Genomic DNA, 72089 nt, shown 5'->3' on the forward strand with positions numbered 1-72089 from the left:
AAACAGACTCTTAATTACAGAGAACAAACTGATGGTTACCAGAGAGGAGGTAGGTGGGGGTAATGGATGAAACAGGTGAAAAAGATTAAGAGTACATTTATCACGATGAACACTGAGTAATGTATACAACTGTTGAGTCAGTATATTGTACAACTGAAACTAATATAACACTGTATGTTAGCTATACGTAATTAAAATTTAAAAAGGAGGCTAGTATCAGCCAAAAGTACCTTAGTTTGAAAATCTTTTGTCATATTTTTATGAGTATCGTGAAGGCACTTAAATTAATTCAGTGCATTTTGTAAGTACTTTACATTTTCCAGAGTAGGAAACTGAGCCTTCAAATGATAAGTGACTTGCCCAAAACATTGGAAGGAGGTCTGCTCACCACTAAAGTTGATTCTATATTACAGCTTGCTGCCCCTCAGCAAGACATGTTGGAAATAAGACAATGGGACTTATTTGAATCACAGGGTCCTGTCAGAGGGATTAGGCTCCTCAAGAGCATTGTTCATCTGGGAGGCCTAGTTCCTGGCAGAACTGGAACTACAGAATAGTGACAACAAGGAGAAGAGGATAGACATTCACAGAAAAAACACCATTTGAATTTCACAGATCACTAAGTCTCTCTTATTTTCAGCTTCTCTTTTACTTTCATCTTCTTCTTTTTTTTAATGCTTATTTATTTATTCTTGAAAGTGAGAGAGAACAAACAGGGATGGGGCAGACTGAAAGAGGTAAACAGAATCTGAAGCAGGCTCCAAACTCTGGGCTGTCAATATAGAGCCGGACACAGGTCTCCAACCCATGAACTATGAGATCATGACCTGAGCTGAAGTCAGACATTTAGCCAACTGAGCCACCCAGGCACCCCATCTTTTACCTTCTTTAAACTATATTGAAATTATTCTAAATAGGGAATTAGGCTACATGGGATTTATGATGAATAATACTTACACTAAGGAAAACCATACTTGATTTGGTACAAAACTAAATATTTGGAAATGGAGAATATGCCAAAGGTAGGACAACTTATAATAGCTACAATAAATATTTAGGAGGAGTTTAAAGGAGGATGGCAGGGAAGATTGGGCTTGGGTAAGAGTGCAAGGTTTACTGGTAGTTAGAAGCCTGGTAGTAGGCTTCATTAATCTATTCATTCATTTCAAAAATATTGAATTACCACATATTATGTGCCAGGACTTGTACTAGCTGCAGAAATTTTAAAATTGAGTAGGTCACCATTCCTGGCAAATTCAGATGTACCCAAAAAAGAAAAAACAAAGGCACAAAGAATTATTTACACTACCTTCAAAGAACATCAAATAACTCTGAAATAGTTGCAAGATTTCTCCAAAAAAAAATCTATAAATCACTATCGAAAAATATTAAGGGGCGCCTGCATGGCACAGTTGGTTAAGCGTCCTACTTCAGCTCAGGTCCGTGAGCTCAAGCCCTGTGTTGGGCTCTGTGCTGACAGCTCAGAGCCTAGAGCTTGTTTAGGATTCTCCTTCTCTCTCTGCCCCTCCCCCACTCACACTCTCTCTCCCTCTCTCTCTCTCAAAAATAAATAAACATTTAAAAAAAATTTAAAAATTATTGAAAAATATTAAGGTCTAAACAAATGAAAAGATATACATTGCAAAGACTCTGAAATGGAAGACTCAAAAATATAAGGACATTTTTTTACAAAGTAATCTATATATTGCAATTCGAATCAAACTTGTAGCCATTTTTTTTTTTTTGTTTTTAGTTTTTATTTAAATTCCAGTTAGTTAACATACAGTGTAATATCAATTTTGGGTGTACAATATAGTGATTCAACACTTACCATAAAATACCCAGTGTTCATCACAAGTGCACTCCTTAATCCACATCACCTATTTAACAAAATTGACAAGCTGACCCAAAATACTCATATGGAGGTGTAAAGGACAAAGAAGTCTATGCAATCTTAAGAAGGAAAAAAGTGAAAGATTTGTGCTATGAGAGACTTATTGCCCTATAGTAATTAAGACACTGTGGACTTGGTGCAAGCAGAGTCAGATACACAAATAGAACAGAATACAGAATCCAGACTCATACATATACAATGACCTGATGCATGATAACAAACAAACAAACACCTTTATTTAGTGAGGGAAATGGCCTTTTCAATAAATAGTACCCTGTCAATTCGGTATCCACAAGAAAAAAATGAATACTGAATTTACGTTTTATATTACTACCTAATTCTATTCTAGATGAGTGGTAAATATAAAAATAAAAGGTAGGGGCGCCTGGGTGGCTCAGTCGGTTAAGCGGCCGACTTCGGCTCAGGTCATGATCTCGCGGTCCGTGAGTTCAAGCCCCGCGTCGGGCTCTGTGCTGACAGCTCAGAGCCTGGAGCCTGTCTCAGATTCCGTGTCTCCCTCTCTCTGACCCTCCCCCGTTCATGCTCTCTCTCTCTCTGTGTGTCTCAAAAATAAATAAATGTTAAAAAAAAAATTAAAAAAAAATAAAAGGTAAAATGAAAAAGTAAAAACTTCTAAATGTCCACCAAATGACTGAATGGATAAACAAAAAATATATAATCAAACATTATTCTGTCATAAAAAGTATGATAATGAGGGGCGCCTGGGTGGCTCAGTCGGTTAAGCGTCCGACTTCAGCTCAGGTCACGATCTCGCGGTCCGTGAGTTCGAGCCCCGCGTCAGGCTCTGGGCTGATGGCTCAGAGCCTGGAGCCTGCTTCCGATTCTGTGTCTCCCTCTCTCTCTGCCCCTCCCCCGTTCATGCTCTGTCTCTCTCTGTCTCAAAAATAAATAAACGTTAAAAAAAAAAAAAGTATGATAATGAACCTTAAAGACTTTATGCTAAACAAGCCAATAACAAATTACGTATATTATTTCATTCCATTTTTATTAAATGTCCATAAAGGGCATATCTATAAAGTCAGAAAGTAAATTAGTAGTTACTTAGGGCTTGGGGATATTAGGAGTTAGAAGAGCAATAGCTCAAGTGAAGGGGATTCCTTTTTGAAGTGGTAAAAATGTTCTAAAATGGACCGTGGTGATGGTTGCCTATATCTCTTAATATACTAAAAAACAGTAAATGTAAATGAACCTTTAAATTAAAAAACAAAAAATTAATCATACCATTACACCATTAAATGGGTGGATTGCATGGTATGTGAATTTTATTTGAGTAAAGCTGCTATTAAAAAAGAAAAGTAAAAACTTCTAAAGAGCAGTAAACAAAGAAAAAATTCATGGCCTAGGGCTGTAGCAGATTATTAAACCATACAAAAAACACAGTAGACATAAAGGAAAAAAATTCATAAATTTAACTACTTAAAAATTAAACTTAAAAATTTTTTTTTTAATTTTTTAATTTATTTTTGAGAGAGAGAGAGACAGAGCATGAATGGGGAAGGAGTAGAGAAAGAAGGAGACACAGAATCTGAAGCAGGCTCCAGGCTCTGAGCAAGCTGTCAGCACAGAGCCTGATGCAGGGCTCGAACTCACAAACTGTGAGATCATGACCTGAGACGAAGTCGGACGCTTGACCAACTGAGCCACCCAGGCGCCCCTAAAATTAAACTTTTTTTTAAATTAACATATGCCATTTATAGTGTATAAATTCAATGTGCAAAGTAAGAGAAGGCATTTGGAATGCATATATACATAAAGGAATCATATTCATAATATATAAAGAACTCTCAAAACCAGTAACAGACAACCTATTGGTAAAATGAGCAAAAGTGTTGAATTTTACAAGAGGATATCCAAATAGTAAATAAACCCATGAAAGGACCCTTATCATCCTTACTGATAAAAGAAATTCAAATCAAGGTACACTGCTAATACCACTCAATACTTACCAGAATGGATAAAATTTTAAAAATTAACAAAATGCCAAGTGTTTGGGGGGCCTGGGTGGCTCGGTTCACTAAATGTCTGACGCTCAATTTCAGGTCAGATCATGCATGATCTCATGGTGCCTGAGATCAAGCCCTGCCTCAAGCTCCATGCTGGCAGTGTGGGGCCTGTGTGGGATTTTCTCTCTCCCTCTCTCTCTGCCCCTCCAGTGCACACACGGCGTGCTCTCTCTCTCAAAATAAATAAACATTAAAAAATAGAAAAGAAAATATCAAGTATTTGTAAGTATATGGAACATTCAGAACTCATGTACTGCATCTACCTGTCAATATTTACTGAACTTGTTTAGACTCATAATTCAACAATTCCTCACTCCTGAGTATATACCTAACAAATACATACATATTTATCAAATGACAAATGCAATAATTTTCATAACAGCACCATGTATACTATTTCAATACAGGAAACTACCTAATACCTATTAAGCGTCAGACCTGAGAAATAGTCGTGGTACCCTTACAAAACAGACGGTATGAAGCCATGAGAATGGGTGGTCTACAACTACACCCATTAACATGGATTATCATAAACATAATAAAATATAATACTGAGAGAAAAACCGAAGCACAAAAGCACATGGATTGTATGCTTATATTTATATACATTTCAAAACCAGCTGAAATGAAACAATGACGATGAAAGTCAGGCTAGTGATTATCCTTGGGAGGAGGCAGGGAAAGGGGTTGCTAGCAATTGGAAGAGCAGGAAGGGGGTCAGAATGTGCCATTTTGACAGAAGCCTTATTTTGAGCCAAAGGCAACTGAGAAACAGCAGACACCGGAAGAACGCTCTGCCCTCCTTTATGCTTAAAAACCTTTGTACAGGTTACAGAAATTTGCATTTATAAAGGTATTTCTTCTCCCCTATCAGGGAAAGGAAAACAACTCTTATCTGCATTACCTTAGCAATCAACCCTTATTTACCACACAGTTCCCACCCGCCTTCTCACAAGTAACCACCCCTAGTGGATCGACCCTCTTACTACTGGTTCTGGCCCGATACCTTGAGGGCAAGGAGGGCTTAGAGAGAGGACGAGCCCGCAGACCAGGAGCGGGTGGCGGGTTTCCGGAGCCCGGTACTCACCCAGGAGACTCGCTCCTCCAGGCACCGCAGGACACACACCCCCTCACCGCAGGGTCTCGGCGCTCACACGAGGCAGGACTGGGTAACTGCGCGCATGCGTCCAGAGGATCTGAGCACCACGCGCTCGCTCCCTGCGCGCTGGAAATGGCTCCGCGGCGGGCCGGCGGGCAGAGCGTGCATTCCGACCTCCGGGAGAGGGTGAGGAGGTGAGGAGCCTCTGCTTGCAAGGGTCCAGATCCCGGGTCAGCCAGTCGCGTCCCCTCCGGGACCTCCTCCGGCTCTCCAGCCCCCGTGACCCTCTCGTAGTCCAATCACGCCCTGCTCCTCATGCCCGGGGCTGAGCAAGGTTCCCCCCGGATGGAGGTGGTTCCTTCGGCTGCTACACAGCTGCACCTGAGGCGTCCGCCAGGGCAGCAATCGAGGCTCACGCAGGAGAAAACGGGATCCAGAGAATGATTCCCAAAGTAAGTAACAGTTTTCTTCACCAAGAGCCTCATGATTAAAACCACTGATTCATTAAGCCCCCTGGGCTGGGGTAGGATTACTCAGGATGGTCACCTGAATCCTCATGGGATTTTATGAGGTACGTTAGCCGACTGCTGGAGTGTGAACACAGTTTCCTGCCGCCAGTGGCACAGGTGCCTCCTTGTGAGGCAGTGATAGAGTCCAAGGCCATCCCATTTCGGACGACAGCTTTCTCTGTTAGAGACATCCCAGGATTTGATGAGGACAGGCTTTGTCAGCTGTCATTGAAGGCTTGTGGGGGTTACCTTAGTAAGGGCTTTGAAGTGTACTGTGACAGCCTCCGGGCTGATAGAACAAAGATGGCGGCCAAATGATCACAGTGGAAAACAGAGCTACCGGCTAGCTTTGAGGAGAGGGAGGTTGGCAACTTTCCTTACTGTGGGCCAATTCTCTCCTGTGCCCAGAAAAAATCAGGGTGCAGTGGTCAAGCCACCCAGGTGGAAGCCACAGTCAAAAGTTTGTGACACGCAACCACCTGGTCCTATTTGGGGGCTACCCAGTAAATGCCTAGGTGGTGTGACCAGTCAGTGTCACACCGGTCTGCCCCCCTTAACGTGGACAGAAAGACCGTACAGTTACAGTGATATCCATCCCATATCCCAGGTACAATGGGTTTGTTTAGAGTGGTTTTTGTGTTGCAAACATAGGAGTGCGTGAGTGCTAACCAGGGCTAAGCTGCATGACTGTATTACCTGAAACTGGATTTGCCTCTTGCTGGGTGTGGAGCCAAAAGACATAACCAAGCCAAAAATAGGAAAAGGAAGGGTTTTGTTTGCAACAAGAGAACGCTGTGTGTATTTCCCAAAGCAGTGTCTCCTTGAACAACAAAACGGGAAGTTTTAAGCTAAGGGTGCATACATATTCATGATCATTCAAATGTGTTAAATCCTGAGACGGTACCTTAGTCCACCTGGCCAAAATGGTTTTGCCTGTAGTAATTTAATACACTGCTGTAATATTCCTTCCTTCCCTTCAACCAACCCTGTTGCCTATAGGTTAAAGGGGGGGGGATGGAACCTTCATTCAAGGCTATGTTCTTTTGCCCCGCCTTACACATCATGACCCTTAAAATGTGACCCTGATGACTATTCAACTAAGGTATGTCTACATGGTACTAAGTTTCTCTAATCCTCTAAATGGTGGTGGCCTGGTTTATGTGGCAACAAGGAAAAGCTTGTGTTAAGCCAGATGCAGTGTCCTCACAAACCAAGGCATGTTTAGAACCCTCACGTGGAGGGAGGGGGATATATAATCAATTAGCCAGTTTCTCACCATTTGGAAACTCCAGTGGATGGCCCCAGATTCATTTGGCAATAGCCTTGGGTGTTGTTTAGAACACACAGGAGGGAAAATGGTCAATCTTTCTTTTGTAAATTTAATTTGCAGTCTCCAATAATATAAACTAAGAGGGTAAAGGAAAAGTTCTTTTTGTATTCCATATAAGAACACCAGAGAAGTTTCTAGAGTACTTTAATGATCTACTTTTTTAATCTTGGAAGTGGTTACATAGGTGTGATCCTTTAGTGAAAATTTATGGAGCCGTATACTTACGAAATTATGTGTAGTTTACTTTAATAAAAGCATAGTTGAAACATGAAAGAAAGAAATATCGAGGGCCGTCCAGGTAGGAAATAGCATTAGTAAAGACAAAGAGGCAAAAAAGTACCAGCCTTATTCAGAACCAGTGAGGACAATCTGACTGAAGCCAAATATTTACAACTTCCATTATTACCAGAGATGAAAAAATGAAAAGGACTATTTAACCAAACATTTCATGTACCTGCTAAGAAATTGCCTCCTCTATTGAAGAGGCTCTTAAACTATTTGGGGGTTGTTCTCTGAATACCAGATACAGTATGAAAACAAGGAAGTAGATATATACTTACAATTTGAATTTCTGTATTCTTTATCCATCAGTTTCAAGTACTTTAGCTCTTCCTTTGATACTTGAGATGTAAATACAGGGCAAGATTTCTGTGTTCTCTTAAGAGAAACCTTTGTATAACAAAGGTAAAAATGTCCTATTGAGTTTAAGCTAAAACAATATCTTTCTAATGGTGAAATTTCAGGCTTTCCCAAACCAAAAAGGATAGATATGAAGGACAGGATTGAGGGATTGGGCGAGAATTCTGTAGTAAACAGATGTTCCTAGATTTCAGCAAAAATTCTAATCATAGAATCAAATCAGACCAAGGATGAGAGCAGGTCATCTTTGGGGAAAAGGCACCAGAGGGATGCTGCACTGTGTTTGACTTATAAGGGCCAGGTGGGTGTATGCATTCCAAGGATTCAATAACTATTATTGAATCCCTGATTGTATTTGAATTTGTAAATCTTTCTGGGTGAATGGTATGTATACCTGATAAACAGTATGACCTAGATAGTCTCTCTATTGCCCTCTTCCATATTAGATATGTGAGGCAATTGCTAAGACATCTTCATCATTCCCAAACTTTTTTTCTTTTCCAAAATTATGTAGAGACACTTGAAAAGTAGTTTCAACTTAGAACCAAGAACATTCAGGACACAGAAGTCAATATATTTGAGGATTCTGTTTAGGTATTCTATTGAGACACTATTCAAGGTAAGTGCCTTCCATGAAAACCTGTCTCCCCAAGGGAGCTCCTTTAGAAACACTTGTTCCACCTCTTCAAATCTAAATATTCATCTGCAGTGATTCTTTTTGCACTTAATCTCATTTCTTTCTATGCCCGAGATTTAGGTACATCTTACATGCCCCATAAATGTTTCTGAAAATTGCCTGTGAATTTAGCATCTTTAAACTGGGTTCTTTTTATGTGCACTAGGGAAGTTCACTATTCATAGAAACCCTGAGGTAAACCTTTTTATGGGGCACCTGGGTGGCTCAGTTGGTTGAGCATCCCGACTGCAGCTCAGGTCATGATCTGGCAGTTCGTTGAGTTCCAGCCCCACATCAAGCTCCCTGCTGTAAGCCTGTCAGCACAGAGCCCACTTCAGATCCTCTGTCCCCCTCTCTCTGCCCCTCCCCCACTTGCATTCTCTCAAAAAATAAATATTAAAACTTTTTATGATTTGAATAAACATTTGATAAGGAAATGATCACCTTTTCATTATGCCTGGCTTATGAGTAGTCTGTCCTTAAAATGAGAGTTAAACTGAATTGATGTTTTAACTTATACCTAGTTCTAATTCCTCTCCAGATTTCTCCATACTTCTCTTCAGAAGAATTGTTTGCATGATGTGCACCAAATTCTTATCAGGAATATTAATAGTCTAGTGTGTTCTACTACTATTATGCCTCGATACCCATCCAATCAATGGATTCATGATGATAATGATGGTAGATCTCAGACCTATCCTAGTCAGCATGCTTCTTGGACTCGTTTTCTCCAGCTTCCATTTAATACTGAGCTACCCCAGAAATACAACTGATACCTTCAGTTAGGTTTTCTGAACTTTGCATTTTGTTGTAGTTGATCCCTGTAGTAGAGACTGTCAGTTTTATTTCAGTATCTATCCTCTAATACTTACTCACCATTGGAAACTCCAATTTTTATGTGGGCAATAGCTTCTCAAGAAAAAAAAAATGTGTGTATATATATATGTATGTATATATATATGTATGTGTGTATATATATATATACATGATGCATTTCTCTGCTTTCCATGCACCTAGGCATGTCATGTGACTGAAGTACTGCCAATGGGTTGGAAGCAGAAGTGTTGTGTCCAACTTGTGGAGAGTGTCTTTAAAGCAGGGTGGCATACATTAGTTCCTTCTTTCATCTTTTCTGCTGGTTAGAATACAGACATGATGGATTTGATAAGGGAGCCAAATGCTAAGTATTACAGGGAAATAAATTAGAAGGAAACTCAGTCCCTCTATATTTATTTGAAAGGAAAAGGAAATACATTCTCTTTATTTAACCCAGTAGTATGTTGAGGAATCTGTCACAAGAATCTAATAGTAATTGATGCATTTCTATTCCCCACTTGTTAGGTGTGTGACTTTGGCAAGTTACTTGTACTTTTAAAGACACGTCCCTTATGTGTTGTTGAATGGAAAACATACAGCACTTGTCTTGGCTTGTGTATGAAATGTAGGATTATCTATGCAAAGAGATTACTTTATGTCCTAGCTTATAATAAGTACTCAGTAAATTCTAGTTTTATTATTTCATATTTTCTATAGCTTAACTATACTTGAGCTCAGGATTACTAATTCTGTTGAATAAATATTCAACCCCTGACATCTGTTTATAGCTGTCCACCTTGATAGCCCATAAGTACCTCAGGCCCATCATGTCTGAAAACCAACTAATCATATTGTTTTCAAGTTGGTCTTTTCCTGAATTTTCTTTTTTGATGAATGTCATTACCATCCACATAGTTCTGCAAACAAAAGAATACCACTTATTTTAGGCTATTTATTATGCAAACTATAGTCCCTAGATGATCTAGGTCGTCTTTATAATCTTTTATATCTATTCACACTCCTCTTTCACTTTCCTTGTCTCTAGTTTAAGTATTCATCTGACTTGCATTACTGCAGGGCTCTCATAATTGGTCTTTCTACCTATTTATCCCCATCAAGAAACCTTTCTATAGATGGGTATTTAATCAGGCCATCATCCTACTTAAAAGCATTTCCAAGGCATGCTTTTGGATACAAATAAAATCCAAACTTCATACCACAGTCTGAAAAGTTTATGTTCTATTTCTTCCTAACTTTCAGTTTCATTCCCTGTCTCTTTACCAATCAGACCCTTAATTTCAGCCATAAAAATAGCTAGCATTTATGGAGTCATGCACTTTTCTGAGCACTTGACATGAACTATCTTTTTTAATCTGCTAAACAACCTTATGAGGGAGATATCATTATTATTGCCAGATGTTATTGCCAGATGAGGAAAGTGATACATAGAGATATCAGAGGCTTATTTAAGTTTGCACAGCAAGCAAGTGGTAGACCAGGGATCAGCCTAAATGGAGCTTGAACTCCACCTTGGGGCTTTGCCCCTTGCCATACTAAACCCCATATGCACTGTGCAATTTATTTTTCCATTTCTTTTTCTAGAATGCACCCCGTTTGGGGAACATGTCTCTCAACCTGGGAGATTCCTTAAATTTTTTTTTCAGTGGATCCTCCTAGAAACGAGGACTCTTGCAGGAAGAGTTAGGTACACCTCCTTTATGTTCCCATAACATTGGGCATTGTGCTTCCGTCACCCTTACCCTCTATTGTTACTATTTCTTTGTCTCCGATCAGTGTATAAGTATAGATGAAATTTGTGTTATTCAGTTGAGTGTCCTAAAGTATAAAAGAGTGCATAGGACATATTAGATATTTTATAATCATTTTCTGAGCAAATTACAAGAATAAGTAAATTGGTGAATGAAAGAAACACGCAGATGCAACAAAATAAAACTATATTATGCCATAGGAAAAGCAATTTACTGAGAATATAATTTTTTAAATGTTTATTTAGAAGGGGGGGGCAGAGAGAGAGGAGGACAGAGGATATAAAGTGGTCTTTGTACTGACAGCAGTGAGCCCGATGTAGGGTTCAAACTCACAAACTGTGAGATTATAACCTGAGCCAAAATTGGATGCTCAACTGACTGAGCCTCCCAGGCACCCAGGCAATCTAATTTTTAGATTTAGCTTTGGAGTTAAAGATCTGTATGGATTTTATGAGATGTCTTTTAATGTCCTAATTTGGTTTTTGAAGCAACTTATTATGAAGAAAAGCAGGTCACATGAAGAGGTTAAAAAATCAAATATGAAAAGTTATGTCAAGACAGAAATACACCCTCCAAACCCTCTCAGCTGCGTGGAGCAGATGCTCTTCTTGGTGGAAACAGACACTGAATGATGTTGTATATGAGAAGACTTGGATCCTTTCCTCAAAAATCAGCTTTTAATAAAAAGGACAGTCTCTTTCAGGGCCATTGAGCATAGGTTCACATCTTCACCACAGCAGAGAGGCAGTAGGGATTTATTGATTACACAGCTGTTAAGTTCCACCTACCCAACCCCAGTCCACTCAGTCTCCCCATGCCTGCCTTGTCTACTAGGAAATTACCAGCCAGTTCCCTGCCTGACTTCCTGAACTGTATTCATTCTAGGCTTGGTCTATCACAGTAGCCACACTTCCATGTCTTTTGACTGTCACAGTCCATCTCTGCTTTGAATCACCATGCCTAAATAAAGCTCTTCTCAGGGCTCTCTATCCCCTGGACCACTCAACCATGTACTTTTTAAAACAGAGTATACTCAAGTAGATATTTTTTTTAAGTTTATTTATTTTGAGAGAGAGGGAGGGAGAGAGAGAGAAAGAGAGATTGAGAGTGTGAGCAGGCAAGGGGCAGAGAGAGAGGAGGAGAGACAGAATCCCAAGCAGGCTCCATATGGTCAGCACAGAGCCCAAAGCAGGGCTCAATTTCATGAACTGACCTGAAATCAAGAGTCTGACACTTAACAAACTGTGCCACTCAGGTGCCCCTCAAGGAGATCATTTTTAAAGTGTCTTACATATCTAAGTGATGTGATTTACTTAGCCACCTTAGGATATGATATCTAGGGACACTTTGAATTCCATTAATAGATGACTTCCAGAAAGGATTTATTATCTCTCCCTATAGGTCACATTTTTATATTTTAATAAGAAAAGCAATCTTAGAATTACAGTGAGATCTTGCCCAAAATAATATCTAGAAATGGCAGTTTAAGAAGCTGGGGAAAATATCCTGTGCTTTTGGCCTTAGCTTATTGTAGCACTAATGTGTTTGTGCTACTAACCGAATTACCACTGGCATTTAATCAAAGAAGGAAAAGATCAAATACATACAAATTGAACTAAACAAGTGAAATTATCAGACATGCTTAGAAGGCGGCTGAGAAATGAGAACACAGATAGCAAGCTGTGAGCGGCCACATCAAAACCATAGAAGAATAGGTAGGGAGTGGAAGAAGCATAACTTCATGGATAATAACCAATGGCCTAAATACAATAGTACTTAGCCCTGCATTTCAGAAACTCCTAGTTTGAATTTTCATGGCACACCTGCAGAAGACTTGAAAGGAATTTGGAAGATAAAGGTGCAAATAGAGAAACTCACAGATAATTTACTGGCTCAGGAGTTATTATTTTGGTCAATGCTATGTTTATTTTTATCTTCTTCATGAAAAATGAAATGAAGCATAAAATATGGAAAATGGAATTCTTGGCCTCTTGGTTGAGTTTCAAATGCTCTTCAGGCCATTACTCCCCATCTCCTGATAGGCCTTCATTGCTACTGTGGTGGGTTCAAGGAGGAAGTGCTTCTCCCAGGAGTTACGGTGGAACCTAGAGACTGAAGATACGCAGCATGAATCTGTGACACATGGATTTAGAAGAACAAAACCAAAAATTTCATAAAGAAGATAATTTCTTCCTATGCTAAGTGAGAAAGTGGTCTTCATTGGAGTGAAGGCATAGCGTCTCAATCAAGGGAGAAGTATGACTAGTGCAGGCTCCATAAATGCCATATGCTGATGTATCAATACCCGAGAATAGTCTCTGCTTAGTTCTTAGATAGTAAGAACTCTTTGAGTAGCATTGGTATGTCCCCTTCAGTTGCATTATTGTTTTGGTTTATTTCTATGCAACAAGCCACCTCAAAATTTAGCAGCTTAGAATAACTGTTTATTATCTCTTTGGTTCTGTGGGTTGTCTGAGCTCAGCTGGACAGTTCTTGCTCAGGGCCTTATATGTGGTTGCAGTCACACAATAGCTGGGGCTGGAGTTATTAGAAGGATGGACTGGTCTAGAATATCAAGATCTATCACTTACATGGCTGGACTTGCTGCTGACTTTTAGCTGGGAGCCAGGGATGTCTACAGGAGTCCCTATACATGCACATTGGGCTCCTCAACATGATCACTAGGTTCTCACTGTTACTACCACAATATTCTATTGGACAACGGTCACTGGCCCCACCTCACCCAGATTCAAGGGGATGAAGAAGTAAACTCTGGCTCTTCATGGAGGAGCAACAGTATCATACTGCAGAATAAAGTGAGTAATGGGAGATATTATTGTGGTCATCTTTGGAAAATATAACCATCAGCAATTATTGACATACAATCGTGGGGTTGTTAAGCTTTCAGATAGCATGTACCCAGACTCTTCAGTTCCTCCATATGTTAGAGCCTCTCCATTTGTCTTCGGAGCCCTTTCTGCGTTAAGTGCCCTATTCCATAAATATTCTGGGCTGTCATGTTCTTTTGGACATCAGTCTTTCAGCCTCTTCCCCTGTCAAAGCTCTCCTATCTTGCATTCTATTTCCTCAAGGTAAACATGAGTGATGTGGGACACTTGATTTTCTTCTATATTAGAGCCTCTGTCCAGATATCTACTGAAAAAAAACTATGCTTCCAGAAGATTTAGTACAATGTGACTGTTAAAAGGTAAACTGAGGTACATTAAAGTTTTGGAGCGTTTTTTAAGCAAACATCTATTCCAGTCAGGCAGTGCCAAACCAAATATGATTAGGAGTGCTCCACCTGCAGGAGCTAAAGAAAAGGCTTTTATCGAACAGGTGTAGAAGCCAAACAAAGAAGTTATTTGATTGGCTATAGCTTAAGCTGTTGCTTTATTTGGGAAAGTCTAGTTGTCTGTTTATCATTAATTTAGATTTCTTAACTTTAAGGCATTTATAGGAATTGAGTCTGGCTTCTATTTTGGTTTATTTATGTAAGCTACCAGGGTATTGGAGACACCTCAGTCTAATGGTCTCCTTGTTTAATTACTTTCACAGGGAGCATGTTTTTCATTGCTGGCAAAGATTTAGGCTATAGAGGGCTGCAGAGAGCTCAGATGTATAGTGTAAAAACTTCAAGAAAATACCCTTTGCCGTTTAGTTTTTAAAGTTTGGAACAATGCCATGCATAAGAAGCCAACTTCTTTAATTTCCCATGATGAGACTATAGCCTTGACAGCCTTACAAAGCCCTTCAGAGGCGAAGTTGCCAGGGCATAGCAGCTCCCATCCCGAAAGTGGGAGGAGGTGGAGGTGCCATACATGTGCACAACCAAAACCTTTTACTATAGATGCAAAAAATTCTGTCATCAGACCTACTTGTATTTCCCTCATGTCTCCCTAAAAAGTCCCATTATTAACCATGGAATAGGAAATAACAACCATTATACAAAGCAAGACAGTGTAGTACAATGGTTAAGCATCACCCTTGGAGCTGAAAGGCCTGAGTTCAAATCCCAGCCCTGTGACCTACTCTTTGGAAGTTAAGCATCTCTCTCTCCTCCTTGGTTTCTTCAACTGTAAAGTGAGGGTAATGATAGTAACTGTTTCCAAAAACTAGCTTGAGAATTTCATTTACCTGACATATAGAAAGTACTACAGATATTTGCTATTATGCTTATTTTGATCCTTGCCACTTTTGAAGTATCTCCACGATATTAAAGGAGAATAGTAGATAGTGTGACCAATATGAGATTAGATGATATGCATGCACCCTTTTGGTGTGCTGGCTGGTTAATGCGTTACCCCTCCCAGGGAATATAATGCAGTGGAAGCCATCATTGTATCAATATGTTCCTGCTGGGTCCATGGCTCTTTAAGGAAAAGAGCATATGGTAGAATTTCAGGCACCATAGGAGGTCAATGAGAGGAATATTTCTGTTGAAGGGGAAGAAACTCTTTTAAAGTTGCTGATTTTATCTACTCATCAAATTCTCTGTTCTCTTTAAGTATAAAAATAAAATTATTTGTGTGTTTCTTTCCTTTATTCATTATAAAGTTTTATTCTATGGCTTTTAGTTTCTAAAAACACCACAAAGGCAGTGACAGAGGTACCTCCCAAAATGTGAAGAAGATCTGACTAGAGATAAATGGAAATTCAAAGCCTGTGATCCCATAATCAGGAAGAATATGTTGGCTCCAAAAACTAATAGAACAATGAGAATCGGTAGAAAAAGATATATTGTTTTAAGGAGTATTCTGACTTGGATAATTACTAAGAGCTAAGAAGAAAAGTAATTATGCATCAACATGACTGCTATTTGAAAACAAACAAAAATAAAACCAATACTAAAAACCCAACAGCCAAAAAAAATAAATAAACAAATAAAAGTTGTTTTCAGCCACCTATTCTGTTATAGGAACTATTTAACTTGCATAACAGACTTAGGAGATTTTATTAATTCAGTTTTACTTTGGAGGAAATCAAGACACAGAGAAATCAAGTAACTTGCCCAGGTCCTGCAGGTGGTGGCTTTATATGCCAAAAGTCAGACTCAAATGTTTCTGACTCTATGTTCCATCTCTGAAACCCTATCCCTTGCTCACACATCAGTGCTAACAACACAAGTCCTGGTTTCTCATCTTGGCAGGAATGGTGGTCCATAGTCTATCGTAAAATATTCTTCTGCCTTATCTTTCATTACCTCCCAAGACCAACTCTCTATTCCAGCCAGAACAGTCTTCTTACAGATCTTGTTAATCTGATTTGCCTAGCTCTGTCCTCTGTCCCCTTGTGTTTCCCACCAATGATATTGTCCTCTCCTCCACTCTGCTAATTTAAACCTTGACATTCCTCAGAACATCTTCAACATTATCAGCTCTGTGCACCTTCTGAACTCCCAAATTCAGTCCATTATCCCTCCACTGAACTCAGTGTGTCATTACTGGGGTTCAGCTTGCCCCAGGTCCTAGCATTTTCTGAAGTATAGACCTTGCCTCCATGAATAGGGCAGAGTCTTAGGTTTCCTCTTGGATCTTTATGTAACACATAGTAAGTCCTTAATAAATGCTGAGTAATTGACTATTGGTCAGTTCTTGAGCAGTTCTGTGACAAAAAAAACAAACAAACACAAAAAACAAAAAACCCACCACAACAACAAAACCCAAGGCTTGGGATTAGTCTGTCACTGATAAAGAATTTCATGAGAATTTCATCTTTGGGAACAAAGATGTTTGGAGGAGTTTGTAGGAAAAGGTCCATCTTTAGAGGAGAGCACATTTTCTTACAGAAAATGCCACAGTAGTACCTAGGTGGGAGAAAGCAAAAAAACTTTATAAAAAACTTTATAAGTGCAAAGTGCAACATAAATGGATGTGACCTAGATGTGCTGTTGGTGTTATTTAGTGTTCAGATTAGGCAAAAGTGTTGAATCAGCATTGGAAACCAAGAGGTAAATTGACAGGTCTTTGCCAGATGGCCTTCAAATTTTCTATGACAAGAATAAAAGCTATGGCTAAAGTAACCAATACAGAAAAAAAAAAAAAAAAAAAAAAAAAAAAAAGATAAGGCCCAATGACTTGAAAATCTTCACATGCTTCAGCCACAGATATATGAGTGTTACTGTCTTTTATGCACTGAAACAGGCTTGTACTTAATCTTTCTGCTACTTAATCTTATTATCTAGAAAACAAAGAGCCTCAACTGTACAATTATAAAGTTTGGTTCAGTCATTTTGAATAATCTGTATTTTCCAACAGGCTTAATCTCAGACAAAGATCTGAAGTAGAGAATCTTTGTAACTGAAAACCCCTGCCTACTTTTCTAGAATCTACATCCCCCAACCTACCTCCCATCTTCCCAAGGTAGCAAATGCTGTCATGCTGCCCATGGTGTATTGCTAACAAATCCGTATCTGTATTTTGAAGTTTGCAACAACTTTCTTGGGTATTGTCTTTTGTGGCCTTCACAGATATGTGTGAGACAGAAACAAACCCCATTTCCAGATGTGAAAATTGAGGGCTTTTTAAAAAAATTTTTTTAGATGTTTATTTATGTTTGAGAGAGAGAGGCAGAGCATGAACAGGGGAGAGGCAGAGAGGGAAGGAGAGACAGAATCCGAAGCAGGCTCCAGATCTGCACTGTCAGCATAGAGCCCAATGTGCGTCTCAAACTCCCAAGCCATGTGATCATGACCTGAGCTGAATTCAGGTGCTTAACAGACTGAGCCACCCAGGTGCCCCTGAAAATCGAATTTTAAGGAGGTTAAGAAACTTAGTCATTGGGATTTGAAGTCTTGGAGCAGGTAGTTGAACCCCCAAATCCTTCTTTCTTTCTCGAGACCATGTTCTCTCATAGGATCCAGCACTGTGGGTGATGTTGCAAACTGATCTAATTGTGCAGGTCTATGCCCTCTGTCCCACAGCTGTGCTGTCTTGCTCTTCCTCTCCAGTTCTTCACTCTACTTTCCTAAAATCTCAAGCATAGCACAATAGGGTCTGTGTTCATTCAATAATGAAACAAAATTATCCCAGTAAATATTCAAAAGGGTAATTTCAGAGTCAACATATGAGGCCTAAGAAGTGTAATGGTAAATTTGGAGGCTTTAGGGCCTGATTCAGAAAGGAAGTAAGGCAGGCAGAGGGCTTCTAAGTTTTATTTTGAATCTCCAACATAATTGTTTTGCCTTCAACCAACGTACAGTGGCAAGAGTTGAAGATGGGTAAGAGTGGAGATTCAATGGATGTAAAAGGAAAAGTGCTGTCTTTAGGATTAGATAGGTATAAACATATAAATATGTAGATTTTTTTTAATTGGGCAAGATTGTAAATTCCAAGTACAACATACAGTACAGCAGCATGTGGTGAAGTTCTAAACTCTGAGATGTCCAGCTAAAGTGTTCAGTGAGAAGTTGAGAGAAGGGATCAGGGTGACGATCAGAATGAGTTTCAGGAGGTGGATTTGCACTGAGTTCGAAAAGATATGTACACTCTGGAGGTGGTGGTGATGCTGGCACTGGGACTGACAGAGTGCTGGAAGACGAATTCACAGTTTCTGTTGAAGAAGGTACATATGATCTTCACCTCATCTGCCTCCTCCTACACTAGTATGGAAGAGAGAGTCGAGGTACAGAGAAAGGAAGGGGAAGGTATGCCCCTGACATCTTGACACAGGGATTCTGAAAGCAATATGGAAGAAATCTGAGGAGACAGGGAGGGAGTGCCTGTCACATGTGTTAAACTACAATTTCCCAATAACACTACTTTTCCATTTGTACTTTATCTCCTCCCTTGTGTCCCAGGCCCTGTGCCAGGCCCTGGGATGCTCCAGTCTTGAAACACTTCAGAACAACCCTTTACTGCTCCCCAGGGAGACAGCTGAATTCTCGCACATCTGTGCATTTTATAGAAACTGAAGCATAGGCAAATTGGTTTGTTTTGAGTGGGGAGGGAGATGTAGGAGTGTCCAATCTTCTTTACCTTTACAAGATTCCTTGAATACAGTTCACTTCATAGCCCAAATGGCTGGTTTATATGGGTGGACATAACAATCCAAACACTCTTAGAAATAGGCAGAAGAATAACTAAGGGGACTTGGAGGGGCCCAACCCCCTTACCTTCAACTGCTGACACTTCCATTTTCCACTTCATTTGGGGTAACACCTTCTCTCTCTCTCAATCTCTCTCTCTCTCTCTCTCTCTCTCTCTCTCTCTCTCTCCCACCTCTCCTTTTTAGTTTTAATTAATAGGCTTTATTTTTATAGAAGTTTTAGATATACAGAAAGTTGATCAGAAAGTACAGTTCTGTATGTCCCCCTTATCCCCAGTCTTCCCAATTACTAACATCTTACCTTAGTGTGGTGCATTTGTTATAACTGTTGAACAAAGATTTATATATCAATATCATATATCCAATATTATAGTATGACACAGAATAGTTTCACTGCTTAGAAACAAAGTATTTTTGCTAAAGAACCTCTTCCTGTTATAATTAAAATATAAACTCTGTAGCCAAACAGACATGAGTTCAAATTGGGGCTCCTGGATCTGTGTGCCCTTTCTACACCCAGCTTCTCCTTCAGACACCTGAGGAGTGGAACCATTCTTTTAGTTGGTAATCATGAAGAAAAAAAAGAGATGACATTTGCCAAAATTCTCATTTAGCTACTCACCAGTATGATAATGAGAAACCATAATTGTGAGTGGCTGAATGAGATGTTATAGTAAAAGAAAGAAGAACCTCTGTCAAGAGTTAGGGCATGGCAGAACTGGAGAAAAGGCCAGTGTGTGTGTTTATGTGTGTGTGTGTGTCAAAACAGTATTTGAGCAATTACAGAGAAATAGGAGGACCCTGGGGACTGGTGGTTAATAAGGTAAATGTGATGGGTGAAGTTCTCAGAAATAGAACTAGTACATCAATAGACACAAACATATGCTGTAAGACTAAAAAGATACAAAATCTGAGAGTAGGCAATAGTATAAAAAAATCTCAGTTGTATTTCTTATTCAGTGTTTACCTTTGACATATTTAGATCTTATTAAAGAGAAAATTCTGTTTTATGTTGTAAAGGTATGCTATTTTTTTAAGTTTATTTATTTACTTTTGAGAGAGAGAGAGAAAGAGAGTATGCATGTGGGGGAGAGGCAGAGAAAGAGACAGAGGGAGACAGAGAATCCCAAGCAGGTTCTGCGCTGTCAGCATGGACCCCGATGCAGGGCTCAAACTCATGAACTCTAAGTCCATGACCTGAGATGAAATGAAAAATTGGATGCTTAACCAACTGAGCCACCCAGGTGCCCCTAAAAGTAGGCTATGTTTTATTTATTATTATTACTACTGTTTAATTTTAGGATTCTTATAGTAACATACTTTTTTTTTTTTGGTTTTAGTAATTTACATAGACAAATCATAACAAATACCCCATACCAACCAGTAGTGTGTTGATTAATGTTCTTAAAAGAGAAATCACTTTAATGTTGGTCTATTCTGTTCACCCTACCATCCCCGGACCCTTCTTTGGAGGACATGAATTGATAAGCTACATCAAACCCTATGGCACTATATTCTTAGTGTTGGCCTATCAGACAAATATCTAAATAAAAGGTTAAAACAGAAGAAAATATTAACAGGAAGTTTAAGTGTGTTTGAGGGATTGAAAACTGGCTTCCTGTATTATTGTGTTAAAGTCCCCCTTTCAATAGAGCTAGGCACTTGAGGATCAGGGAATCTGAGGGAGGTCAGCAAAGTTCTTTCACTAGTGTTGAAAATAATGAGCAAGAACATCAGGATTCTACTAGTTCTCAGGAACCATTACTAAGTTCAAAAAAGTAGTTCTTGGTATTTCAGGCTTTGATGACCCTTCTGCTCTCTCCTGAAAGATTTACCATGTGCAGCTCGGTAATCTACTTTATTTGTCTATTATTTTGTACCAAGAAAGAATCTCTAATTTGTGCACACCAGTGGCCATAAATAACTGATAATATCTTCAAGCTTTTAGAATTTTGTTTATTGTGTGACCCATCGGAATATTTTTTTAAAGTAGTAGAGTGAGAGGAAAGGTGTTGGTATTGTAATTGTAGACTTCAGTTGTTGGATCGCAGAGAGGACATTTGAAGAGATAGGTGGAAGAGACAGGAAATGAGAAATGAGGAATATCTGGGGTCCCTGAAATCAGACCACCCATCAGCATGTCCTCCACAGTTCAGAGAAGTGAATCCTACCTAGATTCTACCTATCTACATTACACCTGTTCTCCTTCCAATGATGGTTTACTTTCACAGAACCCCACATTTAAGAAACGGGGTTTAAGGTGTCTGACTTCAACGTTTACAAAAGAATGTTTTGAAGGAATTCTCTTTCCAACATATAAAATGGCAGGCTGCCTTAGAGAGGATTTGGGAAGAAAAAGAAACAATTTTTCTTATTCTGTTAATGCATTGCTAGTGTGCTATTGCTGCCAAGTGTCCCCAGGGGTGTGAGGCTTTCTCTCACTCTCAGGGCCATTTTTTTGATGCTGTTGCACAGAGACTTTCTAGCATAGAAGGCCCTGTCTTATGAATGTGTACCTACCTACCAAGACATTCCCACATACATAAGAAAGGATTATTTAGGACTGGTTCCCATTTTTCCGTTTCAAATCTGGGCTGTGGGGTTTTTTAGTTGCTGTTCTTTGATTTTATGCAAGGACAGCAGCATAAGGGAAGCTGGGAAGCTGCTCCACCAGGCTTCAAGCATATGCCTGAATTTGTTTACCACAAACAAAATCCTCTCAGCTACTTGTTACTGTCACCATGGCAACAAGATTGGGGTTACTTCTATCAACAAAGCACCACATAAGGCAAAGGCGGGCAGTTAATAAAGAAGAGCAATGATAATTATATAGCAGCCAGTTGCCGGCTCAAACACAGAGTCCTTTTTCCAAATTGTAGTTCCATTTTCTATGTAGAAATGGAAATTATAACTTAATATGCTTTGGAAAGCCATTCCTGTATTTGTCTAGGAGATGGAAAAATAAACAGCTGGAAATTCTCCACAGATCTTAACTCAGCTCCACAGCATAACCCTATTAGTAGGTTTATTTGCCTCAGTAGCATAAAACTGCCTCATTAATGAGTAAGAATATAAACCAGGAATAGCTATGGAAAAATTGATTTCTGATTTTAAATACAAAATATTGAAATGAGGACCCAGAGAACAGGAATGTACTTACTGAGGAAAGTGAGATTAAGTAGACAATTTCCTGTCCTTTTCATTGAGATAAGTAAGTTTAGGCAGACTGAATTCATAGCTGATAAATTGTATCTACTATTAATCAACCATCACACACTCTATCCATTTCATAGTTCCATACTTTAATTGCAATTGGGTAGAACTCTACTGGAGAAATATAATGAAGGATACACAGATGTAAATATACAGATTGATTAATTCACTAAACTTTAATTGGCTACTGACAATGTATACAGCAGGCTAGGCATTATATTAGTCCCAGAAGACATTAATATGAATAAAATAGAGGTCCCATTCTCAAAGACCTTGATAATATCACTGGATATGCAAACAGCAATAATTTAGGCAGGATGATATGGGTAAACCAAAGTCCTAGGAGTGATATTGAGAAAATGCAGAAAAGCGAATGCTAAATATTGTTAGGAAATTTTGATGTAATTTTTGATGTATATTCATCTTGGCCTTAAAAGATCAGAATAATACCTACAAGTGGAGAATGTGATCTCAAAGGTAAAATTGACAAAATATACTCATAAGTCTCAGCTCTAACTTTTATATCTTCACTTCCCCCTCACCATAAATATCGTTGTTAACTACCTGACCTTTCCTCTTGGACTGAGACATTTATCCAGGCATAGCAAGATGTATTAGCAATTGTGCAGACTCTACCTTGGTCCATGTATTAGTTTCCCAGGGCTGCTGTAAAAAATTGCCATAAAGTGGGTGGCTTAAAACAACAGAAATTTATTCTCACAGTTCTAGAAGTTAAAATCTAAAATCAAGGTATCCACGAATATATGCTTTCTCTGCAAATTCTGGGGAGAAACCTTTCCCTACCTCTTGTGTCTTCTGGTGGTTATTGCTAGTTCTTGGTATTATACCACTGTAATCTCCATCTCCATCATCATTCAGCCTTCTTCACCTGTCTCTCTTTTTGCCTCTGTATCTCCTTATAAGTACACCAGTCATTGGGTTTGAGACCCATTGTAATCCATCTGGCAAAGACTGTTTCCAAATAAGGTTACATTTATAGGTACTGGGGATTAGGATTTCAGTGTATCTTTTTTGGAAACACAATTCAACCATAGCATCCATGAGAAAGCATAGGGAAATTCTATCTATAACAGCCTTGGCCAGTGAGACCTGAATGCCTTCTGGGGGCAAGATGATGTTTAAACATTTGAAGTTCTCTTTGACCACTCCTAAGGAGCAAATCACCATATTTGGGAAAAGGAGGTGGTCCCACACAAGAAGTAGCATACCAGGAGCACACATGGTGCCTCTAGAAGGAAAGTGTTTTTTTGCAATTGTTGGAGACCCCAAATGAGAACTTATCAGTTGAGGGGGGGAGGTGCAGATTGACAGTGTCTCCAAAGTGGGTTTTCAGACAGCTGGTAGGCTTATGTTATCCCAGTTCAGTTGTAATAATTGAGTCTAATTCTGGTTTCTGGAGGGCTGCCTAAGGACAGTCAGTCCATTCTTTTCTGTTCATCTATGCTGTCAGCTGAGTGGCATTTGTATGCTCCCATGGAATGACTGAGAATGGGGTTAGAGGATATATCCTGAGGTGTTGGTAGGTGATCTACATGGGAGGTTCAGGATCCAGGGCCATCCTCAGCTATTTTTGACAGATGACTGATTAAAGTTAAAGGGAATGACAATCAGATTGCATTCAGAGCTCTACTGAATATATGGGGTATAGTGGACTCAATAGTTGCTTGCAATGGTTTAAGAGAATGGCACTGGGATGTTTTTCCTTGTAAGGAATGCTCTAAGGGCAACACTGAAATACAAAAGATTGTTAATGGCTCTCCTTCACCTCTTTCTCCTGAGATCTAATCTGTTTCATCCCTAGGTTTCTGTGTTGCTGCTTGCCACTGCCACAAACTGTTATATCATGTTCCAGTGGCTATAATTTCATGACACCCCCTCCCCCACCCTGCTCTGAATCATTCTCTTCTCACATCTCGACTTCTCAACAAGAAGGGCCAGGTGCAAGAGGAAGTGGGCATTTTTTATGATTATTACTATACTCATTACTATAGTGGTTCTTATTCATATAATCGAGAGCAATGCTGATCCAAGAAAAGAATCCAGGTGGCTGAATTGAAATTAGTTTTTGATACCTTAGGGCCCCTTTTGACCAGTTTGCTAGTCAGAGGATTAACCAACAGTTCAGCCTAGGGTTGCTGTTAGGGAAAGGAAAGAGGCATCATGACAAGAATGGTATAGATAGAATATCACATTTTCAAAATAAGTCTTTTATTCTTAGATGAAAAGAGAAAATTCCTTTTTTAGGGACAGCCATACTCAGTGACCAGAAAATTTACTAAAGTGTGTAGACCAGGAGAAGCTAAAGGAGGTACAGTCAAAAATATTTTTGTGTCAATATTTTAGAAAGCTGTTCCGATGCTCAATAATACCAAATGCCTCTGGGTGGCAGAGAGTATGGAATTTACATCAAATGCCATGATTATCAGCCCACTGTCAGACTGCAAATGGTTTGGAAAGCTTAAAATGCTAGTTTCAAAAGTCTCAAAGGCGTCAGATGTTTCGGTTACTCAAGCTGAAACAACAAAACAGTAACCAGAAAAAAGTGTCCTCAGAAGTGAGCTATCATTGAAAACCTCAGCAGCAGTCAGAAGTCTGATATAGTTAAGTTGCCAGGAGTAAATGCAGAAGGCTCCCTCTACCACAAGACAACTGTGTCAGATGTTTGCAAGAGTCACAAGACTAGCATACAGTGGACGGTCTCTTCTGGGCTGGTAGAAACATAGGACTTTTACTGTGTTCCAGTTTATGATGGCAGATGTGTTGCCATATGTTGTACCATGATGAATCTAGGCAACAATGATGCCAATCTGGGTGGTAGAGAGTCTCAATCAGCATCTTATTTTTGGCTAGCCTCATCAGAAAACAGGACTTTACTGTAAGTATTTACTTGAGTGACCCAAATAGTTCAGTTGGCAACCACTATTTGTTTTCATATTTTGTGGCCCCAAAGAGAGACATCTTTAATCTGCCAGTCTGTGGTTATCCAAGTGAAAGACCAGACCATGAGGCCATTGGTAGTCACCTAAGAATCAGTAAAACTAAACAAGGTTCACCAAGGAGAGTGTTGCCCAGAGTCATGAGAAATGTCTTGAGTTCTGCCCATTAAGTAGGCCAACCATGTCTGCTTTTGTTTCCACCTACTTGGAGTTGGGCTGAACAGCCACAGAAGCCCAGTGGACACCATTGGATTTCAATAAGCAAAACTATCAGGGAGAGAAGCCCAGGCATTTAGGGAAGTCTCTGTAAATGCAGGGCCTCATAAGCCAGTAAATCTGCCTGAGGTGGCCGAATGGTGATTTAAAGTTTTCTCCTAAGAAATAGCCTCCACTTTTCTACATAAAGCTGAAATGTCACTAAGATCAGGCCATTTGCTTTCTTGAATGTTCCATTTCCTTTTGACAAGCTAGTTTTTTTGGGTCCTTCCCATCCTGTTAGTTGCATTTGAATTGGTCCTCCCCCGATGGAAAGATCTCGCAAGATACTCACAAGCCTCCCATGGGCCAGGCATTTAGTTTTGACAAGAACCTGAGCACAGTAATAGTCACTTTTCAAAAAGGTTGTACCCTAGAGGCCATATTAGGAAGGCTACAAAGCCAAATGCTCAGGGGGTGCCTCTGAGTAGAGATTGCCTCCCTTTGTTGGAGAATCTAGTCAGCAAGATCATCCTTCACAAAGACTTTTGGCTCAAGAGTTCATTAGGCTTGCTGGGTGCCAAAGGTACTAACACTTCTCTTTATACGGTTCTTCCTGGCCATAATCCCCTGTGGCATTTATGGAAGGGGGATTACAAGCATGTAACATGTCAAATGAGCCAACTTTAATGGTGACAGAGAAGCTGCCAGTCCTCATGGCCTGCCCTGCCCTGCATCAACAAAGCTGCAGAGATGGAGTTGCCCAGGCCAGAATGCCAGATTCCCAGTTCTATATACCCAAAGTTCAGCAGTTTTTCAAGTATAAGTGCTTGTCATCTTATTACCTGTTTTTGATCACTTTCTAGAGCACCAGCATAGTCTTTTTGTCCATTTTTACCCTGTTTCATAGTTGCTTTCTAGAGAGATTTGCCAATATACTTACTCAGCCATTACTAGAAGTTAAAACGCTTTAATTTTGTAGTCAAATCATCCTTTCAGCTTAACAGAGTCTTTTGAGGCTAATAAGGTAATTATCTATGTCCCCAAATGTCTAGAAACCAGGGCATCCTCAGAGACTCTCCTGTAAGCTACTATACACTTGTCTGTACTCAAATATCTGAGAAATCTTGGTCAACTTCATTCCCCACCCTGCTGCTCATATTGTACAGAATAAAGATAAACCAAGCCATGGGCCTAATAGAATGAAAGATGTTTTCTAGAGCTGCCTTGGGATACTCTTCCCCTCACTTTTTTCCCCCCGGTTCAGTCTTCTGTGAAGACTTTACCATTAATTAAATCTTGAGTGTAACTCTTAGATATGCAATGGATGTGCTTCCCAGCATCCCAGGGCACTTCTTTAGGTGATGTATAGAATTCATGTTGCAAGGCCAGTAAACATGACAATAATGGAAGAGGCCCAGGGATCAAAAGTAAATCAGGGCCTGAAATAATGAACATGTGGGCAGTTTTTTAACATTCTGATTTGTAATCTTTCATATATATTTTTAATATAATGAAGAGACAAAAACAGCTATCTCAATTATTCCCAGCGGTGCCCTTGGTCTGGAGAACTCATCCCACCCACAAACTCAGTTCTATCACTTTCTCCTGACCCTCTAGCTGGCATGATCACACCATGTCCCCAAAGTGCTGTGCTTACCCCAACTCCTCTAATAACAGGCAGTCAGAATTTTTTTTCTTCTTGTCCACAAATTTCCCAGATCAACCATTAGCCAATTGAAGAAAATTTTCTTCTTTTCTTCCTTCCTCCCTCCTTTCCTTTCCTTTCCTTTCCTTTCCTTTCCTTTCCTTTCCTTTCCTTTCCTTTCCTTTCTTTTCTTCCCCTTTCCTTTCCCTTCCTTCTTTTTTTCTTTCTACACTTCTTCTTTACTTCCTACCTTCCTCCCTTTCTCCTTCGCTTTTCCTTCATTCCTTTCTTTCTCCCTCCCTCTTCCTTTCTTCCTCTTTCTCCTTTTTTTTTTCTTTCTCTGTCTCCCTCCACCCGCCCCCCTTTTTAAAGCAAAAGCATTGAAAACAAAACTTTGCTGAGATGTTATGGGAAAACAAAGAAATAGGCAACAGGAATAACAAAGCCAAATACAATTGTCTGATTCTGTGATGACTGATAACATAAATTATATGGCATTCAGACTCCTAGTTCAATTCTTACTCTGGAAGAGTTAGGTCCTGGTACATTCTATCTAGGGAAAGTCCCATAGAAATACCGTCTACCTAAAGGAATCTTCCTTTCTTTACTCCCTGTCCTGAACAACAGCTAAGGATTGACCACATGTTACTTAAGTTTTGGCTTCCATGGGCATCTGTAGGCTTCTCTAATTTCCAGCCTCTGGTTTGTCGAAAGACTTTGTCCCAAACACCCCATCACTTCCAGCTTCAAGCAAGTGCTTGACATCACCAGGTACTCCTTTCTCTGGAACTCTCTAGTCCTGTGTCCTTAAACTCTAATGTAGCTCTTTGCCCACTTTTTTCTTTTTCATCATCTGCTTTGCCTGAAATTTATTTATCTATTGATCATATACTAAATTTGTTGGTTTCCTAATTCTTTTTTTTCTCTTTAGCAAAATTTTTCTCCTCCTCCTCCTCCTCCTCCTCCTCCTCCTCCTCCTCCTCCTCCTCCTCCTTCTTCTATTAGGCTAGAGTCCTGTTATATGTCATATTTCCACTCACAAGGCTCAGGCTACTAATTTTCTTAAGGCACACTGAAGTTACTTTTTATCTAAGAAACTCTGATGCACTTAAAGAAATATTCTCATAATTGTAAGTTTAAGTATTACTAATATTTTCTCCCATTTTTGTGGCTTTTACATCATTTAATGATCTTTTGATCAATAAGTCAATAAAGTCTATTCTAATAAAGTCAATTTTATCAGTTTCTTCATTCTAATAAAGTCCATTTTATCAGTTTTTCCTTTGTGATTATATTTGTGCCCTGTATAAGAAATGTTTTGCTGTGATAAAAGTAATGACTATATACACACACATATATATTTAATATTATCTTCTAGAAGTTTGTTTTGTCTTTTCCTTTAGACTGAAAATAACCCTAGTTTTGGTGTTTGTTGATACTGTGACATAGAAGTCAGTTTTCATTATTTTTCATATGGATAGCTGATTGTCCAAGCATATTTATTGAAAAGAGAGTCCATTTTGCACTGCTCTGTAGTGTCAAGACTGTCATGTCCAGATACACATTGGTCTGTTTCTAGATACTCTTTCATTGGCCTTCTGTCTATTCTTAGCCTAGTAACACCTTGATCTAATTACTATAGCTTTGTAGTAAATATCAATATATGATATAACATGAACTCACTCAGTTTCTCTTCAAAATTTTTCAACCCTCTAGGTTCTTTGCATTGTTATGTACATTTTAGAATTAGTTCAAGTTACACACACACACACAAACACACATACACACACATACCAAAAGCATGGAGAAACCTTCTAGGATTTATACTGAATCGAGACTGGTTTAGAGACAATTGGCATCTTCCATTTCATGAATATAATGTATCCCCACTTATTAAGGTATTTCTTTTGTATCAATATTATTTTATAGTATTCTGTTTAGATATCTGCATATCTTCTATTAATATTTTTTCTAAGCCATTTGATTTTCTTCCAGTTAGAAATATTTTAAAAATTATATTTTCTTACTATTTGTTGTTTGAATGTAAAAATACAACTGTTTTTTTAGTATGTTGACCTGTAGCTAACAGCTTTGCTCTTCTCCATTCAACAACTTCATGTGTTAATTCTGATAATTTATCTGTAGATCCTTACATGTGATTATATCACCTGCAAATAATGACATTTTTATTTTGTTTTCCCATACTTACAAATTTATTTGTTTTTATATATTTATTCTAGCTAGGATTTCCAGTTCAATATTGAGTACAAGGAAAGTAGTATAATTCTTGTCACTCAGCATTGATCATTACATATGATGGTTGTAGATTTTTTTTGCAGCGGTGTTTCGTCAGATTAATGTAGTTTTCTTCTAAACCTAAGATACTAAGAGTATTTCTTATAACTAATGAATAAAAATTATAAATTTTTTTAATCATTGAGATGATTATATGATTTTTATCAGTTTATATGTTAACATAGGCCACATAAATGATTAACATTTTGAATCAAATGTGTGGACTAACTTTAAATCAGTCATGACAATGTTATCACATACATATATGTATACACACATAAAGATGTAGTTTAGTAACATTTTATTTAGATTGGCTGTAATTTTCCTCTTTGCTAATATGCTTATCAAATTTATATATAAAAATGCTTCATAAAGTGAATTTGAAATGCTTTCCTTGTTTTTAAAATTTTATGGAAGAATTTGGGCAATATTACCATTATTTCTTTCCTAAATGTTTGACAGAACTCACTGGTGGTGAATTTCTAATTTTCCATTCTTTATGCAGGTGTTTTGGAAATAGTATTTTTCTATAAATTTGATCATTTTAAAGTTGATCACCAAACATTTTGAATTATTTTGCATCAAGTTTTTCATAGTATCCTTTTATTGGCTGTTAATTGTACAATTGGTATTACACTCTTTTATTCTTGACGTTGATATTTTGTCATGATTAATCTTGTCTGAGATTATATCTTAAATGTTTCATTTTAAGCTTGTATTTATGAATTTCACTTAAATATTTGCCTTCATATTTGTCATTTTCTTCCTCACATTTTACTAGGATTAATTTTATTTCTAACTTCATTGATTTTCAATTTGTTCCATTTTTAAAAATGTGTTGTTTGATTCTACATGTTTCCCTTTAATTGTGGATTTAGTTGCATTACCATGCTGTGATATTATTCAACTTTTTCTGTTGCCCCAGATTTATTTTTTGATCTGTGGTTTATTATAGAAGTTTACTTGTTAATTTCCAAACATAGTATTATTTTCCAGTTAACTTTTCATTATTGATTTCTAGCTTAATTGCACTGTGGTCAGAGTACACACTTTATATGATTTTAATGCTCTAACATTTGTTGAGACTCATTTATGGCACAATCTAAGGTTCAATTTTTGGAAATGTTTTCATGTATGTTTGATAGTTATGCATTCTGGAGTTGTTAGTTACAATGTCCAATATATGCCAGTTAGGTCACGTTTTCTAATCATTGTGCTCAAATATTCTACATGTTTGCTCTTTATTTTATAAATGTATTGACTGGTATTGCTCAGATCTCATACCATTCATCATGTCTCTTCTTATCTTCTGTGTATTCAATATATTTATTTATTCATGTTCTTCATAATGCTTATTGTATTTTGACCTTTCTTCCAGTTTACTATTAACTCCCTTCAGTTGTGTCATATCTGCAATAAACCCAACCACTGCATTCTAAACTTTTGTTGCTGTATTTTTCAATTTTTGAGTTTTTATTTAATTTTTTGAATTTTCAGTTTTCTGCCAATAATATCCCTTTTGTCTCCTATTTATATGAACACATTAAGCATAGTATTTTAACATTTGAATCTGATAATTCCAATATTTGGAGTCCTTCACTGTCTCTTTCTACTTTCTGTCGCTTCTGCTCTTTTTCCTGCCCACTGCTCCCTCTCATCCCAATACAAAACTCATGTTTCCTGTCATTTAGTGTTCCTGGTTATTTTGGAGTGTGCACTTGATACTCCATTTGCAGATTTGTTTTAAGAAAGAATTTGAGGCCTAGAATGTTGTGTAATTTTTTTTAATGTTTGTTTATTTTTGAGAGGTAGAGAGAGGGCAAGCAGGGGAGGGGCAGAGAGAGAGAGAGAGGGAGACACAGAATCCAAAGTTTCCAGCTGGCAACACAGAACTGTGAGATCATAACCTGAGCCAAAGTTAGACTCTTCTACCCAGGTGCCCCTGTAATTGTGTGTGTGTGTGTGTGTGTGTGTGTGTGTGTGTGTGTGCGCGCCAGATGTGCACTTATGCACTAGGGTGTACTAGAATTCCTGCATTACCCCCATCTAATTTGAACGAATGAGATAATTCAGCATTGAACTGAAATGCCTATGAGGGTCTTTTTAAATTCTAGAGCACCTTTTCTTCTGTGGTGCAATCTGTCACAATCAAACTCACAACCTAGAGGCTTACCACTACTGCCTCCCCTTTGGAGGGGCCTGCACTCTACCACCTGCATTTTTAGTTGATTGGGGCTGCTAAGAGTACATCCTACACTCTTAGTTTCCTGGCTTTTCCATTTTTTGGCTAAAGGAAAAGTGTCCACAAATGTTAGGATTAATTCCCTGTTTATCTTTCTTTCCCCAAATCCTCATGTGATAATCCTTTACTATCATATTAGCTCAATAATGCTCACAAGCATTCTTTTTTAACATTTTGTACAGTTTTTTTTATAGCTGTGCTTTGTGAAACTATTAGTCTTAATTATTTAGTCCAGCATGCATGGAACAGAAGTGGTAAATTTATTTACCTATTTACTTATTATCTATTTCACACATAAAACATCTCAAATTTTCTGTTGCTACAATACTGAAGTCTAACTATCACAGCTCCAATCATATCAAGTAGTGTTCAATAAATATTTTTGAATGAATAAATCATAATCATATAACATTAGTTAAACATTAAACAAGTAAGGTTGGCATCCTTTCAAATTACTATTCTTCATACATTTGCAGTCTTAATAAATATACTAACTTGACTAGCATATGCAAACTTCAGCTTAATATGAAATTAGAAATTCCTGATTATCCACTGTGAATAAGTCACTTAATTTTCCAAGTTTTCAGTTTCTTTATCAGTAATAACACCCATTTCACAGGCTTACTCTGAGTGACAAAAGAGTTTGTGGAAACATCTCACATGATGGCCGGAATTATTAATTAATTTATTTCACGGTTGAGTTAATACACACAAGACTGAAGAAATAGGAGCCAAGTGTTAGGGCTGTGGAGGATTCACTCTTTTATTGAGGTCTGTTACGTGGTTGTGAATTTCATATATGCTAGTCTTCCTGCCAGGTGGGGAATGGGGTGTGAGGCCAACCTGAAAGGGAAACCTAAGACGGTTTTAGTAGTGATGGAATATTCCAGTGAGTTAATTTGAAACCATGTAGGGAATAAATTTAATGGGACATGATGATTGCACAGGTGTAGAGGGTGATGTGGAGAAAAAGAAAAAACAAAACAACTCCCAATTATTTTTCTTGAGATACCTTTTTATAAATACACTTAGGATTTTTGAATCAACTTTGATTTTACTATTGTTTTCTTCTGGTCCTCTATTCATGCTTTCTCAATTTGATTGTTTTACTGCTTATTTTTCACCATCCTCTTTCTGTTTCTTTTGAGTCTTGGTTTTTAAAAATCATTACCCATTTCATTTATTCATGTAATGAAACCCATCCTGCAGCCCAGACGCCATTCCAAAGACCTGCCACATTTCTAATTCATTATTATTTTCTTAATCCTAAAATCCAAATTTCCTCATGTCAGCCCTTTGCTCCCTCCTGCCACTATAGGCATTACAAATCAACTGTAATTGTTCCCACTGCCTTAAAGTCCTACCCAGCTAATCTGTCAAAGGAAGGCTGCCAGAGTCCCCCACCCCAGCTTCAGACATTGCAGTTCTCTTTTACTCACTCTGAGTGGCTGCCATTTCTTTCTCTCCTCTAACCTGGGGATTTATTCAAACACAGTTTTACTGAACACTACAACCTTCAGTTTCAGAGTAATTGCTCCAGTGAATCAGAGGAGAGTGACTGAGCATCCTTATTTATACTGCAGTGATGAGGATATTTACCTTCATGGGAGGATTTGCATTTTGAAAGAGAAAGTCTAGAAAGAAAATCAATGAAACACTAAAGGCAGCTTTTCCAGTGATGTGAGACTTTCTTAGAGGTGATAGTTTGGAAATTCTTTCTAGGGAGTCATTTAACCTGGGTGATGATCCACTCCATCTAGAAATAGGTAGAGGTGCCACAAGATCATTGGTCATCTTTTTCTACCCTACTGGGTAGAAAATAGGTTATCACCCTGACAATGATTTTCTTAAACTCAGCGAACCTGAGATTCCATAAACTAGCCTAGAGGAGTCATTCTCAAACTTTTCTGCACATTAGAAACCCCTGGGGAGTTTAAAAAAAAAAAAGATGCTAATGCTCAGGCCAAGTTAAATCAGAATCTCTGATGGTGGACTCAGGAATTGGTCTTTTAAAAATGTGCTTCTCAAATGTGTTGTTGACATGAATTACCCAGGGATCTCTTTAAACGGAAGATTCTGAATCAATATTTGGGATGAGTGTTGAGATTTTACATTGAGGGAGCTGGAAACCCATTTTTAAACTTGGCTGTACATTATAATCACTCTGGGGAATCAATGAATGAATGAGGAATGAATGAATACATATATACATACATACACACATAGAAATTAGAAAAAGATGCCCAGATTCCAGCCCCAGAGAATAACAGCAAATTACACTAATATTGTTCATATTAACCTCACCACTTATAGCTGATTGCCTAACCCAGAAAAGAGAAAAGAAATTCTCTGATGGGTACAATAGAGTAAGGTATGATCAGAGGCAGGGTTTTTCCTTTCTGTATTTGCAGCTCTTCCTGAGGATGAAGAGAATTTCACCAAAAGCCTATCAAATATTTGTGGGTATGGAAACATCAGCCTCAGTCAAAACAAATGCTCTCCCTTCATGTGCTTTGATAATCAGCTATGTGATATCAGGGAAAACAAACCCAACCTAGCATTCACCAGGTAATTTTCCACAAGTAAAACTGAAGCAATGAAGGATTGGGGAACATGTTTTGCCAACTTAAATTCTGTGCTTCTTTTTTATCTTCAGCATTTCAAATGGAATTTAAATTTTGGAGGGTTAGAGTTCACTTACTTTTTGGCAGAACAGCACTTCCTGTTTCTAAGAAAAAGGCCCCAGAATGCTTCTTTCACGTCAAACGCTATTACAAAACAGTGCTTGATGAATTGATGCAAGTGAATGAAAAACACATGGATTAAGTTCCATTAGCAGCCACATGGGTTTAATAATTAAGGGAAAATGGTTGACAAAAAAGAATGTTTTGAGTTTTGCCAAATTGAAATTTTGTTTAAAAAAAAAATGTGCTTAAAGTCACTCATCCCAAACCTGATGTATGCCTGTGAATACTCATCCCTAACCAAAACAACCCAAATCAAGTTCATAATTTGAGACCCAAGCAATAAATTCCGTCCTCTCAAAAACCAGTTCAACACTCAATGGATTTTGGGAATTGTGAAATCAATGAGCCATCCTCCTGTGAAAGTAAATAAAGGAAATGTCATTTAAAATAGAGTTGGGAAGTCCTGAAGGGGGTGCTCTAACCCAGGTATCATTCCTTGCAGAAAGAGGAAGGTAAGAGCTATTCTTGATGAGAAAGGATACTTTTGACATAAGAATTTATCTCATGCCTTGAAGAAAAGTAAGATCTATCCATGTCCCAGCAACAAGGCACTTGAGAAACCGCAACAACCCCAAACTCTTGTACTCTCCAATAAACTTTTATTCAGGAACAGTCCTCCCTAATTTCCTCCTAAAACCTGATAAAAGCCGACCTTCCCTTCATCTCTTTGGACTTGCCTGTGGTTTGCCCTACCTTGCTCTTTCTGAATCGCATTCCTCTATTTTTGAATAAACTCATTTTTTATTTAAATAAAACTGCTCTTTGCTCGGTTTAAAGTTAACACTCTTGTCATTGAACTGTCTTAAGTAATTTGTTATTTTGTTCACATCAGGTAACTCATAGTTTCTGACAATTGTGGATTTGGCTTCTCTTCATTAAGTACATTAAAAAAAATTTTTTTCTAATGTTTTTATTTATTTTTGAAGGAGAGAGAGAGACAGAGCATGAACAGGGGAAGAACAGAGAGAGAGGGAGACACAGAATTTGAAGCAGGCTCCAGGCTCTCAGCTGTCAGCACAGAGCCCGATGTGGGGCTTGAACCCACAAACTGAGATCATGACCTGAGCTGAAGCCAGATGCTCAACCGACTGAGCCACCCAGGCACCCCTCATTAAGTACATTTTAAAATCAATCTCATATACCTGAAATCAAAGTAAAAAATGCCTCACAAGTAATGGCTGTAGAACCACTCTTACCCTATAAGTACAGATGCTATCCCTTGATAGATAAGTAAAAGGCAAGTTATTTAAAACTGATTTATTTCCCTCATAATTATAAACAAGAAGGTGAGACTTGATTAGTGGTTTACAATTATAAATACTTTGGACTATTCAACCAGTAAAATTCTCTGTATTGTATCCCAACAGTAAAAGAAGATAGAAAAAGTAGCAGATAGTGAAATGAAATCCACAATTATGTCAATAATTACAAGATTGGGAAAGATGTACCTTTGGAGAAGTGTACTATTTTATCTCATTTCTATAGGTAATTATATAAACACTGAATTTAATGTCAACAAGAGGTAGTCTTCAATTTTCTATTATCCTTTCCCCCTATTGTTTAGAAATTTCTGCCTCAGCAAATTATAAGCATATCAAATAGAAGAGATCCAAAATTGTCTCAATATCTGTTCAACAAGGCTGTTCTTATGCCTTTAAAACAAACCAAAAAAACTATTGATTGCCCCACCAGTTGCCCAACTTAAACTAGAAACTCTAGGCGCACCTGGGTGGCTCAGTCAGTTAAGCATCCAACTCTTGATTTTGGCTTAGGTCATGAACTCACGGTTGGTGAGTTTGAGCCCCATGTTGGGCTCTGGGCTGACAGTGCGTAGCCTGTTTGGGATTCTTTCTCTCTCCCTCCCTTGCTTTCTGCCCTTTTCCTCCTCTCTGTCTCTCAAAATAAATAAATAAACTTAAAAAAAAAAGAAGGTACTAAATAAATATATATTGAATGGGTAGGTGAATGATTTCCCTATGAACATCTAGGATGTTACAAATTTAGTTATACAGAAACTTCTGCAGTAAATATTCTTATGCATGAATTCTTAATGTGTTTATTTCAGTGTCTTTATGAGTTCAATTCCTAAAAATAGAATTGCTTGGACCAAGAACACACATTTCACATTTTGATAGACATTCCAAATTATCATATAATAATGTTGCATCAATTTGTACTTCACACCAAATGTGAAGGAGAGAGCATATTTTCCATACTCCTACCAATTCTTTTTATATACTTAGAAGTTATTCATATTTCCTTCATAAATACCTGCTCAAAATTTTCTTTATTTCAGAATTTTATTTGTATGAAGTTTAAGATACGTGTAAATAAGTATGTAATTATAGATCTTTTAAAATACTGATTTTTTAAATGTTTACTTATTTTCTGAGAGAGAGAGACCTACTGAAGGTGAGCAGAGGAAGGGCAGAGAGAGAGGGTTACACAGAATCCAAAGCAAGCTCCAGGCTCTGAGCTGTCATGTCAGCACAGAGCCCGATGTGGGGCTTGGACTCACAGGCTCTAAGATCATGACCTGAGCCAAAGTCAGACACTTAACTGACTGAGCCACCCAGTGCCCCTTAAATATTGATTTTTAAGTGATATTTAATATAAGTCATTTACAGAAATTGCAAAGATATTTTCTCAGGTGATATTTGTACTTGTCAATGATTATCTTTGCTCAGAAATTATTTTATCTGTTAAAAAACTTTTATGGTTTGTTTATGTTTTTTAAATCTTGTATCAAAAATCTTTTCCCCTGAAACACTTAAAAGTTTGTTCATTTGTAGTATATTTTTTGTATTCTTTTGTTGTGTTTTTCTTTGATTTATCAATAGTTTTCATGAAAAAAGTTAAGGGTAAAGCTATTTATAATAATGACTTCATATAGTGAAATCTTATGTATACTCATGACTATTTATAGACCCCCTCCTGCTGTTCTCTTCTATTGATCTGTTAGTTTTCTTATGCCAGGGACAAACTGTTTTGATTACAGCAGTTTTATGATATATTTTAATGTTTTATACATTTCCTTCTTTTAATACAAAAGTACAGATATTTTTAAAAAAGAGTATTTTCCACTTCATTTGAAACATAGAGGTAGCTTCTATAGTTAAAAACCAACAAACGGAAATTATATCAATTGAGGTTACATTGAATTTATCAAATTATAAGGGAAGAGCTAGCATCTTTGCAAAGTATACCTTTCATATATTTTGGTTTCCCTTTACGTACTTTGAGACAATCTGGTATTGGTATTAATTTTACTTCTTGCTTTGCAGATGTATGCCAAATTTATATTTGCATTTCTAGAGTTGCATTATACAATATTGCCCCTATTTTGGTAACATTATCAATAGTATCTTTTTGCCTGTATGAACAAATGCAAATTTTTAAGCATGCTAAACCAGGACCATTCTAAAATAGCCCTAGCTTTCTTTTCTTACTGAATGTCATAGTCTCTCAAGAACACTTTTCTCTAATCTCTCCAAACTGTTCCCTAATATTTTACTACTTTCTACATATCCCTCGTACTAGCCTGGAAAACATGTTAATTTCTGTCCTGTAAGACTAATTCATGATTGTGTGAATCTTAGAACAAAACAATGTGATACTGCCTTTAAGTACAATAAGAATCCATAGACTGTGTAGATAGTATTACTTTTCCAATAGCTGGGCACATAATAGTTTCTTGTCCAATAAATATTTGTTAATTTAATAATAGATTTAATTATATATGTAAGATATATAGCTATATATCTTAGATTATTATAGTCATGGTTTTTATTTCCTTTTTTGCCAACGCATAAATAGTTAAATCAAAATAAGTGAATTTATAGATGACCTGTATCTATAGTTAAACAAAAAAGATTTTAAATAATGAACTAGAACCAAAGTAATAGTATTTTAGCAGTTACAAATCTTACTGCTTAGAAACATCTTGCTATCTTTTCTCAAAATATAGAACAGAAAAACTTGTTAAATCTTAGCCAAGAACCAGAAATGTTCATAGTATCTGAACTTTTGGTATTAAAAGATAAGGTTAAAAAGTACCACATAAGCCAAAATACATCTGATTATGCTTTAAGTAACTGTCTCTGTATAGTGGTATATTACCCTCCCCCCAAAAAAGTGTTATCTTTATTTAAATTTAAGTATAAAATGGTTTATACTACTAACAAGAAAGAAAATAGAATGAAAGACTGGGTAACCAATATTTTAGTGGTGCACAACTGCAATGCATATAGAGATAGCTCTCCTAAAGATATGTCCGTGCCATATTCCCCAGAAACTGTGAATGTGATCTTATTTGGAAAATGGGCCTTGGCAGATGCAATTAAGTTAGGGACCTTGAGATGAGGAGATAATCCTGGATCATTCGGGTGTGCCCTAAACCCAATGGCAAGTGTCTTTATGAAAGACAGAGGAAGATTTAACACAGATAGAAGAGGAGAAGAAACAGAAAGAGGATATGGCCATATGAAGATGGAGGCAGAGACTATAGTTGCTATAGGCTAAATTGTGACCCCCCCCCCAAATTGGTATGTTGAAGCCATAATGTCCAGCATTCAGAATATGACAGCGTTTGGAGTTAAGGCCTTTAAAGGGATAATTAAAGTTAAATGAGATCGTTATGGTGAGCCCTAATCCAATGACTGGAGTCCTTACAAAAAGAGGAGATTAGGATATAGGCACACATAGAGGGAAGACCATGTGAAGACAGAGGGAAAAGACCACCATCTGCTAGCCAAAAAGGGCTCCAAACGAAACCAACTGCTGACACCTTCATCTTAGATTTCTAGCCTCCAGAACTATAAGGAAATAAATTTCTGTTATTTAAGCCACCCTGTCTGCAGTACTTTGTTATGGCAGCCTTAGCAAACAAATAGAATAGTGATGCCAAGAAACATCTGGAGCCACCAAATACCAAATGCTGAAAGAGGCAAGGCTGGATTTTCTCCTAGAGACTTCAGAGGGAGTGTAGTTCTTCATTTTGGACTTCTGGCCTCCAGAACTGTGAGAGGATAAATGTTGCTGTTGTTTTAAATGACCAAGTTTGTTGCAATTTATTACTGTGGCCCTAGGAACCTAATACAACATTTCTTTTAGCAAGAAAATTCAGATGGTTTTAAGTGCCTATGTTTATTATTTTGAGGCATAGTCCATAGAAGATGATGAGCAAAAAGCCTCTGAGCAAAGCTGAAGCTAGAGAGGAAGATTAGAAGTCTTATTCAGGGCTTCTGCCCTCAACCTCTTTCTGTCCCCAGCTTTACAGTGCTTACAAACAAATGAAACAGTAACAACAAAAACAAAGCACTAAGTGCCCATGTAGTTTCCTCTGGAGATTTATAATAGTGAAATGAAAATGTCCTCAAAGTAGACTCCACTGGGTCTGTAATAGTGGTGATCATTTTTCATTAGCATTGCATGTTTGGTTATACAAAGCACTTTCCAAAATATTGCATTTGATTCAGTCTGTTTGCTTCTCCATTTCAAACCATTATTTCTTTCAAACCATAATTTCAAACCATTATTTCTAGAGCAGTTCTGAAAGAGTTCTGCTCCAGTTATTCCAGTTATGATACAGTCCACCCCACTGTGTTCTAGGCTCGTCTCCAATGTCATTTTCTCCATGGAGGCTTCCATGGAGATACCATTGTGCCCTTAAAAGCATTTTATTCAATTATTTCATTCTACATTTTATGTTCTCTAGAACATGAGATTTGAGAGCAGGAAATACATCTTACACATCAAAGTTCCAAAAACACTGTTTCTGTTTGTTTGTTCTTTGTAGCAGGAACTCAACAAATATTTTTGAATGAATGTATTTATTTTTTCTATATTCTTGTGATTTCAGTGAGACAGATATTCAAATTTTAGAAATCGAGCCAGAAAAATTACATGATTAGCCCAGAGAAATTAAGTTAGTGCAGTAGTTAGAATTATGCCATCATCATCTTTATTCTTTTTTTTTTTCTACAGACTGCTTATCTGTGGGTCATAGAAAGACAAGATGGATTTTACTGCAAAAAGGTAATGGCTCTATAAGCATTAAAGCTATTGGCATAATATTTTCATGGCAGTCTCTGCTTCCTGGCAGCAGGGACCTTTAAAAAAGTACAGTTAAAAGAAAAGGCAATTTGTAAGTAGATATAACAGATGACAAAATAAACAAAGACAGCACTATAAAAGATGAAAGGGGGATATTTCTGGGAGATAATAAACTGTTTCTGCTCTTCATTTTAAGAGCAATTCTTAATTAGAAACTTTTGCCAAATTTAGTAATCGTATGAAGGGTATAAGGGGAGGAAAAATAATTTTCCCTCTACCCTTCTGAGTTCTTGCTGAGACCCCTGTAATAAAAAGAGAAATTAACAAGAAAAAAAAAGAAACAAAAGTTTATTAACATGTATGTATAGCTCACATATACCTGAGGGACACTCAGAAAAAATGAATTAAACTTCCTAAGATGGCCCCACCTACCACCTTATATGCCATATTAAACTAAAGACAAAAGAAAAATGATGTGTGTGGAGGGGGGCAGAATTCTGGGAGGTTACTAGGAAAAGCAAATTAAATAAAAGCAAAGATTCTTATGCAGATTTAAGTCTGTGCTTTTCCACTGATAAGATTTTATTATGATTTAGAGTCATCCTCCTCATACTGGTGCTTAAAGGGAGGCACTTACAAACGGAGCTTTCCTTTATAAATGTAAATTTCTCTTACAAACCTGTAACTTCTAGTCTGTTTTCAGAACTTCTCCTGTCTTCAGTTTCTTGAAATAATCAGGTCAAAATAGGGGCGCCTGGATGGCTCAGTTGGTTGAGCATCATCTGACTCTTGATTTCAGCTCAGGTCATGATCTCATGGTTTGTGAGTTCTAACCCTGCATCAGGCTCCATGCTGACAGCACAGAGCCTGCTTGGGATTCTCTCTCCCACTCTCTCTGCCCCTCCTCTGCTCACTCTCTCTCTTTCTTTTAAAACAAATAAGTAAACTTAAAAAAATAATGATCTGCTCAAAATAATTCTTATGCTAAAGAGGCATATTTTGGGGTGGCATTTTCTGCTCTTCTTCAGGGCAAATGTATTTCATTCAAACAAGAGAACTCTTTTTCTCTTATTTTGTCAGTGAAGTAATTTGTAAACTAGCAACTTCTTTCTCAAGTCAGTACTTATAATTTCAGTGCACAGAAGTCAACCACACTCATGAATGTGCACATATACACAATGCACACTATAAACTTACACTGACGCAGTTGGAGAGTATCTCAGAGAAGTGCGGTTCCCATACTGCAGGTAAGAAGGAAGGAGAGTAAAGGCATTGCTTTTAGAATTAAACTTTAAACTTCATGGTTTTCTGAATTGATTGAATAAGGTTATTCATAAAGCATAAAGACATGGGAAAGATTTTTTTTTAAGCTCTGGGATGGGAAAAGATTAGGAAAAAAATCAATGAATTACTATTCCAATAGCAGTAGCCTCAGGCAAGATTAAGTCACAGGTAACAGTTTATTTACTATATAACCACACCTGCTCTTCAGCCAGGTTGGATCCTAAGTTTCTTCTAGAGGTCAAAGATGTCTAGCCTATCTGCCTCATTGGGCTTTCAGAGTGTTTGAAATGTCCAATATACAGCATGTATGCTTGCATTCATGACAAATATGTGTCTCCCGCACAGGCACCTTACTCTGTTTTCTCTACGCAGACTTCAGAGCAGCCCAGGGAGACTGCAGGCAAGATGAGATGGTGCAACTCATTAACAAACATCTAATAACAAAGTCACACACACACATAAACACACACACACAAAATCTAATTAGCAAGGTTACCTCTGGAGCAGCAGCCCCATGGAAGTAAACACAAGGTTGCATTTGTTTTCTGCCTAGAACCATGTTTTTTCCATTTCCCTTAGAATTAAAAAAAAATGCACTCTTCCTTCCAAATTATGTCCTCACTACATCACTGTTCCTTATGTTTCCCAGACCCTGGGATTCTTCTCAGTGCATGGAGGGAGTAACCAGAGACATATATACTTTGACTTCAGGGCTGCCCCCATTAAAGCACCCTCCTGGGAATCCACAGGCTGGGACTGCACACAGAAGCCACTTTGGGAGTGGGGTGGCCTGATGGTTGTTTCATAGCACAGAGCAATAGATCCCAACTGTTGAAGAAGGCAGTGAGGGCTGCGTTTGGGAACCGCTCACCCCATCCCAACTGAACCAGCAGGGGAGGCAGGAGCTGTGGAATGCAATTACATGGATTGGAATTTGGCCAGCCCACCGGGGTGAAATGGCACAGCAGCGCCTGCATCTCTCTGTTTGCTGGGCTGAAGGAGTTTACACGTCATTTACAATATACAAGAGAAGCTTCCACAGGCAGCTGTGTTTGGCCCTTAAGAGTCCGCAATAGAGGAAACTGGATTTTGCTTACTTATGAAATTCAAACTGCAAGAAACATGAAGGCTTTCCATTCTAACTCCTCAGTTAAGAATGAAGTTACCCACACAAGGTCACACAGCTGAGATGTAGAGTGTTTGAGGTTAGATTTCAAGAATTTCAATTTTAGGTCCTATCATTTTTCCACTGTCCCTTACTATAAACTGTAATTTGAGCACTTAAAAAATATATAACTCATTAGGAAGTTGGGCAGTCCTGGCATTAATATGAGTGGGTTTTTACTACCCTGCCTGTCTTTTCCATAATTTTGAAATGAGGGTAATGTCTACCTCGCTAGAAGCCTGGTTTAACTATTACACTTCTACCAGAAGACCAGGGAAAATCATTACAATCTGGGGGTAAACAAAGATTTCTGAGGTCACAGCACAAACTATAAAGGAAAACAATTAATAAATTGCACTTCTTCAGAATTAAAACTCTTTGCTCTTTTCATTACAAAAATGAAAAGGCTAATCACAGCCCAGGAGAAAAGATTTGTAATGCATATAACTGACAGAGAACTTGCATTCAGAATTTATAAATAACTCTTAACAATTCGATTATACAAAAACAAAGAGCCTGACAAAAATAAATGGACAAAGGACTTTAACTGACACTTCAGAAAAGATGTACTTCTGGCCAATAAGTACATGAAAAGATGCTCAACATGACTGGTCATGGGCAAATGAAAATTAAACCCAGAATGAGATACCTATTTTATACGAATTAGAATGTCTGAAATTAAGGTTTATAATACCCAATGTTGGTGAGGGTATGGAGTTCGCAGAACCCATAATATTTCAGGTAGGAGTGAGATGTTAAAAAGCAAGCAAACTAACAACTTTAGAAAATAGTTTGGCATTTTCTTACAAAGTTAAATATTTGTCTATCCTAGAGCTTTCACTCATAGGTATTTAGCTGTTATGTTTCCATAACATACACACAAAAAAATCTTATACATGAATGTTCAAAGCAGGTTCATTTATAATAACCAAAACATAAGGCAACCCAAATGTCATGAATTGTGGCATATTCTATGTGGTGCAGCTTTCTTAGCAATAAAAATGAACAAACTGTAGCTACACATAATATGGCTGAATCTAAATATTGGTTTGAGTGAAAGAAGCCAGGTACAACAAGTGATTCCATTCACATAAAGTTTTAAAGTAGACAAAATAAATGTATGAAAAATAAATCAGTGGTTGCCTGGGACAAACTGGAGTAGTTGGGATTAACTGTAAAGGGGTAAAAGAAAATGTTTTAGCGTGATATAATTATTTCATATCTTTGTTAGAGGAGTAGTCACACTTGTCACATTTGGTATTGAGACTTTACATATATCTATCTATCTATATATCTATCTATATATCTATATAGATAGATATATAGATAGATATATCTATATATAATCATGGAACTACATAGGAAAACTGGACAGTTATGTGCAAAAGAATGAACCTGGATCTCTTCCTTACATCATACACAGAAACAAACTCAAAATGGATCAAAGACCTAACAGTGAGGCCCTAAACCATAAAAATCTTAGAAGAGAGCACTAGCAGGGGCACCTGGGTGGTTCAGTCAGTTAAGCATCCGACTTTGTCTCAGGTCATGATCTCACAGTTCATGGGTTCAAGCCCCCATCGGACTCTGCACTGGTGGTGCAGAGTCTGCTTGGGATTCTCTTTCTCTACCCCCTCCCCATTTGTGTGCATGCTCTCTCTCTTAAAATGAATAAAAAAAAAAAAAGAGGAAGAGAGCCCTGGCAATGGCCATAGCAACATTTTGCTAGATGTGTCTCCTGAGGCAAGAGAAATAAAAGCAAAAATAAACTATTGGGACTACATCAAAATTAAAAGCTTCTGTACAGCAAAGGAAGCAATCAACAAAATTCAAATACAACCTACTTAATGGGAGAAGATATTTGAATGTATCATATCTGATTAAGGCTTAGTATCCAAAATATATAAAGAACTGATACAACTCGATCCAATAAAATATAGACAGAACACATGAACAGACATTTCTCCAAAGAAGATATCCAGGTGGCCAACAGACAGATTAAAAGATGTACAGCATCACTCATTATCAGGGAAATGCAAATTAATTAGCCATTCTCACACCTGTCAGAATGGCTAAAATTAAAAAAAATGCAAGAAACAACAAGTGTTGGTGAGGATGTGGAGAAAAGGAACCATTGTGCACTGTTGATGGGAATGTAAACTGGTGCAGCCACTGTGGAAAACAGTATGGAGTTTCCTCAAAAAAATTAAGAAGAGAGTTACCACCATATCATCCAGTAATTCCACTACTGGGCATTTACCCAAAGAATATAAAAACATTAATGTGAAAAGATATATGCACCCCCATGTTTATTTCAGCATTATTTACAATAGCCAAATTATGGAAGCAATCCAAGTGACCATCAATAAATGAATAGATAAAGAAGAGGTGGTATACATATACACAATGGAATATTTTATTCAGCCATACAAAAGAATGAACTCTTGCCATTTGCAGCAAGGATGGATCTAGAAGGTATAATGTTAAGTGAATTAAGTCAATTAGAGAAAGACAAATACCATATGATTCCACTCATGTGAAATTTAAGAAACAAACAAAAAGAGTCAAACAAACAAAAAGACTCTTAAAGAATAGACTGAGGGCTACCAGAGGGGAGGTGGGTGGAGGGATGACTGAAATAGGTGAAGGGCGTTAAAAGTACACTTACTGTGGTGTGAGCACTGAGTAATGTATAGAATTGTCGAATGACTCTGTTGTACACTTGAAACTACTGTAACACTATTAATAATACTGGAATAAAAAAAATTGGGGAGATTTTGGCAACCAAAAAAAAAAATAAAGAAAAAAAGAAAAATGTTAAATCAATTCTAGGAGTCTATAAATTGGCTTTCATTTAAAAGGAACTTCATGTTGATGCAAACATGAATGAAGCTGGAAGATATACTAAGTGAAATAAGCAAGGCACAGAAAGGAAAATACCTGCATGATCTCATAGGTAGAATCTAAAAAACCACAGAAGCAGTAGAATGGTGGTTATCAGGGGCTAAGAGATGGAGGACAAATGGAAAGATACTGGTCAAGCGTTCAAAGTTGAAGTTATATGGGATAAATAAGTCTAGAGATCTAATGAACAGCACAAGTACTACAGTTAATAATACTGTATTGAATATTAGACATAAGCTAAGAGATTTCAGATTTCATTACACACAAAACAATAACTGTATGACATACACAAAAATAACTATAGGAAAAGACATGCTAATTAGCTCAACTGTAGTAGTAATAATTTTACTATATATATATCAAATTATGTTGTATAACTTAAATACATTTAATTTCATTTTATAAATAATTAAAAATATTTTTAAAATTCATGGAACTATACCCTTAAGGTGCCTGCACCTTATTGTATGTGAATTAGGACTCAAATAATCATTTAGAAAGTCAATGTGGGGTACCTGGGTGACTCAGTCAGTTAAGTGTCCAACTTTGGGCTCAGGTCATAATCTCGTGTTTGTGGGTTTGAGCCCTACATCAGGCTCTGTGCTGACAGTGCAGAGTCTGATTTGGATCCTCTGTCTCCTCTCTGTGGCCCTCCCCTACTCGCTCTCTCTCTCTCTCTCTCTCTCTGTCTCTCTCTCAAAAACAAATAAACATTAAAAATAAAAATAAAAAATAATTATAACTAACTAAATGAATGAATGAAGTCAATGTAATGGTTTCATCCGTGACCATGACTGTGACACATGGGGTTTTAATGACATTGGTTCTGTTATAGTCTTTAAAATGGATGGTCAGCTCATGACTGCAAGTTTATTATCATGCTTCATAAAATATACAGAGCATTATGTACTGAATATTACATAATAAAATTTTTAAAGAAACTAAAAAATAAATTAGCCAAGTTACCATATATAAAGTGCTGATCAAAGTTGCCAGACTTTATAGAATGATTGCTATGTGTTAATCTTTTATAAGCTTTATTTTATTCAATCTTTGTACAAATGTGTAGGATAGTTTTAGTATTCTAATTATATTTTTTTTTTTAATTTTTTTTTTCAACGTTTTTTATTTTATTTTTGGGACAGAGAGAGACAGAGCATGAACTGGGGAGGGGCAGAGAGAGAGGGAGACACAGAATCGGAAACAGGCTCCAGGCTCCGAGCCATCAGCCCAGAGCCTGACGCGGGGCTCGAACTCACGGACCGCGAGATCGTGACCTGGCTGAAGTCGGACGCTTAACCGACTGCGCCACCCAGGCGCCCCAGTATTCTAATTATAAATATAAACACTGATCATCAAAATGTTGAGCCAGTTCCCCAATATAGCACAGTTAGTCAAAAGTGGATCCAGGTCTAACATGTTCTTCCTTTTACCCCAGCATGCTCTTGCTGCTTCTATTGCTTGACTCAACACATGTCAGTTCAGCCCTCTCTATAATACATTCTCTGGGGATTTTTTATTTAGTTTGTTTATTTAAACAATCTCTACACCAAACGTGGGCTCGGACTCATGACCCCAAGATCAAGATGAAGCTCCACCAACTGAGCCAGTCAAGCACCCCCTGCATTCCCTGCTTTTTCAGGGCCAAAAGTCTATAACACCTCTCCCCACTTTTGTGCAGTACCCACTGTGTAGCCGCACTCATTTACTTGTGTTCTCTTGGTCATGGCTACCTTCTGCTTCAGACACTTTTATTTCATGCTCAGACTGTTCCGATCATAATCTTCCTGTTTTCACATTTCCCTTTCGCAAATTTATTCCACATTTTATTCATATATAATTCTTATGCGCAGCAAGCTGATCACAAATATAAACTGGCTTTCAAATTCCTGAAAGATAAAATGTTCTTCTAATTCAAGCTTTCATAGGCCCTGCAATGGAATCCAAGCCAGTATTGCCTTATGATATATACACATTATGCCCAAGTCCATGTCTGCAAGGATCCAGACAGATCTCATGCTGTCCCTTTTGTATGCCTTTTCTCTTGTTGCCCTTCTGGAGAACTCTGCCTTTCTTTTTTCTGGATCCTTCTGTCATTCAGTTCTGAAGTTACCTCCTCATTGAAGCTTCTCTGACCACCCAAAACAAACCCATCCTCTTTAGTTTTTGTGTTTTACTACATTTAAACCATCCTCTCATTCTTTTATCTGTTTATAACATCTCTTAAGTTTCTACTCTGGGCCATCTCAGATGTGCAGTGTGGGACTTGAGTAGTGAATGACGTCTTGCTATCATGAAGTAATATTGCATTCTTGCATCTGTGCTGGTCTTATTCCTCAAAGTCAATTATAAGCATTTTGATGACTGGGATCTTATTTCAAGTCTGCATCACTTAATAGATATAATTCATGTTCACAATACATAGTTAAAGAGGGCAATCCAAAATGAATTATCATTTATCCTATTTTTAATACTCAAGTTTTACATGTATTTATCCGATACACTATTAATGAAGAGAACTACTTGAAGGCTATTGTGAAAATTTAAATAGTGGTTTTCCCTGGATTTGGGGGTCTTAAGAGATTTAACGTATAGTAAATATTTAAAAGAATGAAGTAAAAAAAAAAGAAAAGAAAAAGAGGAATCTCATAGTATTTGAGATCCTTATATTGTGCTTTTTAAGTTCCCCTGAACTTAAGAAAATGGCCACTTATCTAAAGGAAAATTTAATCTACTTAATAGCATAGGACTTGCCATTTGCCCTATTATCTAGTTTTCCTTGCTGTAAAGTCACGGGGCTAAGATAATACTTTACTCTCCCTACCTCATGAAGCCACAGTTAGTGATTGGTAAAATGCCATGATTTAATATACAGTAAAATGACATTGGGCAGGGGACATTATTAGGATATATAATAAATCTTATTGTCATTAATGAACAAGTAAGCTGAAATATAATAAAATCTTGTATAAAAGGGTAGATACTGATCATTTTATAAAAATTATTGTGATGCCTGAGTGGCTCAGTTGGTTAAGTGTTTGACTCTTGATTTCAGCTCAGGTCTTGATCTTATAGTTAGTGAGATTGAACTTTGCATCAGGCTCTGCACTGAGAATGCGGGGCCTGCTTGGGATTCCCTCTCTCCCTCTCTCTGCATCCCCTCTGTGTGCACTCTGAATGAATGAATGAATAAACAAATTAAAAATATTCTTTCTATATGATTCAGTTGTCCTATTTTTGACAAGATAGAACAATTCTTAGGCTTTATTCTATATATAATGTAACAAATAGGTATGACTTTTGACAGAGAATCATTATTATCAGTAATGTAGGCTAAAGTGAAACAATGTTGTTGCAGAAATGACAATGCTCTTATAATGAGATGATACCATATTTATCTGAAGTACAAAATAAGTTATAATTGTCATTACTATTGTAGGCAATGTTAATCAATGACATTATTATTAAACAGAATGACATACAGAAAACTCATGGAGATTGATTATTATACCAGTGTACTTTGAAAACTTGGTCTTAAAAGAGATTTTCATCTTTCAATTTGCTACTTATATGAGGGGAATTAATTGAATGGAGCAGCAGAACAGAGAATATAACTGACTGCAGGAGAGGTGGGAAGAGGTAGAGAGGGAGAGAGAAGATAAGTTCTGCAATCTAGGAAGTCTCCTAAATGAGGATTTAGGAGCCAGATCAAGATTCTGAACCACTTCTTTAAATGTTTTTGTTTGTTTTGTTTTGTTTTGTTTTGTTTTGTTTTGTTTTGTTTTTCTGTAGTACCCACTTTCTACTTTTCCCTTTGGTTAAACTAGCCCAATACCTTATAGCAAAATATTTCTATATTTTAGATTCATCCCTTAGGACTGGAATATCCGCTGTATATCAAGTCATATCAAAGAAGCTGTATTTATACAAAGACACAGCATCTTCCATAATGTCTTATCTGAATAAGCAGATTAAGTAATGCTGTTCACACTTGAGACCAAGAATTGGCTGCTTAAAAGGTCAGGTCAAATCAGATAAGTACAGCCAATGGGATAGTTAATAGTAAGATATTGGGAATATAGTTCAAAATCAAGTGAGTTCTAGATAATGACAGAAGCTGAACTTTCTATGTTGATTTTAAGTGTCTAAAATATATTTGCTAAGCAAAAGATTTAGATTGGAATAGAACAGTGCAAAATATTAAGAAAACAGGAGGGTAGAGATAGGAAGAGGCAGAGGAGAAGGAAAAAGAGAAGAAAAAGACAAAGAGGAACAAATGGAATAGATAGGAAAGTCATTTCCTAAGTCATAAATACCCAACATTTCTCAAAATATATTTTTATCTTTCCATGTATGTGGCCAACCCAAATTTCATATATTTTTTTCTGTAAACATCTAGGTAATGAAGTATTGGAAATATGAAACTTTAGGTTGCAGACCAAAAGACCACAAATTATCTGAATTGAGAAATAAATTTTCAATCACAAATGATACAGGTGCCCAAAACTAAAATTTTAATTACATAAAATTAAAATTACGTAAAATTAATTTTGCATCAATTAAATTAATTATGTATTACATAATTATTATATATGTATTACTATATATGGCATAAATTAATTTTATGTAGTTAAGTTATTACTTAAATTTAAAATTAAAACTGTTCAATTATTTATTTTTTTGCGTATATGTACTATTGGTGCTGGAAAGAGCCTAGTTAATTAATTGCCAGATAGATTATGCTCTTTTTCTTTTCAATTTTTTTTAATCTTTATTTATTTTTGAGAGAGAGACAGAGTGTGAGTAGGGAAGGAGCAGAGAGAGAGGGAGACACAGAATCCGAAGCAGGCTCCAGGACCTGAGCTGTCAGCACAGAGCCTGTGGGGCTTGAACTCACGAACCGTGAGATCATGACCTGAGCCGAAGTTGGCTCAACTGACTGAGCCACCCAGGCGACCCAGATTATGCTCTTTTTGAAAGTACAGCCATGCTCTGATAACAGTCTCTATTTAAGAAACTATCAGATAAAAATAATTTTCCCAGTAGTTGTGATGAAAAAAAGATGAATGAGAAATAATTTCTCAAAGAGCTTACACTTCAGTTTAACAATTTTTCATTCATTCATTCACAGATTCATTCAAACATTCATTCACTTGCTCAATAACATTTTTTGAGCCCCCACTATGAGGTATGCCAGGGTGTACATACTGAACCAAACACGATCCATTCTGTCATAGAACTATATTCTCACAATATTATATTTCCTTTTCTTGGCACTCTAGTAGATGGGCTACTATTTGACTATAGGATTCAATGGGAACTCATAGGAGGGAACCAAATCAAATGTGAGGAGTCCGGAAGTCTCCTTGAATAAGAGGTTTCTGAAATGAAACCTATAGACAAAACATGGAAAAAATATTAATTCAACACAATTAGTGACTACTTCTGGGATAAGATAGTACAGATTCACTTTTCTCTGCTGTTCCACTTTAATTATAACTAATGCCCTAGAAATTATCAATAGACAAAAGGATGGAAAGCTAGAAAGAAGAAGACTTGAGAAACAACATGATGAAGTCCCTGAGTTTTCTCTTTACTTTCTATATACCCCCTAACCCAGTACCAATGAAGCCTGCAGCCCAGTGACTGACAACAGGTTTAAACAACAACAAACATGTCCAAGGAAAACCTGCTCTCTCTAGCCAAAGAACTGGGAAACTCAGTGTCCAAGAGACCTAGAGTGGAGTCCTGGTTCCTGCTTCACCAACGAGGCTCTGCAGGCATTCTTACACATTGGCAGCAGCAGAGACCCTGCCATGCAGCCCCAGCTCCACACCTGGCCTGCTGGGCAAACTGATCTACTACTGGTGGCAGTGGCGATGGCAGCAGTAGCAACGAAACCCCAGACTTTCCAAGCCTCCACGCCACTGATCCACAAAGGGTACGGCTAGGTGGTCCCATCTGCCTGTAGCAATGACAGCAGCAGAGAAAAGAAGGATAATGTCTTGTATTTACTTAAATTTTTATTTCTGTTTTTATTTTTCCTTCTTGGCATTTTAAGGTTTGTTCTCTTATCATTTCCTTTCAGGTTAAAGAACTGTCTTTAGCCATTTATTTATGATAGGTCTGCTTATGACAGATTCTCTTTTCCTTCTTTATTTCTGCTTTATTATTGAAGGATTGTTTTCATTGGATTAGGAATTCAGGGTTGGCAGGTGCTGGGTGTATTTTAGCATTGAAAAATGTTGTGCCACTTCTTTCTGGCCTCTTTGGTTTCTGATGAGAAACCCTCTATCATTCCACTTGCTTTTCCTTTATATAGAAGTTATTATTTCTCTCTTTTGTCTCTCTCTGCCTCTCTCTATCTCTCATTGGGTGTCTCTCTGTCTCTGTCTCCCTCTCTGTCTCTCTCTCTGCTTTTTAAATTTGTCTTTAGTTTTCAGAAGCTTATGTATGTGTCTTGACATGGGTTTCTTTGAGTTTATCTTGTTTGAGATCACAGCTTCTTGAACCTGTAGGTTTACAGTTTTTGCTAAATTTACGAAGTTTTCTGTTTTTATTTCTTCAAGTAATTTTTTAGCCCTACACTCCTTCCCTCTTCTTCTGAGACTCTTGAGTACATGAACAGTGGAATTTTATTAAGGGCCTACCAATCTGTGTTCACTTTTTTTCTTTTACTCTATTTTCTCTTTGTTGTTCAGAATGGTTAATTTGTATTGTTTTATCTTCAAGTTCCTGCATTCTTTCCTTTGTCACATCCACTCTATTATTGAAAGTATATAATGAGTTATACTGCTCAGTTATTGTGCTTTTGCATTCTAAACTTTTTATTATTTTCTGTTTCATGAGACTTTCTATTTTTTAAGTGTTTTTATGTTTTAATTTTAGTGTGTGGATTTTTTAGTCTTTGTAAGATAATTCCAACATCTGTGTCATCTCAGTGTTGCCTGTTGATTTTTTTCATTCATGTTGAGATTTTTCTGGTTCTCAGTATGACAAGTGATTTTCAATGGAAACCTGTACATGAGAGTACTGTGTTATGAGACTCTGGATCCTATTTAAACTTCTGTTTGAGCAAGATTTCTCTGAAACTTATGTAGTGGGGAAAGAAGTGGGGAAGTGTTACTTCACTATTGCCAGGTAAGGGTAAGATGAGAGAGAGCCTTCTAGTTACTGTGGGGTGAGAATACCCAGTAGCTCTTCCAAATTCTTCTCTGGCTTGGAAGAGGCATAGTGCTTTGTTACTTTCCTCTCCACGGTCTTGGCACCACAGGGGCAGAGGAAGGAGGTCATAACCACCTGATGGGGAAAGAATGCCTTGGCCTCCCTAACCCTTTATTGGCCTTCTCTGACACCACCCAATAAGGTGGAGGTTGGGGCGACTCCCTATAGCCTGGTGAGTGTGCAGATCCAGGCTCACCATGTGTCTTTTGTAGGAGTGAGTAGGGGTGGGGACCACTGATTTTGTTTTTTTGTTTTTTGTTTTTTTATTTTTCCTGTGGTGTTTCACTGGAATAGAGTGATTTTTGTCTAAATATTTTATCTGCCTCTTTGCTGATCCCTAGCCTAGAGTGAGCAGACATTCACTAGAGTTGTTTGTTTGTTTGATTGTTTGCTTGTTTGTTTTAATCTGCTTACTTTGCCTTTTCCAGGTTGCTGCCTGGTTCAGTTCCAAGTCTGGAATGCATGAAGGAAAAAGAAACCAGGGGAATTCACCACCATGTTGATCCTTGTATCCCAAGGTCACTATCTAGTCTTTCTCTTTCTACCTTTCAGAGTCCTCTTATGTTTATTTTAATGGGAAAAACACATCTACTCCATCTTCCCTGAAAATTTTGTTCACCCACATGTATAATTTTAAATGTACCATCTATTGAGTGATCTGAAAGCATTCAAACAAAACAAAATTATTCCAAAAATATTTTAAATGGCCATCTATTTAAAACATGTATGAGCATGGGGCGCCTGGGTGGCTCAGTTGGTTAAGCATCTGACTTCGGCTCAAGTCATGATCTTGCAGTTCATGAGCATGAGCCCTGAGTCAGGCTCTGTGCTGACAGCTCAGAGCCTGGAGCCTGCTTCAGATTCTTGGTGTCCCCCTCTCTGTCTGCTCCACCGTTGTTTGTGCTCTGTCTCTGTCTTTCAAAAATGAATAAATGTTTAAAATATTTTTAATATATGAGCATTGTATTAGATTGAAGCATATGAAATTGTTGATATTCAATAGTTTTATAAAATGTAATTTTCATAGGAAAATTATTTGCTGCATTGCATTAAAATTTTTGATGTTACTAGTAATGTCATGGCAACCCACATCAGAGAAAGAAGGAAGAGGGGGGAGATAATCATAGATAACTTCAGTGATATAATAATCTTGCCAGGAACTCACAAATTAAGACATCCTTGGCTATTTTTATGTTTTAATGAGTTAAAACTACTTAAGAGGTTTGAGTTGGAAATGTCAGGCATTTCTATCAAGAAAAGCTATGTAGACTTTGCTTTGCAAACATCTAGGCAGCATTCATGCAACATAGACATCATCACATTGTTTATTATTAAGAAAATTTAATAATAAATGATAGTAAAATGCTCTGCCCTAATGAAATGAGGTTATTACAATAGCTTTCCAAACCATGGAAATAAAATGTCTTAAAAGGATAATACCTTTTTCCAATGTGAACAAATGTATCTATAGGCTAGTAGTAACATATATATATTTTCTTAAATCAACTGGACTCTTGAGGTGCTAAGTTAACTAAACATTGAATATATTTTTATTTGGTATAAGTGAGTTTCCTGGTAATGTTTCAAAGGCAGCACTCTACTTATAGAGGTAGAGAAAGGGGGCTTATTCAGTTTTCTGGTTAGCACAGACCATATCTCTAAGCCGTATCTGAGAGCCAGATATGAAACAAAGAACAGCATTCTTCCTCCTGAAAGGGATGACACTCTTTTCACAGGGAAAAGCATTACTTGTTTCTGATAATTCATATCCATCAGGTTCATAATAGTTAATATTTCCTATATTTGAAAAATATCTGTGTTTAGTGTTTAAGGAGCACCTTTACTCATTTTTGAGTTTCAACTTTTTTTATATTTTCCTAGATAATTTAAATAAGTTATATAGGGCTGTATCAGATTTCATTTAAAATAAATGGCTGCATACTCATACAATTTTATTTTTTAAATAAATAAATTATCTAACCAGTATCTCAAAGGTCAATAAGTATTTTCTGTATTTTTGGTTTAAACAAAGCTCACTTAAGAAAATTGCCAGGGTCAAGAGCTAAATGGTGTAAACATCAGGGAGGAGGTCAGAGGATAGATTCTGGACACATACACACTTTCGACTGGCATTCTTCCTAGAGTGGGACAAATTGTTCCCAACTCTTGCCTGGTGGTTACTGTCTGCAGTACAAAGCCATTAAATGCAGTAGTGACCTCAGCATCAAACCTCACCCAAATAGCCTCCAGTTTCACAGCTTGAATCTCCAATTGCATTGATTCATCTCCATCTCCTGTCTAGATGGTCTTCATAATGAGAGCTTTCTCCCCATGGACTAAACTTGATTTTGACAATCCCACTCTTGGTAATCACAGTGCTTTGAACTCATTCCCAGGCATGAATTTCCACTGACTATTGTCAGTCAATCTGTTCACTTCCAGCTGTTAAAGTTCAGAGTCATTGGACACAATTAAGAAGTAAAGAAAGAATCTTCTTCCATCATATAAATGGTGATGATGTAATTGGAAAAAATCACTCATCTGATTACAGAGTCCTCCAGTTTCATTTATAAAAATCTATCTCTCCAACTACTTTATAAAAGCTATAAGGGGAGCAATCAAGTGTTTTTCTTCCTTAAAACTCACAAAGCCTATGCATGTGGCTGGGGATAGTGTTAACAGTTAATTGATGCTTATTGGCTTCACTTAATAAGCCTTAGCTATTCAATTATATTTTTTGAGATTAATTATTTAAGGAGAATTTATTACTAGCCATATGTGTATTATTATCCTCACTGTGTGCCCACTGTGAGAAAAACTTCCAGGTACAAGGGATACCAAAGAGGTAAGAAAGGGAACCCTGTCTTCAAGCATCTTACAGACAAATAGAAGTAATCAGATGCAAGATATAAAGAGATACATTATGGAAAAGATACAGACCCAGCTAAAGTAGTTCAGAGAAAAAAATATAAAGATTCTTGTAACTGCATGTTTTTGGAAATATTTATGGAAGGGATGATCTTTGAATTGGATTTTTTTTTATAGCTGGATATGCAGAAACAGAAGAGAAGTGATTTAAGAAGAAATATTTATTGACAATAATTTATGTCATGCACTTATTTAATATCTACCTTGTTAATTAGGTAATGTTTTTGCTTACCTCCATCAATTATTTCTGACATGGCAGAAATTATGTGGGGTGGAGTTCAGAGATTATAGCAATATTTCCTAAAGGCCTTGATTAGCTATAGATACCAACAAGAAATGAATAAGGATCACACGTCAATTCTAAAAGTGTTATTTTTAAAATGTAGTTTTGGAGACATATTCATTTATTTTGCACATTCAAGGAATGATTACCAAGGCCATTCTATGTCCAAGGCGTATTGATTTTTATCCTACAGAGTAAGGCATTCATAAATTAATATATTTACCATATATTTATTTGGAAAAAATATATATATCAAATGAACTACAATGCTAAGTGTTAAGTAATACAATGGGGATATTTTCAGTAAATTTTTTATAGCATGCAGATGTGGGAGAAATGAATTTTGTATGTGAAAGTCAGGGGAAACTAGAAATAAGAGAACATATTTGAGTTAGATCTTAAAGAATGAGGACTCATTTAAGAGTGTACCTTGTGGGCAACATATACAGATTAGGACTTTGTATGGCAGAGATTAAGGCAGAAGCGAGGCATGGAGTCATGATCATCAGATTACCATCATGATTTGGGAAGAGCCCTGTGTGGCCAAAGATAAAGTTGGGTGGGACTCAAGATTTAAAATGCATGTAGAAACACATGTCGAGGGTATAGACAGGTCAGGATCGGAGATAATGTATTTCGGAATCAGAAACATAAAGACAGTACTTAGAATCATTGGTATGGATAAAAATGCTCTTGAAAAAACTTTTGACCATCCTGTAGAATCAGCATGCTTAGACACTAATACTGCCTCTGCTACTTATTAGCTCTGTGGGCAAGTTACATACCTTCTAAATTTCAGGCTTCGTTTTCATAAATGAGCATGAGAGAATTATCCACTTCTCTGATGGAATAATCCTGACTACCTGTGAGATAACCCATAAACCATAGCACAGGCACTAGTATAGAATAGAACTAAAAAATTCCTATTATTGTTAATATTGAAAAAGGCTAAATGTGGAATCCTAGAGAGAATTAACACTTATACAATAATTAATAAAAGAGCAAAAGAGAGGAAGGATTCAAAAAGGTAGAAAGAGCCAATGGGTGGGTAATTTCATAAAGCCTCATGGAAAGAAGAGTTCCAAAATGTGGAAGGAGAAGAGGATCACATTCTAACCCACAAGTCCAGAAAGAGGAGCCCTGAAAAGAAAGACACAGGATTTGACAGGTAGCTGGTCTTTGGTGACCCTTGGCTAGAATAGTTCCATCTGCATTCTTAGGATAGAAGTTTAATGTATAGTCTTGGAGGTAAGCAAGAGATGAAGTGAAATTATAATAGTTTGTTATTTAAGGTAAATGGACTGTAGGTTAAGTAGAGAGTAGGATGGAGGAGATAGTTTTGTTAGAATGTCAACGTCTTCTGACCACCTGGGTGGCTCAAGTCAGTTAAGCTTCTGACTGTGGCTCAGGTCATGATCTAATGGCTCCTGAGTTCAGGCCCCATGTTGGGCTCTGTGCCGACAGCTCAGAGCCTGGAGCCTGCTTCAGATTCTCTGTCTCCCTCTCTCTGCTCCCTCCCCACCCAAATAAATAAATATTAAAGACAAATTTTTTCTAATATTAAAAAAAAGAATGTAGATGTCTTAAATGCACTCTCAAGCAAAAGAAATGACATCCATGGAGGAAGAGAAATTAATGTGTAAGATAAGGTATTTGATAGGAAATGTCCCAAAGAAAATTTAAAAAATAAGACCAAAGGCACACGTAGAGATATTCTTTATGAAAAACAAAATAGTAGAGAAACCTTCTTGATTCAGACAAGAAAAAATGATTAAAATATGGATTTGAGATAGTGGAGGAGATGTAAATGACTTACTCCTAATAGCTCCTATTTCCTGGGATATTGAAGTCCAGGTGACTGAAAGTGAGAGATTTATTAACAGAAGAATCTAGAAGGGAGTGGAAAGGCTTGGAACTACTTACAAAGAAAAGGTTGTGAGTTCAGTTGTGAGCCAGTGTTTTGCATAGCACTTATGAAGGACTACATGATATTGGAACATATAAATAAAAAAGCAAGTCTATCAGAATGGATAAGTGGTTTTCTCTGGAAGTTCTAGGAAATTCACTCATATGAAGATAGAAAAATAACAATTGACTTGACCCAAGTGAGGAAAGATTTGAGGAACCCCCTGAGTGTTATCAAGGTATATGAGTTTCAGCCTAGGGAAAGGAAATGTAAGCAGCTTGAGAGGATGGAAGAGTGTAAGATATAGCCTGTGCCCTCAAGGAGAAGGTTTTGCTCTAGACAAAAAAAAACAAACAAACAAACAAACAAACAAAAAAAAACTATGATAGAACTAAAGGCAATATAATATAAAGAATATATAAAAAGTACTGTAAGGGTGATAAAACAAGTGTTGTAAGGGCTTAGAAAAAAAGTGAAATAAACTAGGGTAAGTAGAAAAGTTTATTTGATGAAAGTTACATTGATAGACTTTTAGGAAAGCTTAAGAGAACAGCCATGCTCTCCTATTAGCTGAAAGTGTTTCTTGTTATTTTAAACTTATATTATTTTTTATTCTTTACCTGTATTGTTAGGGTTTTGGGAAAATCAGTATCATAAAATCCAGCACTCAATGCGTTGCTAGAGAGAACTTGACTATTAGGCATCATGATGAATCTTCCCAAGAATGATTGGTCATAGCGTAGTTACCTCTGTTCCATGACAACTGAAAGCCAAAATCAATCTTAAGACTGGAAACAAGCATTTGAGTGTTAATGAGTCTATAAGATCAGAGCTTTGAAAATGGAAAGAGAACATCATCTACTCTTGAATACCAGAGAGGAATGATAGGATATGGGCAAGGTGCCAGGAAAATATCACCTTCTCTGAAAGCCACATGGCCTTCAAAAAAACTAAGTAGAGATTTTTGAAGCTAACTTTTCACCAGTCAGCCTTCATAACAGGACATGTGCTTCAGGTGAAAGCCAAGTGGAAAGAAATGAGTAAGAGCAAAGAAGACAGTTTTCAGTACTCAGAGAGAGATCCAGCATGGGAAAGAACTAGAGGTCATTGCAGCATAGTAAGAAGCTAATGGGAGGAAGAAATGTGCCTTTTTAATTCCTAAATTAAAGGATCAAAGTAAGACAAATATTAGGGTACCCATAGAAAAGAATTACCAAGCAGTCAAAGCACATAGGAATTCATCTGGGATGTCAATATCAGAAATAGTCTTAAAAGACACTCTGGAAGGAAGTGAGAATGGATCTTACCAGTCTTACATTGATGCCTAGTAAAACATATCTTCATCATCATCTGGGTACCTTAGCCTAGCATTCTATATAGATAAGTTGAATAAGCACTAAACTTGGGAAACTTGCATGAGGATATTTAAGAAAGGGAACAGAGAAGGGGACTAGAGGGAAAAATGCAGCACTGCTATGTTTTAGTAAATATTTAATATTTATAGTAACTTCCAGCAGATGTTCTATCTTTATGTATGAAAGAAACATGTATATATGCTTTCAGGAACATCTCTCACAAAAACTTCTTTCAAAATTATGGAGATTTATCCCTCTTCAAGATAAGCACACAAATGGACACACTGAGGTTGCAGTAGTGGATTGATAAGCTGTAAACACATAGTGGGATAATTCAGGGAAAAACTAAAACCAGTTAGATTAAAGCTAAGAGTGGAGGAGAGAAGGTGCAGAAAGATCATGCAAGAGTCATCAGACCCATTTGAAAAAAGTATTAACTTATGCCATTTCTTAAGGGAATTAGAGATTACTCATGAAATACCAACACACCTATGTAGAATTGGTGGAATCCATTGCCTTCTTGAGAAGAGATGTATGGCTCAGTCCTTTCATGTAGCATTTGAAAATTCAATTAAAAATGTTAAACTAACTCTAAGCCACTAAGAGTAATAGCCATAAAAATAAATCCTTCCCAATTCCCTTTGATCTCCTGTAAAGGCACTAAATGCTAAAAAAGTTCAACTCAAATGTATGCAGGATTTTCTCAATCACAGCTCATTTTTTCCAGTTTCCCAAATCTAAGCTGATGTTGTGACCCTGAAGGTCACTCAGGACACCTTTTTGTCACAATGTCACTACAGAGGAAAACAACATTGAGGGCAGCTTCTTTATGTTTTTCAGGTCTCTGCTGTGTTTGTCCCATACAAGAAAGGCAATGAAAATCTTTTGAGAGGTAAGATATAAAGAGAAATGGTTTATTAATAATTAAAACCACTGGGTAAACTACCCACTCAGACGGCCTCCTATGGATGTGAATGACATTCAGATTTTCTTAAGTCCAAATGCTGTTGATGCAGTGGTGTTCCGAAAGATCCTCCCATGGGTACTTCCTGTTTTCATCTTTATACTGAATCCATCACTATTCCTTGCACATACTATAGTCACTCTCAACAATGACTCTTTGGTCCTGTGGAGTAAGACTTAGTAGTTAAAATTTTACTCTTTGGAAGCTAGCCAGTCTGCATACAAAGCCAGACTGCATCATTCACTAAGCCTCACTTTCTTCACTGTGAATTGGGGCTGTTGTTAGCGGGAAGGAAGGTTGAGAAGATTAAATGAAATGAGGCCAGTACAGTGTTTGGGAAATCGTAAGTTGTGGTGGTTGTGGTTACATTAATTATTATTATAATTATACTTTCCACCAAGTGGGATTTTCCTTCTATTCTAACCTATCTGCATCTTACTAGTCCTTCAGCATATTGCTTAGTCCCACTTTCCCCAATTATTTCACTACTTTTTATATTCATTCTCTAACTTACACATTTTGTGAATCTACATAATTTTAACATCTGATAATATAATGTTATCCATAAATTATTTTATTAAAATATTTCTTTCTTATAGCTAGATAATTAATGAATTTCAGGCAAGGCTTACAACTTTGTATTACATATATTTGGATTCCTCTTAACAACTTGCCATGAGTAAGGTACATCATACCTATTTAATAAATATGGGCTGATTTAATATATTATTCTTTCATCTATGCAATGATTACTCTTTATTAGCATTGCTAAGAATAATGAATTAAAAGGATTTTGTCAACTCTCATAAATTCAGGATATGCCAAGGCATCTTCCTGTTGGAATTATTGAAAAGTTTGATGTTTGTTTCCTTTTTAAGAAATGCAGTTTTCTAACTCTTAATTGATTGTAGACTTCTGTACATCTAAGTAACATTAACAAAGGCAACTAAATCATTGTTTTTTATAAATTTTATGGAAGGAACCAGAAATATGAGGAAAATGGCATGGGGTACTATATGAGCCCTGGAAGGTAATGTCATTCAGGTGGAAAAATTGTTAAGGACTTTCTTCCTAATAAAGTGCCAAAAAAACACCTATTTCTCCTCTATTAGAGAGCATTGTACTTAGGAAGTAATTAGGGGAAAGTATGTCAAACTTCACTGACACCCCTAATTTGGAGTTAAACGAAATGATGCCAGTAAAGTGCTTGGGGAAGCAGACAAGAGGATTATCCCAATCAGAAAACTAGCTAGGAAATTAGACTTCCTTTGAAATGATGCTTGCAATGAACAGAAAGTTTTACCTTTGGGGAAGTGCTTTTTTTTGGAGGGAATACTCATCAAAGGGATGACAGAAAACCAGATCAGCAAGGCAAGGCCTCTTCTGCCATGAGCTGATGTCTGCATTGGCTAAGAAACTAGGGCTGGAATGCATGTCTCTTAGGAATCCACTCTATTGAGCATATGGGTGCACCGAAGAGTTGGCCGGCATAGTGGTGGGACTTTGTTGGAACAATAACTCCTCCCACAAAAACAGAAAAATAAAAATGCCTATGAAAAAATATAATCTAAGGAAAAACTCCTATAAAGATTTGGAAAATCATCACTCTGACAAGTATTTTCTAAAGAAACCAGAATTAAATTATAGAATATTTTATATGTTTATAAAATTAATTCAAGAGGGTAAAGAACGTAAGAAAGAATAAGCAATCATAAAGGAGGGACAATCTGAAATCATGAAAGACTGCAAAAAAATAAAATCTTATTTTCCAAATTAAGAATCAATGAAGGGCAGGTAATGAAGAACAACTTACAGTTCTGTCATAAGAAGCCCCTGAATATGGTTAGAGAGAAAATGAGATACATGAAGGGTAGATGCAGGATCTCCTGTAACTTAGAAGAACCTCAGAATGGCACACTTAAATAGACAAAGTTGAAGCAATGATGAAAGACTTGAACAAGCAAGACTTTTTAGGTGGAAGAAATGCCTGTCTGAGTCTGCAGATGACTATGCACCAAGTAATATTAAATAAGAGAGAAATACCAGAATGCAAGCTTAATTTTTTTTAATTTTAAAATGAAAAGAAAATTATATAAAACCAGGAGTGAAATACTTAAAGCAAATGATAATCATTGTCATCATCATAATCATCATCATCATCATCATCATCAATAATGACCATTAACAAAAGCTGGATTCAGATATTTTCTTGTACACTGACTATCAAAAGATAAGTAATATATGGTCACAGGTTTTGAAAGCAAGTGATTATGATCAAAACACTCCGTAGTCGGCAGTGTTGTTCAAGTATGAGAAAAACAAGATGTTCTTAAGCATTCAAAATTATAAAAGATGTCATATACATGCTCCCTAATGAAAAGAGTCATGACAGTCATGAGAAGGTATACTTTAGCACTCTGTGCAATGAAGAAAAACAAAGAACTCATGAAAGGAGTATCATTATCTATCAAATGCAGAATTGATGGTAAATAGTAGCCCTGAATTCAGTGAATATGCCAAAACTTATTCTAGAATTCAAATACCTGCTATATAATAGTTTAATATTTTTAATTTAGCTCTTAAACCCCAGATAATATGAACAAGAATTGGTAGTGGAATGATAGGAAGAAAAAGGGGAATATAATAATCCTGAGCTGGCTAAGGAGTTGGACACCAGAATGTCTAACTGTGGTGGAACATATTGGAAATATGTCTGTTATTCCCCAGTTGTATAGCATATTTAAGCAACTCAAATCAAAATAACCTACAAAGAGTATAAGAAACCAGTTTTTGAAACATAAATTCATTGAGGAGGATCTTGTCTTATGAAGTGTTATAAGAAAATACAAAGCTATGATAATTAAAACTGATGGGCACTGGCACATATAAATGAGAAAGAATATTTTAAAAGTGCAGAAACACAGTAATAATTTAGTATAGCATATTTCCCTTATTCAGAAAAATAATGGATCATTAAAAATTAAATACTGGGTCAACTGTCAGCATTTGTGGTTAAAAAATAAATTCTAAAACAAAAACCCCTTCTAGAAAGCATTATAGTATTATCTTAAAATATAAAAGGCAATCTACATGAAGACTTGAATATGAAACCATAAACATGATTGGAGAAAATGTTGGTAAGGATTTCTTCTATTTAGTTGTAAAGATCTTTCTGAGTCTGACCAACAACAAAATTATGAAGAAATTAATTGCTAAATCTGGCAAGAGAAAAACTAAAAGCAAAATTAAAATACAAATAATGGCAAATTAAGAGTACTTTCTATGTATGTCCCTAAGGAAATAATAATATTCTTAATAGATAAATAGTACTTAATCAAAAGTAACAATGAAACAAAAGAGTAAATCAACCACTCTTCATCAGTGGGCCCTTCTCTGTCACCCTAGATAAATTGTGTGTAGCATTCTAAGCATTCACATCTTCTAATACACTGTAATTGTGTAAATGTGTACATCCTAAATGCTTAGCACAGAGTCTGATGCATATATTAATTAATACATGTTGGTATTACTGTTGAAGACCATGGATAAGAACACACCAATCAGTACATAAGGCTGATGATTAAATAAATGAAAACTTATATTTCAGTAGAAATCAAAATGCATGTTAAAACTACAATTGAGATTATAAGTGACAGTGCTCACCATTGACAAAGATACAGTAAATAAATGAGCATTTTCTTACCATTAATAGGAATAAAAATTCATGCAGCTTTTCTAAATGTTAACTGTAAATATGTATTGAAAGATTTATATGCGTACTTTGACCCAGTAATTGTACTTGTAGGAACATTTCTGAAGAAACTAATCATAATAATATTTTGAGATTTTTCTTACTAGGATGTTTATATCATCACAGCATTGTTTTTAATGAAGAAAAAGTGATAATAATTTAAATGTTCAACCTTAGGTTATTGGTTAAATCAAATGAGATATATTACTGTAACAGAATAATTCAGTTTACAGTGTGAGTTTGTAGAAGACTGTTTAATGACATGTAATGTTTTTCATGAAATTTTTTTTTAAATGTGGATGATACCATATAATGGGCTAAATCTCATTATCCAGCAAAAATGTGTAAGGAGCAACTTTAATGTAATGATGAAAATGTCTGCAAATAGCCTGGTGTGATAATAAAAGTAAGGTACCAAAAAGACCCTTAGGCCCCCAATTGAAACATATGGTACTGAACTGGCATGTCCTCTGTCTTTTTTTAAAGCATATTTTATATCCTTTAGGATGGTTGTTTCTGTTAGGTAAGTTAAGCATTGCCCTTGCATTTTTAATTTGAACGATTGATTTAGTTAGAAGGAAAAAACAACTCATGTTTAAATAATGAATTCTGGGTAAATCTTTTCCAAGAGGAGGCTCATCACCAGGCCAGGGCTGGAAAGTTGTTTCTTTTTCAGCTGATGAGCAAGGGAGTGTTTCAGAATATTTGGTTTGGAGATCGAGCATTAATAGGACCTGAGTCCCCCACAAGAGAAACGCTTAGGGAAAGCCCAGGGAGAGGGAACAGGATTTATTTATTTGCTTTCTTTCCTACTTACTTACAGCCATCAATATTTCTGTTTGTGTTTTCTAGCCTCTGATCTAGGTTTTGTTTTTGTTTTTTTCAAGTGAGAGTCTCTGTTTTCTTTAGTAAGGATATGAGGAAGTAACTTAAATCATTGTTTGTTAAAATGCACAGATTTCAGGGCGCCTGGGTGGCTCAGTCGGTTAGGTGGCCGACTTCGGCTCAGGTCACGATCTCGCAGTCCGTGAGTTCGAGCCCCGCGTCGGGCTCTGTGCTGACAGCTTGGAGCCTGGAGCCTGTTTCAGATTCTGTGTCTCCCTCTCTCTGACCCTCCCCCGTTCATGCTCTGTCTCTCTCTGTCTCAAAAATAAATAAACGTTAAAAAAAAAATTTAAAAAAAAATGCACAGATTTCCCCAGCATACCCTTCCTCTCTCCCGTAGCAATTCCTATCCACCACCACCCAATAAAATAATCTCTCAAAGCTTGTGGTTGCTATAGTCTTCTTCTAAACACACATATCAGAGAAAAATCACTGGAGATTCACATTATTCTAAACAATTTATGAGAAAGTCTATCTGGCTGTATTTCCCAGTAGAAAGGATTAGGCCATTTTTATAAATGATTTATCATTGTTTTCTTCTGTAGGCACCAACAGATGAGACAGAAAAATCAAAGTTGACTATGAAAAAGTAATTATTATTTTTTTCTTTAAAGCATAAATGTGTATTTTATATATTATTGAATTTCATGAATTTAAGTTGTATTCTATGTACATATGTATGAATATGGACGGGTGACATTCACTTTAAAAAACTTTATTTTCAGTCATCTCATATTTGGAGATGTGACTATAGAAGGTACTAAATGGAAAATAGGAAAGCATGCCAACAACCAAGTTGATGGGAAACATCTGAAAGAAATTAGACACATTTTCAGGAGTACTTTTCCATTCCATCCCTGTGCCCCTGGCTAGTATGTTCTTTGTACACTGGATTCCAGCTTGGGAGAAGCTGCCAAACACGCAGGATCAGTGCAGGGACCTCATGTCTCCTTCATTGATCAGACACAGCCGAGGAGGGACTTGGGCCAAGCCCCCTGCCATGATTGCACGGGCCACTGATTCTAATGAGTGTGTACACACACACACACACACACACGTGCACACACCTTATTTGACTGCTTTTTGTAAGGGGGGCAGGTGGGATAGAGAGAGAGGTTATTAAAATTTTCAAGAGATAAACACTCTTGAATCAATTACACGATGTAAGTACAGGACTTGCCAAATTAAATAATAGCAGCAGCAAATGCCTAGGACTCAAAGTCTGTCTTGGAAAAGGCTGTACATTTTGTTTCAGTGTCTTCTCACTCCACTGCCCACCTTCAGCACTCACTCCTGCCACTTTGTCAGTCCACCTAACGTGACTCCCATTAAAATGAGACATTGATTACATAAGAATACCAGGAAAACTTGTTTCTCTGAGGTGTATGTAGTCTAGAAGGGGTCTATACCTGTCGTTTGTCGACATACTCTCAGATCTCGGATTCCTAAATTTCTCCCACTCTGCACAGACCCCGCTTGCAAATTCTGTTTCCTAACCACCCATGCCAACTTGCTTCAGGTTGCTTTGGCCCTAGGTAACACCAGTGGGAGATTGTAGAGTAGGAAAAGGGGGAAACAAAGGTGTTTCTTCTCTCTTTTTGCCTTCTGATGGCTTCTCAGGGAGTTGCTGTATCTTCTTTGTGACTCTAACTCTAATGGCAGTGCCTTATAGCATCAACCTCTTGGAGGTGGCTCCAGTTTCCTCCTTCCATTGCCCCATCAGGTCTGTTGGTAGCAGTGGTATCTTCCTCTTGCTAATCTCTGGGTCTGTCATCTCCTACTTACTCTTGTAGCTATTATCCTTGTAGCTAATCTTAATCTCTATATTTATAGAAATATATATATATATATATATATATATATATATATATATATATATATATATATATATCCTTGTAGCTAATCTTAATTTCTTATATTTAACTACCTGGGTAAATTCTTTTTCTTACTTGACCCTGACTGACACAGAGAAAAGAACGCCAAGTGTCAGGAATGCAAAGGAGTCAGCTTGCACTGGACAATTTGAGACTGCCTTCTTTACATAATCACAGTACTCCCTAACACCGCCAAGATTTGTCACCACTTGTTCCATCCCATATTCATCCCACATGGCCTCCTTGCTTAATATCTCAACTTTGATTAAGTATTTGAGAACATGAATTTTGAATCAGGCAATTTCCTAGCTGCATGACCTGAGTAAATTAATCCAGGACTCAGTTTTCTGCTTCAAAATGGTACCTTGCCCATCCTGATGAACTCCACTGAGATATTAGATGTGGAATCACTTTGTGAAATCTATAACTCTATTTAATAATGAGGTACATAAGGTACTTAACAAATCTGTCAAAATGTGTACCTTAGAGTATTTTGTACATTTAGCAGGGATATTTTTATAAGTACTATCTCTTTTAAAATTTTTTTAATGTTTTATTTATTTTTGAGACAGAGAGAGACAGAGCATGAATGGGTTGGGGCAGAGAGAGAGGGAGACACACAGAATCCGAAACAGGCTCCAGGCTCCGAGCTATCAGCACAGAGCCCGATACGGGGCCCAATGCGGGGCTCAAATGAGATCATGATCTAGGCTGAAGTCGGACTGTCAACCAACTGAGACACCCAGGCACCCCAGTACTATCTCCTTCTAAGGGGACTGACTCCTCAAGTATACTAAGGGTTAGGGTTATAATTGGGTTACCAAAATAGGAAAAAAAAGGTATTTGAAGAACATTTGGCGGGGGGAGGGGGGTTGGTGCCTGACTTGGACCTCAAGTAACTCAAACTATATAAGTGATCTACTCAGCCCATAAATAGACTGTTCTTGACTAAATGAATACCAAAAGTATTCATTTTTAGCTCAACAGAGGACTCAGGGTTATTCTCAGTATACTTTACACTTGGAAGGTTTTGTTTGTCTAGATAGTATATCAAGAACCCTGAGGTAAAATAAACAGGATCACATGTTTCTGAGGAACTTTATATGTCTTTAGAAAACTTACATGGTTAAGCCAAATTCACAAACATGACCATATGTGCAGTGAAAATAACCTTGGACTTTAAGGCAGAAAAGTGTGGGTCCAGTGTATAAGTCAGCTAATGTTGCAATAATGGCTTAGAAGAAAGTACCCCCAAACTCAGTGGCTTGCAGCAAATATATATATTTTTCTCATTCTCAAGTCTGCAGTTGCATGGAGCCCTGCTTGGCTTGTCTCCAGGCTAAAGATTGGGTTCAGCTCTCTTCTCAGATCTCATCATTTTTCTTAGGCCAGTGGCTACTCTTGGTGGTATTCTTGGAAAATGGTGAAGTGCAAGAGGGAGAAGAGAAACATGTGATACCTACAGACATTTTGGCCCAGAATAGTCAGTCTGATGCTTCAGCTTGACATGGTCAAGCTTAACATGGATGAAGCAGGGAATTCACTTTGTTCACTCCAGTAGGTTGCATCATGCAGTCTCATGACAGAGAACAAAGACATGTAATTCTAACAAAGGGAGAGCATGAAGACATACGGACAAAGATTCAAACTACCACACCTTATAGATTTAAATATATCACCAACTTTACAGTGGGATTTCAGTAAAGTTGGGCTTCCCTTTTTATGAAAAAGTAAGAGGAAATTATATTTGCTTAAATCTAAAGTCCTGTACAATTCTTCATCAATTTAGAATGTGTGACAAATTCATTCCTATGATTTTGAAACCTTCACGTTGTATAACAATGCAGGTTTTTACTCACGAAATGAATGAAATTAATACGATTGCACTGGAAGAATTAAAGAGAACAAGAGAACAGAAAACAAGCATTTTAAAGGATTTTTTATCATAAGTTTATATGCTTTTGTGATATTAATTACACATGAATCATTTTCACGTGAATACTAATAGAGTCTTGAAAAAACATTTACTTGGAAACATTTGTTATCCGATTAATTTGTTTTATTACATATAGATGATATTTTGATTAATTAGACATGCCAGTATTTCAGATGGCCCACACTCCAATTTGCTTCCATTTTCAAGGGCTGATAGTACAAAAATTCCTGTTTGTTCTTCTCCTCAGGAGACAGCCAGGCCTGGCACAATACCCAGAGCCTTGTATGAGATCAGGGCATCTGGTTTCCAGTTCTGGCTCTGCCATCTAATAGCCACGTGACTCTGGACAAATTGATGGTTTTGTGCATTTCTTCCTTTGCAAAATTAGGAGGAGTCACAGCTGAACCACTTCACTTAGAGGATTAGAGACATGATCAAAGGAGATTCCACAGTACTTTGACAAACAGCCCTAAACACATTGAACAGTTTTATCATGAGGGCATGTTTTAATTGCTTTTATTATTATCATCTAGGTATAGTAAGGCCAATAGATCAGGATACAACTGCTGTTGAAAAAATAGTTGATTATACTCACAGATCCCAAGAGAGAGTACATGTCACGCTAGAAGTTGTTGTTGGTGTTGGGGGAGGGGGCACAGGAGGAGTCACTGGAGTTGGTCATGAAGCAGAGGGAAAGAGGTGAACTGTGGGCAAACTATTTCATTGTGGTTTCCATGAGAAGGACTGGCTAAGTAGAGCCAGTCTGGATTGGCTACTTTGAATACTTTCAGCGGGTTCCGGGGCATAGGGCTTTCCCTAGTTGTTTGCCATTTGGACTTGGGGTAATTAGGACAAAATATGGGAATCCTGTGAAGGAGTAGTTGGGGGTATAGACTCTATATTGGATGGTTTATATTTAAAAGTCCACCTCAAGAGGACTCCCCCTGAGAAGTGGAGATGGTGAGGAAAGCAGTAGGCCAAAGCAAAGTGGACTCAGACATACTATTATGTTGTATAGAACAAGTTGTGTCCAGTGCAAGCATGCAGGGAAGATGTTACAGTATCAAGTTTACAGAAGTTAGAAACATGGTTAATATAGGGCATCATTGCTGTATCCTTCCTACAGTAATCTCCCAGATTGTTCAACTTGTTTGTGTGTTTGGGGACATGGTAATTATGTTACTTTAACCTATATCTTCATAGGGCTTCTCCATCTATCTAATACCCATTCTTTGTAAAAAAAAAAAAAAAATTAAGTTTTATTTATTTATTTTGAGAGAGACAGAGAGAGAGAGACAGAGGGAGAGAGACAGAGAGAGAATATGAATGAGCAGAGGAGGGGCAGAGATAATATTAATAACAATAATAATAATAGTATCCTTCATAATAATATCTTTTCCACAAAGAAGCCCTTCTGTGGAAGTGGCACAAAGAATCCACAACTGAAAAGCAAAGCTGTGGCAGTGAGCCCAAAGTATGAACTGGGGAGCAACAAGGGTCTAGATTCTAGCTCATGTATAGCCATAACAGGGCAAAGTAATTTTGTAAATACTGATTGTATTACTCATCGCTTAAAAAACCTTTTGTAGTTTTTGTCTTTGCCCTCACAATGCAGTCCAAACAACATGAAATAATAGAGAAGTCATTTTGGAATATGCCCAGCCTTCATTCCAGTTTACCAATGCAGACCATTATTTGCCATACGTTTCAGATTTCAGCCATGAAGAATTCTAACGTGACTTTGTAGTTCCCTGAAAATGCCATGTTCTCTCCTGACATTTGCTTCCTGAGAATTGGAATGAACTTTTACCTTTCCTGTTCTTCTCTCCCAACTCAACCTAGAATCCTACTGATTCCTGGGGCCTGAGCTTAGATGTCCTTTCTTCGATAAGCCAGTTTTGAACTTCAATTTTACACCTGGGCTTGATGTATGGTCTAATGGGCTACACATAGAACATCTATGAACTGAGGTTAATTGCCTGCTTACAAATCATTTTCCCCAAATAGTCTGCAAGTTCCATGAGAATCAGTTCTGTTTTTTTAATCACTGGTTAGTGTCAAATATCAAAACCTTGAATCTGGTACCATGGGAGTACTGAATAGTGTCACTCACTCCAGAAAAACTTACTGGATCCTAGGGCTGCGCTAAATACCTCTGTTCAGTGTTCTTAAATTTCTTACTTATCTCTCTTTCATAAATACATTTGAGTGCAATGCAGATGTCCCCTACATTATACCTCAAGTTTTGTAAGGATAGAAACTATGAATCATTCATCTTTGTGTCTTTAATTTCAAACACAGTGGTACAATTTAGGTACTCAGAAATTGTACCTGTTATAACTGTTATTATCATTATTATAGTAAATGTTTTTGAATAGATGGATGAATGAATAAACAAATGTAAAATAGGACATGACAGAATCTGAAGCAGGAATAATAACAGGGACAGACTCCGAAATACATGTCATGCCTCATTCTCATAGGGCTTTTTTCCCCTAAGTATCAAGATAAAATGAAATTGTTCACAAAAATCACCAAAAGTGAATAAGATAAACAAGGCATATTATAAAAACTAGAAGAGTAAAGTGAAAGTGAGAGAATATAATTTCTTGCAATATTCCCTGTACCTTACAATTTAGATTGTGCCTATTCATAAAGTTATAGAAATTTAATCACTATCATTTTTTTGAAAGACATTTATGTTTACTGATTATCTTTCCTACAATGACCAGAAAACCAAGGTGTTGATGTCAAAGTAGTGATGTCTACAGCCATCATGAGGACAAGATGTCTGATATATAGAAGGGATCATGTATATTACTTGATGGCCAGAGGCTGGCTTCCATGATGGAATAAAAAAACATATTTCAAAAGGATAATGAGATTCCAGGAGGAATGTTTTCTACTGCTTCTCGAAGGCCAACTGAGCTGAAGTCTCATTTGTTGTAGGTCAGATATTCAGCTAAAAGTACAAATATGTGGGGAAATAACTCACATTAAAAATCACAGTGAGGAGTAAATGGCTTATTTTAAAACATTTTTCAAAGCAAATTTTGATAAAGAAGGGAGAGAGCCCTGCACACTTGTCAGGTGCTCTCCTAGGATCAAAAGCTTCACTCTTCGATGCTTGAACTTCACTGTTGAATGAGAGCATACCCAATGGGAAGATCTTGCCATCAGCTCTTCCTCTTCTTACTGCTAAATCCTGTCAACTCCCTATTGTCAATGGTGTCCACCTGGCAGCCCTTTACTGTCCTACAGTCACCACTCAAGACAGAGCTATGGCTTATGCAAATCAGGTGTTTGGGCTTTCAGGACAGGATCAGGTGGTGGGTTGAAGACATGGCAGAATAAGAAAGAATGAAGAAAAAGCAAGTTACCAGACCCAAATGAAACAGAATTTACAATATTTTTTAACACTGTTCTTTTGGCCACCTTAAATTTCAAGGCAGAAAAAAGAAGGCACATTTCAGTTTT

At 37.1% G+C, this 72089-nt stretch overlaps 1 long non-coding RNA gene across 1 annotated transcript; it reads left to right on the forward strand.

The window, feature by feature from the left end:
- Positions 1–5238: 5238 nt before the first annotated feature.
- On the forward strand, positions 5239–60095 carry LOC122204105. Its single transcript, XR_006195495.1, has 4 exons — positions 5239–5469; positions 40085–40135; positions 53159–53248; positions 60043–60095. It is a non-coding gene; the product is annotated as an uncharacterized LOC122204105 (long non-coding RNA).
- Positions 60096–72089: the final 11994 nt, after the last annotated feature.

The sequence above is a fragment of the Panthera leo genome, chromosome D3 (assembly GCF_018350215.1).
Source record: "Panthera leo isolate Ple1 chromosome D3, P.leo_Ple1_pat1.1, whole genome shotgun sequence".
Classification (NCBI taxonomy): Eukaryota; Metazoa; Chordata; class Mammalia; order Carnivora; family Felidae; genus Panthera; species Panthera leo.